Source organism: Lynx canadensis, chromosome B4 (assembly GCF_007474595.2).
Source record: "Lynx canadensis isolate LIC74 chromosome B4, mLynCan4.pri.v2, whole genome shotgun sequence".
In the NCBI taxonomy this organism is placed as follows: Eukaryota; Metazoa; Chordata; class Mammalia; order Carnivora; family Felidae; genus Lynx; species Lynx canadensis.
In genome coordinates, this window is record NC_044309.1 from 3,475,125 (window position 1) to 3,546,249 (window position 71,125).

General features: G+C 49.1%; 1 protein-coding gene and 1 long non-coding RNA gene across 3 annotated transcripts in view; one reads left to right on the top strand and one right to left on the bottom strand.

Annotated features, from left to right (window-relative positions):
* Positions 1-17,737: 17,737 nt before the first annotated feature.
* Positions 17,738-25,260, bottom strand: KLF6 (Kruppel like factor 6). Of its 2 annotated transcripts, XR_004343827.1 has the most exons (5): positions 24,929-25,260; positions 23,053-23,120; positions 21,477-22,050; positions 19,997-20,120; positions 17,738-19,385 (listed from the first exon to the last, which is right to left on the bottom strand). XR_004343827.1 is itself a non-coding variant. In XM_030321060.2 (4 exons), exons 1-4 carry the CDS (start codon positions 25,028-25,030, stop codon positions 19,334-19,336), a joined length of 852 nt encoding a protein of 283 aa, XP_030176920.1. In that variant the 5' UTR covers positions 25,031-25,259; the 3' UTR covers positions 17,738-19,333. The 2 variants fall into 2 exon arrangements, 1 of the variants encoding a protein (XP_030176920.1); XM_030321060.2 differs by lacking the exon at positions 23,053-23,120 and having other exon boundaries at positions 24,929-25,259.
* Positions 25,261-45,981: 20,721 nt separating this feature from the next.
* LOC115518150 overlaps positions 45,982-71,125 on the top strand; it is a 31,338-nt gene continuing 6,194 nt past the window's right edge. The window contains exons 1-3 of the long non-coding RNA XR_003970185.1: positions 45,982-46,125; positions 67,108-67,459; positions 67,715-67,967. This is a non-coding gene — a long non-coding RNA (uncharacterized LOC115518150). The remainder of the gene's footprint in view (positions 46,126-67,107; positions 67,460-67,714; positions 67,968-71,125) is intronic.

Consider the following 71,125-nt stretch of genomic DNA (forward strand, 5'->3'; position numbering starts at 1 on the left):
CCAACAGCCGTGTGATGAGGTCACTAATTTAACAGAAAGGACACATATCTTTCGTGAAGGGTCACGAATCAAACGGTACAGCTGAGCTCCCGAAGATCCTCGGAAAGCCTAGTGATGGAAGTTCCCTGGGTTCTGTTTACCTGGATAATGTCCAAGTCCTGCTCTTTAGATAGACAGACAGACACAAGGACAAACGGACAGACGGAACCCTGGTCTAGGCTGCAGCCGCAGGGCCTTCACCCATGGCCATTGCCAACAACTCAGGGGATCCGCAGTTCCCGGAAAACCACCATTTCCTTCTGTAACAACAGCCCTTCCGGCTTCTGGCATTTTGGATTTAAAATGTGATGCTGGGGGCACCTGACTGGTCAGTCAGTGGATCATCCGACTCTTGACTTCAGCTCAGGTCATGATCTCCTGGTTCGTGGGTTGGAGCCCCGCATGGGGCTCTGTGCTGACAGCTCAGAGCCTGGAGCCTGCTTCCGATTCTGTGTCTCCCTCTCTCTCTCTGCCCCTCCCCGGTTTGTTCGCACTCCCTCTCTCTCTCTCTCTCTCTCTCAATGATAAATAAACGCTTATTTATTTATTTATTTATTTATTTATTTTAATGTTTATTTATTTTTGAGAGGGAGACAGACAGACAGAGTGAAAGCGGGAAAGAAACAGAGAGAGAGGAAGACACAGAATCGGAAGCAGGCTCCAGGCTCTGAGCTGTCAGCACAGAGCCTGATGTGGGGCTAGAATCCATGAACCTCGAGATCATGACCCCAGCCGAAGTCGGACACTTAACAGCCCGAGCCACCCAGGCACCCCCAAATAAATAAACATTAAAAAAACAATAAAGTACTGAGGCACCTGGGTGGCTCGGTCGGTTAAGCGTCCCGCTCTTGATTGCAGCTCAGGTCACGAGCTCGTGGTTTGTGGGTTTGAGCCCCACGTCGGGCTCTGCTGACAGTGTGGAACCTGTCTGGCATTCTTTTTCTCCCTCTCTCTCTGTTCTTCCTCTGCCTGTGCTCTCTCTGTCTCTCTCTCTCTCTGTCTTAAAATACATAAATAAACTTAAAACAATAATAATAAAAGGCTGGTGCTGTTTGGGGAAGTAGGGACGTGTGAGAAGAAAGTGTCCCGCTTACTCAAAAGCAGATAACGAAGGACGGCTACGACCTCAAGGTTTTGTAAGGGAGCATCTTGCATAGGTTCCTGCTTACAGCCGAGCAGACATCGCCAGCAAAGAGTGGAGAATTAAAGAATGTCACATACACTCTGAAAACAGGGAATGTCTTCCAGTGTTAAGTGCTTCCCGGGGGCCTGGGTCTGTCCTATGGCCGGTGGACATCGTTTTGCTGAAAGGGACCTAAATCCGAGGCGTCCTCGCTCAGGGGCCCTGGAGCCATGTGTCCCCATGTCCGCTCGGAGGCAGCCCCATTGCACGCAGGAAAGGGATACATCCCTGCGTTTTTCTGCCGTCACAGGGGCAGGCCTGGCCGGGCAGCCCGCTCCGTCTCTGGGTCTGACCAGAAGCGCTGGCCCCCGACCCCCTCCCTCCTTCTCTATCCCTGCAGATCAGCTCCCACGGGGGGAAGCGGAGTCAAGAAATGCGGAGGGGAGGCCGGGTTTTGAGCCAGCACCCCGGGAGGACGGAAAAGAAACACTGGTGCCCGGCCTTTACTGAAGCTATTTGTTTTCTTTATTTCAGCCAACGGTGCTGTGCCACATGGTCTCTGAACCTTTGAGCAAACGGAATCATCTGGAAAGCGTGACGGGTAAGAACGCTGAGATGGGAGAGAGAAGCCGCTGGCCTTCAGGCACAGGAACAGCCAGGCGTCCTCTCGGGACCGGTCTCCGCTGCGTCCTTCCACCTCGCAGGTAAACGCCTCCCTGCACAGGCTCTTTCTGGGCGCTCAGGACTGCTGTGGGGCCGCGGCCAAGTCTTGCACACCACACCTGTGTTACACACATCCACGCACGCTCCTCCGGCTAAGCAGCTGCTTTTGTGCGGGGAGGTGGGAGGAAGGGTGCCCGAGAGCAAACGGATCCTAGGCGGCACCCTGCACGGCCAGGCCGGGGCCGCCGCGTGAGGACGGAAGGTTGCGTCCCCTGTGTGTTGAAGCCTGACCCCCAAGGCGACGGTGTCAGCAGGTGGGCTCTGTGGGAGGTCATTTGGTCCTGAGGGTGCGGCCCCCATGATGGGATCAGCGTCCTTATGCAAGAGACCCCGGGGAGGCCCCTCGCCCCTCCCGCAGGTGAAGACACAGCGAGAAGACATCTGGGGACCCGGAAGTGGGGTCTCACCACACACCAAATGTACAAGTGCCTTGAACTTGGACATCCAGCCTCCAGAACTGTGGGGAATAAATGTCTGTGGTTGATAAGCTGCCCGGTCTGTGGTGTTTGTTACAGCCGCTGGGAGGGACAGAGAGAAAATTCCTTGTGTGTTTTAAGGCCTTACTGACACAATCTTAATTAACGATGGTTTGAGGTCCTCGAGGGGTTCCACAGGAGAGCACGGTGGGTCCCTGCACCCCTGAATCTTGTGTTTGATTTTGGAATGAGGGGAAAACCTCACAGTCACTTCTGAAGCTTGTGGTTTCTCGTCCTTAGCAGTAAGTGGAGACTCTAAAAAGCACAGTAATAACTCATCCCGAGAATCTCTTCTCAGAACTTAGGCAACAAAATGGTGTCCCATTCCAGGAGGCCTTCCTTGTCCCCACCCGGGCCTGGCACCAGGTCAGGCCTCCTGCAGCCCGTGTGGTGTGCTTAAAACAGCAAACCGTGCTCACTGGGGCCTCCATGACGTATTTATATTATCGCAACCGAGGTTCATTTCCGAGAGAAGTACGACTATTTCCGGATGAAAAGCGAGGTCCAAATGCCTTGCCCAGGGCCAGGACCCAAGCCCAGGTCCCGACACAGCCAGCTTCCAGGCTCGGAGCAGCACAGACATGGACATTGCCTCAAAGACATCAAGAACCTCCCGGTGAGACTTGGAAGGAAGCGGGTACAATCCATGCAAGCCTGTTCCTCCTTCGGCCCCCGCCCCTGGGCCCCTACTCTTTCTGAGATGCTGTGTGCATCGCACCCCCACCCATCCGAGGTGGGGAAGGTCCGGGCGCTGGGTTGCTGCACAGTCTCCTGGGTGCCGGGGCCCATGCCCTCCCCTGGCTCGTTCCCCAGGCATCAGACCCAGGATGCACCCTGCAGCCTCGACATGGTTTTGAGATGCAAATATCAGGCAGGGCAGGGCTCTGTGGCCAGATGACAGAGCTAACATTTCATGATTTTTTTTCTCCTGGTCCTTATCCATAATTGAGACAACGAGTATGTTCTAGATAATTCTCAGAACGCCCCTGAGTGGCCACAAATGTCCTCTCACACTTTTGACATGTGCACGGCCAGGGGACGTGGCTAGTCATGACGAGGGCTCGAGGGAGTGTGTCCAGCTCAGGCAGGGGAGGCCGGCAAGACTCCTGCCCGCCACCTCTGTGCCCAGGACACCTTTCTTCCGAAACACTTTCACACGTAACTAAGGAATTGGGGCTAGATTATTATTAGCATTAAGGAGAACGCTGAAGGCTGGCGATGGTTGCTCTGGCCTCAAGTTTTAATCTCTGAGCCAAAGGCCTTGGGTGACTTTCAAGTTCCCCCTGATTCTTCTGATTTTTACACTGGTTCAAAACCACAGTCCCATGCACAGTTGAAATGGCATCTTCCCCCGTCCATGACTTCTGCATTTGGTGCCAAGTTCTGGGCTACGTGCGCGGGTGTGGGGACGGATGATCATGGCGCTCTTTGCAAGGGCTACACTGTGCGAAGCTCGCCTCTACCTTGGAGAGGGCTCCTCAGACCAGATTAGAATCCTCCATCCGGATGGAGGGCAGAGGTGGGCACGCAGAGATGCGAGAGGCTGTTCTCTCGCGGGGCCCTCGACACAGGAAATGAAAGAGGGAACCGATGTTTTCCACCAAGTTAGAGCAGAACCGAAAGTCTGCAAATAAAAATTACGGATCCTTCCTCACATTCCCCCCCCCCCCCCCCGCACAAGCTGCACGAAAACATGCGATTCTGTAAGAGCCTTGCCTTTTTTCAAGAGCTCGCGAGTCATCTTGGTTTCTGTCTCCTGATTTAGATTTGACTTGGAAAACGATAAAACAAAATAGTAAAAACACTGCATTTCCCTGCTCTGCACGTGAAGCCCTGGAAAAGGCATTTCTCCTGCTCTGGGATGCTCCGCCGGACCCGACCTACCTGTGCTCAGCTTGACCTTCTCTCCTGGATGTTTGGGAAAGCAGAGAAAGTCCTGTGATCCTGACCTTTGGTTTTCTTTCTGGACTACACGTTCGGGGCTTTCTAACAAAGTAAATTGAGATAAAACCGTCATCAACTGCGGAAAGGAAGGCTAGGCAGAAAATAAGTTATACATATGTATTAAATATTATTTAATTTGTTAAAGACCAAATAGGTTGCACAAAAGATTGCAAGCCAAGGTGATCTGAGCAAGGTTTCTGCCCCAGCTGTGCACGCCTTTCACCCCTTGGATTTTTGCTTTTGATTTGCCGAATTCCCCAAAGTTAGAAAACAGGACATGCACACACCCACACACACAACTTTTTGCGCCTCCTTGGGAGTCTAGCTTTTGATCCGTACCCCTCCCCCCAAAACGTTAGAAGGCCCGATGTGTATGGTTTTTTGCACTTTGGGGAAAAAAAGGGAACGGACCATTGTTACCAGCCTTCAGAATTCTCTTTAATGCTAATAATTAAGCTCGAATTCCTTACGAGGTAACACCACGCTCCAGCGTTGGTTCTTGGGAAACATTTGGAGAGCTCATCCCCGGACTGGTACGTAACCTCTCCAGCGACCTGCTGGTTGGGGCTGCCAGGTTTGTTTTTCTTTCCATTGAGGTCACGACCAGTAGGTAGATTTCAAAGGAGGAGAAATTTGCAAACCCAGGCTTTTATGTTGTCAACGGTGCTGTGTAAAATGTTACCATGTCAACATATTTTAAGAAGCATTCGTTACTTATTAAGCCTAGGAGAGCTTACGCAATACTCCTTTACATTTGTTTGTGGATTTTATTGTTTTTAATGGGGAGTACTTGAAGCAAGCTACCTGTCACTCAGGACTTAGCCAAGGCTTGTGTGTGTGGCAGCCGGATAGATTGAAGCCTGAGAATTCGTAGGCACGTCATAAGCTGTCTTGAAAATGAGGATCGTAGTTTCTTTATTGGATTAACTCTGCGGGATAAAATAACATTAGAGAATACTACTTAAGCTAATATAAAATTACCCCAAAAATAATTATTCTGAGAATAAATTATTCTGGCCAATAGTCCTCAGCAAGGCGAAAGCACAGTCCCTGTCACTTCTGCGCCTCACAATACCAAATCTAGGACAGTGCGGCACCTGACGGACGCTGTCCCCCATGGTGGTCCCCTGGCCATCCCTTTCTGTACCCCCAGGAAAGTAAATTCCCTACATTTGGACAGAATGGAATCAATAATAGCCAAATACATATTTTATACAATCCCCGTTAGGTTTTCTGTTGTTTTGTTTTGTTGTCCCCATGAAGGTTTGAGAAGAAGACAGAGTCCTTTTTACACAGCTATTGTCCCAAAGGCTCAGAGACGTCGGGTGACTTGGCCACAGCCGGCCAGAGCAGATGTGCTAGGCGGGACTCAGACTCGGTGCCCAACCCCACTGCACGCTACGACTCCACGCAGCCTCCCACGGGATAAGTCACGGCCGATGAGCCAGTTTTTCAAGGGCACACCTCACATTTCTTCGGGGAGTCTCCCCCGGGCCTCTGTCTGTCAGGTTAAGGGTGCAGCTCCTCTGTGTGCACATGCCTAGGAGGTTAAGTCCGGTGAAGTGTGTCAGGCTTGACGGATTTTCCCAGCACGGTAAGGATGGGCGGGAAAGTGCAGACTCTCGCTCGACTGCCTCACCCCAGGTGCCCAAGTTCTGAGTCACGGGCGGTCCGTGGGGTGCAAGCCCGGGAAAACTGAATCACCGTCGCTTCCTCCGCTGTCCTGCAGAGATTGCTGCCTCTTGATGAAGGGACATCCACCCACTTGCTCCCCCCGAGCCTCACAAACACCCAAGTTGTTCTGGTCCCTATGTACACGATGTTACCACTCAGGACCGAGCCAGGAACTGAAGCAGAAAATGCTCGCTGGGTGTTGAGTGCCGGCCGGGAAGCGAACTTGTCCCCTCCCACGTCTGTCTGGGAGCCATTCTGGGCTCCCGGGTTCCGAGAGGCACACGTCCCACGTCCCCAGTTTAGACATCACAGGTGGAGGCTCCCAGGGTTTAAGTGACTTCACAACTCCCAGAGCTGGTGATCGACTCCAGCTCTGATGGATTCCTTCTTGTAACCTACGGCCTGTTCAGAGACTTGTCCCCAAGGGCGCTGGCCTCGTCCTGTCACTCCTTTCATTGCACTTGTAGGAATGGGATGGAAGGATGGGCAGCCAGTGTGGGCCACTGAGCCGGGAAGGGACGCGTCTAGAATGCAAAAGGGACATTTCACCAAGGTAATGACCCTCCTGTTCATTTTTTTAATGTTTACTCATTTTTGAGAGAGAGAGAGACAGAGAGACAGAGCACGAGCAAGGGAGGGACAGAGAGAGAGGGAGACGCAGAACCCGAAGCAGGTTCCAGGCTGAGTTGTCAGCATAGAGCCCGACGTGGGACTCGAACCCACGAACCGTGAGGTCATGACCTGAGCCATGCCCTCCTGTTCCTTTTGTAGAGACAAGCACTGTTGGTGATGGGGGCACGCTGACAATTATCGCTGCATGTGTCCTGTGGCCGCTGTTGTGAGGCTGCTTTGCACTGACGTTCTCCCCATCCCGGGACCGCCGTGAACGCGAGGCTTCGGGATGACGGTGCTGCGTGTGGACACTGAACTCCGTGCTCCCGAGCTACCGTGTCCTAACAAGGCGGCCGCCGGTGAGTTCACCCAGCGCCTAGTAACGTCATCCTCTTAGTGGCGTCGGTCCGCCCGGGACACCTGTCGTCTTCATGAGAAAAGAGCTCCCAGATGGTAAAAACTTGACTGACCGTTACGCACAGATGAGCCTTATCTTGGCGGTGTGCGCCCGCGGTGAGGCGGGAGGCAGACGTGCTTTGTGGTCCCAACGAGTCCCCACCTTGGCCCTTATGGGCCCCACCGGTACGAGCCGAAGCTGCGGGAGGTGGAGAGGCCGCAGCAGCGTGGGGCAGGGGCACAGTCCCACGCGCCCAGGGTGTCTGTCCGTGCGTTAGCCCCCGAGTGCTGCACACCTACGTTAGGGATCTGGGGGACAGGTGTTGTCACCGCAGAGGAGTGCGGCGTCTTGGCCGAGGCCACCCAGCCGGTGGCGGATACCAGAAGAGCGCCAGGCTTTCAGGCTCTGGTGCGTTTTATATGCTCCTGAGATGTCCTGAAAGGATGTTTCCCAGGGACTGCTCACAGAGATCGATGGCATGAAGAAGAATCCTGAAACGGAACGATGGCTCGGAAAGGTTCCATCCAAGGACTTGGGACAAAAGCAGCGTGCCCCGGAGTGAGCCATTTGGAGAAAACCGGATTGGGGTTTCACTTCCTGCCGCCTCTTAGCGCCGGGGACTGCACAGGGGACGCGGGCACAAGCCTCGCGCTCAATACTTGCAGGGGCACCTGAGACCGAGCAGACTCACAGCTGCGGCCCAGCCCACGGCTAGGCAGATGCTCGAGGGAGGGATTCGAACTCATCGTTCCCGCCTCGGTCACTGAGTCCTGTCACCTACGCCTGGAAAGAGGCAGCGTGCACTCTGCGGGGGCCAGCCTGGACCGAGTGCGTGATTCGCAGGGGCAGCTCAATCATCTACTGACCTTGAAGAAAAAGAGGGCACTCTGACGGCATGGAGGGCAGTCAACATCAGACGGCTTGCAGATAGGAAGCGGGGAAAGGCAGCAGGCTGTGCGAAAGGAGGTTTGGGGTTTGTAGACGTTTAAGCTAGCCACCTGGGAGCACCCAGCTGATTCCGGAGTTTAAAAGGTGTTGCGTTTAATTTAGAAGTGATATGTCAAGGGGCGCCTGGGTGGCTCAGTCGGTTGAGCATCTGACTTCGACGCAGGTCATGATCTCACGGTTCATGAGTTCGAGCCCCGCGTCAGGCTCTGTGCTGACAGCCTGGGGCCTGCTTCGGATTCTGTGTCTCCCTCTCTCTCTGCCCCTCCTCCACTCATGCTCTGTGTCTCTCTCTCTCAAAAATAAATAAACATTAAAAAAATTTTAAAAAAAAGAAGGGATATGTCAAAACACATGATTATTTATTTAAATTTGACTGGCAAGCACAGAACTCACTGTTAAAAAGTTTCATTTTCATTTCCCCCCAGCAGCTCTACTCAGAGGCTTGTGCCTCTTTCTGGAGCATTCAGTGCCTTTGTAGGAGGGGTAAGTCCTTTTAATTCATGTAAAGGTGAAAAAAGGGAACTCAGGTGGGTAGGTGATGTTGCCCCTGCTGTGTTATTGGGAACTGAGTTTCTGTGGGTTTGTGTATTTCCCCAATTATTTTCCTCTGATCTTCAACAGTGTCATCTTCTGAAAAAGCTTTTTTTTTTTTTATGTTTATTCATTTTTGAGAGAGATAGAGTGGGAGAGGGGCAGAGAGAGAGGGAGACACAGAATCCAAAGCAGGCTCTAGGCTCTCAGCTGTCAGCACAGAGCCTGATGCAGGGCTCGAGCCCACGAACCGTGAGATCATGACCTGAGCCGAAGTCAGATGCTTAACCAACTGAGCCACCCAGGTGTCCTTGAAATAGCTTTTTTAAAAGTTTATTTTAATTTATTTTAAGAGAGATGGAGAGCAAGCAGGGGAGGGGCAGAGAGAGAGGAAAATAGAATCCGAAGCAGGCTCTGGGCTGTTAGCGCAGAGCCTGATGCGGGGCTCAGACTCCCGAACCTTGAGATCATGACCTGAGCTGACATCAAGAGTTGGACGGTCAATGGTCTGAACCACCCGGAAGCCCCTGCAATCGCTTTTGTATCTACGGTGATGGGGGGGAAGAATGAGCACAAACTGGGCAGGAGGCTTACCAGAGACATCTAACATTTTGGATCAAATGAGTGTTTGGGTTTTATTTAGAATTAAGGTATGAGGGCGCCTGGGTGGCTCAGTCAGTTGAGCCTCCACCTTCGGCTCAGGCCACGCATGATCTCAACAGTTCGTGGGTTCCAGCCCCTCGTCGGGCTCTGTGCTGACAGCTCAGAGCCTGGAACCTGCTTCCGATTCTGTGTCTCCCTCTCTTTCTGCCCCCTCCCCCGCTCACGCTCTGTCTCTGTCTCTCTCTCAAACATAAACATTCAAAACATTAAAAAAAGATCGAATTCAGGCATGCATGCTGCTGACAAAAGGAGCGAAGCAGTGACACAGCATTCGTGCATTCCTTCATTCGTGTGGTCACCCATCCACTGGGCAGGCAGGTGCAGCGAGCACCCCCATGCCAGGGGCCGGGCCGTCAGAGGGAGCACACCGCTCACGGCCCACAGGGCGTCCTACTGTGGGGAGTGAGAGAGAAAGTGAAGAAGCCCAGAGAAGAGGCAGGTGACAGGGGTTCGGGAGAGCAGACAACACGCCCCGAGAGGGACTTCTGAGGTGGCTCTCCCAGGACGCGATTCCCGAAGTGCCATCACACCCTGGGAAGGACGGGCAAGACATTCTCTTACTACGATTCAACCGCCTCATGGTAGAAATGAAGACAAATGCCACTTATGCGTTTGTTCGGGTCCGTCCTCGGTGTCTGGTGGTAATATGTGCCACCCAGGTCCAAAAACGAGGGCGTGCGTGTGCCAGTTCTCCCCGTGGGTGTAATTCCTGACAGCAGGGGATGCTGTGTGGCCAGGAGGAGTGGTCGTGGCAACTTGTTTTCAGATCTGATCCAACATGAGTTACAGGGGCTTTGAGGGAGCTGGTGAAGGGGTCGTGGGCACATGTAGGCACATGCACATTCGTCGTCCCTGCCAGGCTAGCAAGCGTTTATTGAGCGCCAACTTGACAGGCAGTAATGTGATTTGGGGGGTGGGAGGGGACCACAAATACACAAGGGCTGCTTTGAAAGCCCTACCTTTCTGGCCACGAATTACAAAGGACAAATGCGCACAAAGGTGTCTCGCATTGAGTATCAAATAAGGCAAATAAAAAGCAAAGTACAGAAACTCACAGAAGGAGACACCTGTGGACCGGCGTGGCCTGGGATGCTGGCAGAAGGGGTCAGCTTATACCCTAAGTCTTGTAGGAAAGGGTCTGGACTCAGTCTTATGATTCTCTGCAATGTCTGGGCACCTGGGGGGGGGCGGCTGTGACCATCACCTCACTGCCACTCACTGACTGTTGAGAGAATGAATGAATGAATGAATGAATGAAATATGGGCTTTGCCCTCAGATGCTCTGTCACTGGCTCACGTGGACTTCATGTAGGCTGAGAAGGTAAACATGGGTCTGATCAGGAACACTTCACACAGGAGCACCTGCTACTCTCTATGGAGTCTAATCCCTGACATTAATAAGACAGCTAAACAGGACCTATCATGACAGTAGGACGAGATGGGCTGGCCTGTGTCTCTGGCTCCACCTCCCCCGGGCGAGTCGTGTTGGTCAACTGACTGCGCCTCAGGTCCAGTCTGCAAAATGAGAACGCTCACAGCCGCGGCTCCCCACGGGGAGGGGGTTTGGTTTGAGGAGCAAAGGAGAGCCATTCTCACATTCTTGCTGGTCAATTTTGTTACCCAGAGGGGTCGCCTGCATCAGAATCCACCGGGTTCTCATTTGTCAAAAGATAATGGCCAGCGAGACTATTTTACAAACAACACCACCACCACCACCAAATAACAACAGCAACAACAACATCCAAACAAAACAAACAAACAAAAACAAGAAACAATGAGAAAAAACCCCTAAACCTCTGCAAACATATGGTATTTTATTTTCACTAAAACTAATGGAGTCGTAGAAAAAGGGGGTGAAAATAAAAAACAAGCAAACGAGCAAACATCAGTTTAACTGAAACAAAAAAAGGAAGAGAACAAACCAGCATGTGTGTCTGAACGTAAGCATAGGAATTTTAATTGGATAGAGCATATGCCAGATTAAAGAGGGTTCTAGCATGGAGGCTGATACCTGGAGACGGATGAGGTTTTCCACGCACCTAATCCACGGAATCAAGGACAAAGGTAATAAGTTGAATAACGCAATAATTCCACTGGACTTTGATGAGACATCCGTGTAACGGTAACTGAAGCACAGCCCATCTGATTCAGGACAACCGGACGAGACTTGGGATTTATAGCCGCTCCTGTAAACTGCGGTAACATTTGGGACTTCTTGGTTCCTGGTCATTTGTTCAAAACACTGTGAACAGCTCACTGAACTGCTCACTGAAGCTGTTGGTCACTTCCATTCTGCCGTGGGTCAGCACGTTCACGGCTTCTAACAGGAAAGTGTTTGACTTGAAGATTTCAGTAGCACGGCGAGCCTTCCAAGAGGAAGCTATGTTATTGATCATAAAAACAACCCATAAAGCCCAAGTCTGTCCTTCACTGGGGTCCCTGGAAAACGCTGTGGAAAATAAACATGAGTGGAATTTGCCTAATACTGACCTACAAAAATCTCTTTTTAAAGAAATTCAGCGGGGAAAACAAGAGTTATTCTTCTGATTGAGAAATAAATACCCACCACACAATGATAATGAACATCAACTGTCCATCATTTGCCGTGTGCCAGACCACGCGCTGGGTTCCCCAACATCCGTCAACGTCCGTCAACAATCCCAAGAGGATTTCCATGATTCCCATTTTGGGGATGAGAAAAACAAAGTTTAAAGGGTTTAAGAAAGCATCACAAAAAGCTGGGAACTAATGAATCTCTTTATTTGTAAAGTTCTGTGTCGGAAGGCTCACCACTGAGTCCCCAGAACATAGGAGAGTAAACACAACTGCTGGAATTCCCTTAAAAAACAGTGACTCCTAGCTTGGGTCACTGTTAAAAGCTTCCAAGGAAACTCACAGCTTGAAGAAAGGGCTCTGGGGCATTTGGACAACAGCTTTCCCACATTCCTGTGCAGGTGCCTGACTGACAGGTGCCCTCCAGCTGTCACTGGAATACATAGGTCCTTAAAAGGCAAGACTACTGATTATCTAAGCACAGGAAAGTCCGTGGGAGGGGTGTGATTGATTCCCCGGGGAACCAGAAGCTGCTGGTTGCCTTCCTCTCTCAAACCCCCTAAACTTTCCTGGTCACAGTGGGCCTGGAAGTGGTTCCTGTCCCCCGCCCCCCCCGGCTCCTGACATACTCAAGGTCTGACTGCTGCAGCCCATGATGAGAGAAGCACAAGCACAGCCTGCTGCTGTTCCACTCGGTGAAGAGCCCCTCACCACTCTCACTGCTCCCTTATGTAGATCATTTGGGGCTCGAGGATGTTGCAGGAGCAACTCCGGAAAATCTGGATGTTCAGTGGCCTGTTGCCCAGCAGTCCTGCGGTACCTCCAGCTGCCCATCCCCACCAGATAGGTGCCAGATAGGTCATTAACACAGGAAGGCCGTGGTTCAGGGTATTTTAAATCTGGAGTGAACGGGAACGTTCTCTTTCAATTACCTTAACTAAACGATGTATAGACCAGAATTCCCCCCCAAAACAGTTTTACCATAAGGAGTTGCATTTGTATAGTTAAAATATAGGCACATAGAATATGTCTCATGGAGAGCCGGCTCGCTCCAGCTTTGGAGCTGTGCAGAAATGAGCTGTTTGGGGGAGAATGGTGAATGGTACGAGTCAGGACGGGGGCGATAGTAAAGAGCTTTTTACATTCCCATCTCAAAGCAGAGAAAGGAAGCAATCCCTTCAGGGCTGTTTCACTTTCCATCTCCTCACCTGCACAAGCGGAAAAGCCACCCCCAACAACGCTGCCTGCTTCCACAGAGAGTTCATTGAAAAAGCCAGCACACGCCATCCCGTAGATTGCACATCTGGAAGGAAATCTCGCCCAACCCAAACGAAGTGTGGTAATGTGAAACTCAAGAAATGGATGAGCACAGAACTATGCTTAGTCGGTACAGGGAAGTTACCCCTAAACGTGCTGGGGCGTCCAGCCCTGCACAGAGCTCCAGAAAGTGCTGATCTGCAGCATGGGGAACACTTACCCATTATCTAAGTCGCTGAGCCTTTTAGAAAGTTAATAATTGTTTATGGCAGCTTTGAATTGGGGGCTCTTAATTTAAGGAACTCTTCCAGATCATATGATATCTTTGGGGTTGTGTGTGTGTGTGTGTGTGTGTGTGTGTGTGTGGTTTTTTTTTTTTGGTACGGATTATGTAAAGGGAAGTCAGTGCAAGGCCTGGAAACCGAAGTTTGGAGGAACTGACAGCGACAGTGGACATTCTTGTTAAATCTGCTTTTATTGAAAATTCTGCGGTGACCGCTCAGCCCAGCATAGCTCCCATAAGGACATGTGGTACCCAGACTCTTCCTCTTAGACTCATTTTACTCACAGACGTTTAGAGAATCCTCATTAAAATTACTTAGAGTGAAACAGAGAGACCATGTTATAAAATAAACCTAGTTAAATACACTTTGTTGTATTGCCTCATTTGTGTGATGCATGGACCTAATTTTCCTCTCTTTGTGTCTTAACTATGTACATTAGGTGATGCTTGCCAATTAATGCAGGATGTCACATCCCCAATTGCTTTCTCTATCTTCTTAAACATTAAAAATAAATACATGCCATCTGTCTCATATCTTGAAAGCAATTCAAAATGGTTACTTTTGTTTGCTCAGGATTACAGCACAGTTTATAGCTTTAGTGCCTCTGAATTGTAAGAAAGTTCTGTCTCCGTCTCATAAATGTAACTTCATTTTAAAGTACATCCTATGGAACAAGCAGAAAGCTCTCGTGAGAGCTTGGACCAGACAGAAAGCAGGGCTGGGGGGTGATGGAAACCTTGGTCTTTGGCATTTGAGAGGACGTGACTGAATGCTTGGCCTGCTGTGTTCTGGGGGAGCCTCTTGGGAAAGGAACTTTAACCTCGCGTAGCCTCAGTATCTCTAGCTGTGAAACGGGGATGACACCATTGTGTGGCGAGCTCTGGGAAATATAAGAGATACACACGCACAGAGAGACAGACACAGAGAGGGAACATACTTCCTACCCGACTCCCCCGTAAGGGGTGACAAGTAGTAATCATCTTTGTCATCATCCGACTTTGGCAGGGGAGTAATTCAGTTTGAGAAGGACTGTGGTGGAAAAAAAAAAATAGCTCAGAGGAGCATGAAGTTAAATCCTAAGAAAGGAGCTACACAGAAAAGCTATGATCTTTCTCCACGGCAATTAAAATATGAAGATAAACAACTTGACTCCAATCACTCCCACTGCCCCTCAAGCGCCCAGGTCAGCTGGGATGCCCAGAACAGGATTGGTGCCTTGGGAGGACCTGACACACTGGGTCGGCCATGGTTACAATGGCGCTTTTCAAAGAGGTTGTTTTTTGTTTTTTTTTTTTTTTTAAATAAATAAATGGTATGCCATAAAGCACCAAATGCCTGAATAACTTAACTATAATTAAAGGGGCAAAGGGCAATTTGAGAACGTTCCGTTTTCCATTCTAAGGCAGAGCAATTTTCTCAACAATAGTTTCTACTGTAGCACAAGAGGACGTTTTCTAGATCTGAGCCGAGCATTCTGAAAATGGTGAGCGTGTAATTTGAAATCCACCCTATACTCACAGACCACAGAATTGTAGTGCTGTATAAAATGCCGGACACATGTGACCTGCCCCCAAATATTTCAGCAATAAGAAGATGGAGGTCTGGTGCCACACAGCAAATCGTCCCAAAGCACACAGCCGGTTCAAACAGGAGCAAGCATATCCTTTCTTTTTAGCTGGGTTTCGGCAAATTCGTTAAGCGCAGTGAAATTTTCTTTCCTTCTATAAATACCCTTGGTTTACAGCTGATTCCTTACATGACAGTCCTCCGAACAGCCTTATTTGAACATAACTGAGCTGTTCGGCATAGTCTCCGCATGACAGAGTGGTCGAGTCTCACTCGGAGCCGAGAATGTACGATCAAGCCTTTATTTAGCCGTACAGTCAGGGCAACCCAAGTATTAGTCATCCTGACATGTGCTCCGGAGGGCCGCACACCCATGAGTCCTGGCAGGGATCCCATCTGCTTCCTGCCGCCTCCCACACTGCAACTCTCTGCAAATCGCTGGTATTTTTACTGCAGTTCTAGAAAGTTACTTAACATGCCTCATCTGGGGAGGCATTTAAACTTCCCTCCTTAATTATAAAATTAAAAGCCAACTAGTGTAAACCCCGTACGTCTAGCAAGATTAAGATCCGCTATGAAGATCCGCAGCGAGCAACTGGAAACCAAGAACTTCCTTAAACTAGGAAGGACGTTAAGGAGCTCATTCCTCCGGAAATTTCCATAATCCCAGAGCCCCTAGTTCTCTGGACAGCACGTTGATCTCACCCCGTCTCTACTGACTCTTAATACGATCTGGAAAATGGGCTTGCACGTGGACCAGTTGCTAGGTATCTCAGTAAGACTGAGACTGAGATCTGAAGGTACTCACACAAAACACTTCTGAAAACTAAAAGCTGTTGTATTTTCGCACAAGCTACGTTTAGGACATCCTGCTGGCCCTAAAAAACAAACACAAAATCAGGTGACGATCATGTAAACAATCTTACTTTTTGCCCTGTTTTACTGGGCTAATCTGTGAATAATTATTATATGTATTTTTTAATTTTTAAAAAATGTTTATTTATTCTTTGAGAGAGAGAAAGAGAGAGAGAGAGAGAGAGAGAGAGAGAGAGAATGAGCGGGGGAGGGGCAGAGAGAGGAAGACACAGAATCCGAAGCAGGATCCAGGCTCCGAGCTGTCGGCACAGAGCCCGACTCAGGGCTCGAAACCAGAACTGCAAGATCATGACCCGAGCCGAAGTCGGGTGCTTAACCGACTGTGCCCCCAGGTGCCCTGGTAAATATACATTTTATATAAAAGGATAAGTTGAAGGCGAGGGTGTGACTCTTGGGCCGGCTGCCTCTCCTGTCATTTCTACCTTCCTCCTCCTACCATTTCTGTATCAGATGCCTCTCAGCTCCCAGGACAGGAAGAAGCCACAAGTCAGCGGGGGGCGGGGGTGGCCGTCAAGGTTGCACAAGGGAGATTTCCCAAGGAGGGTCAGGGTGATTAATAGAACAGGAATCTCTTTCGACACCCTCACAGCCCCGCCCCACCCCCCCCAAAAAAACCACCAGACTCGAGATGCTGATAAGAATTCTTTTATGTTATTCCAATAAAAAATACATTCATACAGAAATATAACAATCTTGCAAAAAACAATTTCAAATAAAATCTTGTAAAACAAAATTTTACAAAAATCTTACAAAGATTCTTTAGATAACAGGGTGCTTCAAAAAAAAAAAAGAAAGAAATTTCACTAATAGAAATTTTTTTAACGTCAAGCAAAAAGTTTCTGCTTGATTGAGGCTCAGTTATCACCTGAACAGAATGTAATTCTTTCCGTACTTGCTTATTATGAAAATTACAGGCATCAACACATATGGCATTGAGCCCCACCCAATCAAACAACTCCATGGTGTTTCGTAAGCGAGACAAGCCAGCGCAAGCCGTTGCGTTTTTTTGTTGTTTTTTTTTTTTTCCTTCTTCTTCTTGCCTTTTTTGTCTTTCGTTAACCTTCTTGCTTAATGGAATTGTTATGGCTAAGCAACAGAGCAGGGCCAAAAAAGGAGTTTCCCAAAACCCAGCAAATCAAGCGCCTGGATTTGGAATTGCCAAAAGAAAAGTGCATTTTTTCCCCTCAGCAAAATGAAATGAGTTCTTCAGGTATGTGTATTCATCAGCCCAGATTTCAAAACAAAACAGAACAAAACAAAAAACCAGTTATGTGAGCTTTCATCGCTGCTCATTTCCAGGAAGATCAAACAAAATACCAGGCCAGCCAGACTCATATGTATATATATATATACATATATATAAAGACAAGATCCACACCCACAAGCCAGCAGCTGGATGAAATATCAGCCATGCTGTGGTATGCCAATTCGGGGAAATGACTCGTTGGAAAAACTGGAAGAATCTATTTGCTGGAAAAAATAGCTTCATCTGCATAAAAAGTATTCTAAAAAAGAATCCCTGTGACTAGCTTACTCTTAGGGTAGATGTTCTAATAAGGCTGAAATTCAAAATCAAAACCTTGGTGTGTCTGAGACCAATTAGTGGGCTAGCATTCCCCTCCGAGCCACTTTTGAATGGCCGAAGGTCTCCTATTCTGGACCTGCCAATAATGACGAGCGAAGTCGGCAGTCTGGGAGAGATCTGATGCCAAGAATCTGTAGCAAATCATTAAATTACAGATAAAGCCTTTATAAAAGTTAGTTTTCATTTTTACCTCCTTTATGGCCATTCTGAAATATCTCTTCACAGGCTGTGGAATTTTCTAGCTAAACATTCTCAGTTCTCCTTAAAAAAATATTTATATATTATCTATATATATGTATATATATATATATATATACACACACACACACGCACACACATACACACACACACACATACACATACGTTACACACAAATATACATACACAAGAATTCCGCCCACTTTTTAAAAAAAGTAATATACTTTCTGTATTACCAACAGATACATGTGTGGAACTTGTGCCTTTTAAGCAAATACATTAACATGGTTTTTTTATACTTCTGTGTCTTTAATATGCGTGACAACGTTACATATTAAATACAGCCGGTGTGTGATCTATACACAATGGTTGTGCAAAGTCTATATGAAAGTCTCATGGTGGCAGAAATGGTCTGATTTTCCAATGATCCTGTTTTCACTTTAACACTGACAGTCAAGTTGTCAAAACATATCGCGTAAATACTGACTTGTTTGGGGAGTTTTATCTCTCCGTTTGTCTTGGTGAAGGAGGACTTTTGTACGAGATTCGATTTTCTGTATTATATATTGATACAGTACAATGCCAGGTGAAAAAAAGAGCCTTAATAAAGCATGCATCACCCATACCCCTGTATGAGACCCCCCCGCAGAAGGGCCACTTGCATAAGGCACCATTATTAAGATCTACAGTGCATTAACAGCTAGAAAACCAGAAATTAGTCCTCAAGGCATAAATAAGAGAAACTTAGCTGCATGAGAAAACAGTTTCGAAGCTTTAGTGGTTTTATCCACCCAACTGAGAAAAACTTTAGGTTCTGAGTCTAATGGAACATTAGACTGGCAATTCCCAGCCCTAGCACTCGATACCCAACACAGGCCCAATGCCTTCACAGGGCATCACGAAAGTCTCCAAAAAGGGAATTCAAATTCAGAATCATTTAAAAAATAATCCTATGCTGCACAACTGCCTTTCTGAAAGGGAGTGTTACAAAATCGAAGGGGGAGGGGGGGAGGATTGTGTATTGCCAGGCCCAGATGGCTAGGGATCGCTGAAGTTGACCAACCACACGTTAGCTGCTCAGTAACTGGGATCGACATTGCAGTCCTGATTGAAGAATGGAAAAGCAGATAGTTCCCCAGACCATGCATTACTTTTTGTCTTATAAGGAAAAGTTATCGATGTGTTATATTTGTAAATACACAGCTTATACGACGGGTAACAAATGAGCTCCTGTAGCCGGTAAACAAGCTACTTGACACATTGCACGTTTCATAGCTGCACCAGACACCGAACGTTCTCTCACACGGGAAGGGGCTCCCCTCCCCACACCCACTCGCCACTCGGGGGTCAAGACCACCCACTCCCGCCCTCCATATGTTCCCTTTTTTTTTTTTTTTTTTTTTTTTTAGTTTTTATTCTAAGGCGCAGACCCCACCCCCTAGGAAATGTTTGGTGGTCATCTCCTCTCGTGGTATATACTCCGCACACACAAAACATTCAAACTACGCGTTTGCTGCCTCTCGCGGCCTTGCCACCGCGAGGGAGAAGCCTCGGCCTCATCACACAGTCAGAAATAGATCCTCCACAGACAGGCAACCCAACCAGTAACATTCTCAGTGCACATGCTCACGGCAAGGGCTTGGGGACCACTCGGAAGGCAGGTACCGGTGGTGAGTCGGGGCCACCCAAACACCACACACCGCGGGTGCCCTGCCGCTTCTGACGTGACGTGGTTCGCCCTCGAGAGACCTTCCCAGTAGAGGTCCTGGAGGCAGCTGGGTGGGGTGCAAAATGGCATGCTTTGGCTGGAACACGCACCCTCCTTCCACGGCTGTCTCTCAGCCTGGAAGCCTTTTAGCCCGCAGGATTCGCCGCTCTGCCCCCTCACAGGTGCCTCTTCATGTGCAGGGCCAGGTGGTCGGACCTGGAGAAACACCTGCAGAGCAAATCGGCATCCAACACGTTAGGTGTCCGCCTGCGCTGAGGCTACAGACCTGCGGCCTGGCCTTCGCCCCGCCCCCTCCGGGCCTGGCCTGGCCCCGCCCCCCTCCGAGTCTGGCCTTCGCCCCGCCCCTCCGGGCCTGGCCTCACCCCGCCGCCCTCCAGGTCTGGCCTCCGCTCCGCCCCTCCGGGCCTGGCCCCGCCCCACTCCGGGCCTGGCCTCGCCCGGCCCCGCCCCCCTCCGGGCCTGCCCCACGCCCCGCCCCCCCACCCCTCCCGAAGGGAAGTGGGGATCCACGGAGTCAGGGAGACTCATTCCCGGGACGTGAATGAAGGCCTCCACCCAGCTCTGGGGAGCACTTCACCCGACCTCACTACCGAGCCTTCAAGTTCCAAGGGTCACAAAGTATGAATGAAATCACTCTAGTCTCACGCGCACAGAACACAGTTCTTCCTAATTTGGGCAACTGGCATCTTACAGACGCCTTAAAAAAGTCCCAGGCTGAAATGACAAATGCCATCTCGGGACAGGAAAATGCCTGCCTTCTGCACCGCACGCCTGTTCCTCGCTGGCACTCCGCGCCCCTGCACTTTGGGAACACATACCTGTCACAGTGAGAACATTTAAAAGGCTTGGCACCAGTGTGCTTTCTGAAGTGTCTGGTTAACTCATCGCTTCTTGCAAAACGCCACTCACACCCTTCCCATGAGCATCTGTAAGGCTTTTCTCCTGGGAAGAGAGCACACGACAGGCACACCGTGATTTCACTGAGCAGGAGGAGGTGTGCTGTGACCGCGCACAAGGAAGGGGCTGGAGGAAAGTCAGCTCAGGGGCAAGCCCAGGGGCCGGCCTCCTCGGGAATTCAGTCCCCCTTCAATTAAGGACTTAGGGACGGAGCCGCACTCCAGGGGACACCCAGGAGCCCCCTCCTGACCTAGCCTGGGGCCATGTGACCGTAATCAGCGCTAACGTGTAAGAATGACAATTACTCAGACTGGCGAAATAGTTCTGAGCTGACGTGTCAGCCCGCTGGACCCACAGCCCCTGGCGGGGGCAGGCTTTTATAGCTCTCTCCATGGAAACGGTTTCTCTCAAGTGCTTATTTTGTTCCTTACTCACTTCCCTGTGGAATGAGGCTTTGTAGTTTCCTCCGGGAAGCGACATTTCTCCAAAACTGAGGTCATGAGTTTCTGGGAAACCCCATCCTCAGGCCTTCAAAGCACTTTCTAAATGGCCATCCGACGGCCAAGCTGTCTTCACCCGTTGGTCAGACAGTAAACACGAATTCACTACGAGCACTACCTGAGGGCAGTGAAGGTTCTGCCACGGCCTGTCCTCAAGTGTGACGCCGGTCAGGACAGATGGGGACTCGGGGACCCTGACTTGGGGGCTCCGAGGTCCCTGCCTCGTCACAGGGTGGGCCGGTTTACGCGACTCCATCCACAACATCCCTCCCGCCTCTGGAGCCTGTGTGATTCTGCCCCCGGTCACCCCAGACTATCACGGTAATTTCACATGCGACTGTCATCTAAGTTGTGGTCTTCTGTGACAAAGTCTTTTTTTTTTTTTTTTTCCCAACTGGTTTCAGAAAACAAAGGCCACGTGATACACAGAGAAATTCTCAGGAAGTACCCACACATCAGTACTGCCTCCCACGTTGCGCACTGGCCAAGCTCCCGTCTCGCAGCACGGCTGACACTGGCGTGCTCCCCGCTGCCCGGCCACCCTTTGTCCCCACCCCAGGAGAAAATCATGGGCCGCTCCACGTGATGGTCTGCACGGATGCCGCAGACCGGGCACCGCGGGCCTGGATGGGCGGGGAGGTTGGAGCGAGTCAGGGGTGTGGGGTATAGGCAGAGAATGGGATTTACCTCATCCGGGTAATCTCAAAGTGTCAACCGTTCATCAGGCACACATGTCCAGTCCTTCCGCTCCTACTCTGTCCTCCCCAGAGACCCAACTCTTTTGGGGGAGGCATGAGGTGAGGACGCGTCCGCTCGCCGGGGCCCCGGCCCCCTCCCAGGGCTGGTGCGATTCAGCGGCGCCCACCAGCGGCCCACCTCCCGCGTGGCAGGAGGGACTGACCTGTGTGAGTGCGCTGATGAGCTTTCAAGTGCGAGCTTTTGGTGTAAACTTTCCTGCAGCCGTTAAAGTGGCACCGATGCACCCTCCTGCGGCCATCTGGGGATGCGTCCCCGCTGCCCTTGTCACCCGGCTTCCCCGCAGTCCCACTGCGCACCTTCCCGGGAGGGTGCGGCTCGCCTGGCACACAGCCCCACAGGTGAGAGGCCTCCCTGCTCAGTTCTGGAGAAGAAGGGGGTGTGGAGGTGACGGACGAGCTCAGGGTCCCCGAGCCGACCAAGACTTCGCCGATGGGGTCGGAGGAAAACTTGGTGGTGGGGGACAGTTCCTCGGAGCTGTCGGAAGACTCGCTGCTCACGTCCGAGTTGAGGCTGTGGGTCTCCACGTTGTAAGCACAGCCGGGGCTGTTCAGAGCATCCTCGGGGGGAGTGGAGGAAAGCTTCGGGTCCGGATCCTCCTTTTTCTCCCGAGCCAGGATGATTTTGGTCCACAGATCTTCCTGGCTGTCGAACTTGATTTCGGAGGCCGACACATAGCAGGGCTCGCTCTGGAGGTAACGCTCCAGCTCCAGGCAGGTCTGTGCGAAAGGAACCACAAGAAGGCACGTGATTGTGACGACTGAAAATGGAACCGAAAGCAAGTTGCCAAAAAACATGCAGGAATCAAGGGCAGGTAGACCGTGGCCGTGGCCGTGGCCGTGGCGCTGCACGAATCTCGTCTCTAGGAGAGCGAGGGGGAGGCTGTTTCTAGGAATGGATATGCACTCGGAAGAAAGACCAGAGGTGGAGCCTCTCCTGGCCTTCCCAGGTCGGACCTGTGGCCACAAGGACTGATGGTCACGAAGCCATTTTGGTTACAGTTACCGGTGTTGACGTTACTAATGAGTTTCCGTGAGCCACACAAAGAAAACCGGCCTGAGACAGTCCCCCCTCCCCGCCCGACAGGTTTAACCAGATTATCTGACAGTGTGGAGCACCATGTGCATGAAGGAATGCCCCGGCCGCCCTCCCTTCTCACGCACAAGACAGAAAGGCTGCCCAGCCCGCAATGCAATGTGTTCTGACATTGCGTGTGTCTGTCTTTAGAGACACAGCTGAGAGCACAGGGCCACGCTCAGCCAGCAGGCGCAGCCCGCTGACGGTCTGTGTTCGGGGGCATCAGTGGAGCTGCAGACAAACCACCCCATTTCCTGCACAGCCCCGACCCAGGAGGCTCTCAGAGAATGCCATTCCCAAGTGCAGGGGCCGTGCTCACCCACAACTTTAATGACTTCCACAGTGGTCCGAGAAAAACAAGAGCTTCAACAACAGGAGTGGAGAAGTAGTTCCAGAATGGCCATCTGCTATTGTAAAGAATGCAGGAGGGGAAATTCCTCCCCAGCCCTGCTGGGAGTCCCACAATGGACAAGAACTTTATCTACTGGCCAAGAGTACAACTGTATGAGTCATCACTCTGTTTCTTTCACGCAATGCCAAAGGAGACTTCCTTTTGAAATTCTGATCAGAGGCCAGAAAAGGACCCGGTTCAAACACACATGCAGGTGTCACGGACAGTGCCCCTCCCCAGCCCCACAACCAACCTTTCAAGAAGCTACAACTGCCGAGAGAGCAGCATCCCCTCTCCCCACCATCTCAAACTTCCTAGCCACTGGAAAAGAAAAACGGTAGGAAACATTTTAGGATTACATTGTGTCCGCCCTTATCTCTACTAGGATCAACTGCCTGGGTGCCCATATAAGGCTGTCCATACAACTGCATTTCTACAGATTTCAGTTTCTACAGCAAACTCTGCAAATCACGTTCAGGACCCGCAAAGCCTACCCAAAGGGCTCGTGCTTGCTTACTGAGCAAATGTGCCTGCTAGAATATAGCACATACCCTTCCCCCTCCCCACGGATTCGTCACATAGCCAGCATGAGCAAGCAAAGGGGGAAAAAAAAAACATCATTGTTTTCTCTTTACCCCTAAAATCAGACGTCTGAGTTACAGGGCATACTAGGTGCTCTAAGGACAGACACCAAGGGTTCCAACTGATGTTCCAGAGAAAAAGGAAAGCACATTTACTGAGGTCGTGCTAAACTTTCATAATCTGGCTAATTTAAAAATCTCCATTATGCCGATCAGCCCCAGGGACCGAAACGCAGCTCTCCGAGAGTTTAAAAGCCTCTGAAGGCCACCGGGAGCTCAGCCTGGCTTGGGGCCCAAATCCCAAATGCCCGAAGGAAACTACTTAGATCAATTTCAATCACGTCCTGGGGAGCAGCTACTTTAGGAGGAAAAGGGGGGAGGGGAGAGGAAGGCAGGACGGGGCTGGGAACGATTAAGCAGGCATGTGAAGGTTGCAACACTTTGCATTTCATCCCCTTTAAAAGCTTTCTAGGCTTTGAAACCCACAGAATATATTTGATCTGCTAATTCACTTAGTGACAAAAAGCGAACAGCCTAGCAGGGGCAGAGACAGCCCTGACCCCTCCTTCTATCTTTTTAAAGACAATGGGACGAGTGTCAGAGTCTCCTCTCTCCCTTCAGGCAATCCTAACAATTGGGGGGGGGGGGTAATAACTTTCTTAAATGTCCAACGTCAAAAATTCCAGTTCCACAAAAAAAAAAAAAAAAAAAAAAAATGCCGGAAACTGGGACTCTTCTTCTCAAACTCAGACTTGAAGCAATTTGGACGGGCTCATTGTCATATGACTGATAAGTCACTGGTTGTGCAAACATTGTTGGCTCTTTTTTTTTTTTTTTTCCTGGTCAACAAAAGAAGCAGGTAAGAAAAACAAGACAGATCCAAACACATCTTAAGGATTCCAAAGAGGAAAAAGACACTGGAAATGGCCCAGTAGAGAAAAGGAGCCGGTGGATGTGTCCCTGGTGACATTTTTAATTAAAAAAAAAGAAAAAAAGAGTCTATGTACAGACACCAAAAAAAAAAAAAAAAAAAAAAAAAAAACCAAAAAAAAATCCAAAAAAAAAAAAAAATACCCCATGAAAAAAAAAATACCCTTGGCAGTCCATGCAAGTTCATATGACAAGACCCAGCTGTGGAGTCTGGAGCTGGTACAAACACCAAACTTCCGCCAAGGGCTCGGGCCGGGATCAGGCCGCGGGGCTGGGACTGCCCTCCGGAGGATGCAGTCCAGGAGCCCCAGAAACGGGCGAAAACAGTCCGAGAGGCGACGCGCCGCTGCGCCCCACTCATATGACAACTCCGCTCCACGCCGTGAAAGGCCCCTTTTAAGTGCCTTCCGCACGCAGGCAGCAGAAGTACGTTTTAGGACTAATTATTTCAAATTTTTGTTTTTAATGTACCCAAACCATTGAACAAGAAAAAAAAAAAAAAGAAGAAGAAGAAGAGGAAAAATAAATGCACCTCCAACCACACACCATCCTGGCCGTGCGTGCATGCACTCCCTCCTCGGTGCACCGGGCACCTGGCACACGAAAATTCCAATTTACCTGTTGCCAATATTCCTCCAGGGAGGGCAGCGCCGAGAAGTAACCAGTCTCGTGCACAATCTGGAGTTCCTGGAAGATGCTGCACATTGGGAGTACATCCATGTCGGGTTGGAAAAGACAGTCACTGCTGTTGTGAAAACAGGGAGGTGTGCGGTCTGGAGTCGAGAGCGCAGCAGCCGTGCCTGCAGCGCCGGGGAAAGTTTCATGCAAACTCAGTGCACAGCAATTAGGCGCCGCGGGTTCGGATCCTGCCGGAGCCCAGAGACGCGCTCGCGAGCCCACACAATATTTGCAAACACCGGACTGACTGCAAACGTAACCCCTGCAAAACTTCCCTATTCAAAGCTCCCTGCCAGCCTCCCCCTCTTCCCCGCCTGGCTCCCCCCACTCCCTCCCCCCCACGTGACTCGCCCGCGCCCGCCCCGTGCACCGCCCAATCACGCTGCGCCCGGCCCGGGGGCTGCGCGCCGGTGATGTCAGCTGCGGCCAATGGCAGGCGGTGACTCACAGCGGCCCCGCCTGGCGTGACCGAGCCTCTCCATCACAGCCCTCGCCATTGGCTCAATTCGAACTTCAGGCGGCTCTGATTGGGAGGCGTCCTCGCAGGCTATTTTTAGCAGGGTATATAAGGCGCGGGCTGCCGCGCGCCGGAGGAGTCGGCGCTGGGAGGTGCGGGCCGAGCGGCTCAGTGCGCCCGCGGCCGGCCGAGGGAGCCGCTCCTCCTGTCCCCGGCCCGCGTCCCATCCCCCGGTCCCCGCGCCCCGGTGCCCGGGTCGGTCCCCGTCCGGGTCGCCCGGGCCCGGCGCTCGGGCCGGCAGTCCCATCGCCGTCCCCCCCGGCCCCCGGTCCTCGTCAGTCGTCACTCAGGCCCCGTCCCGGTCACCAGACCGGCGTGCTCGTTCCCGTCCCGCCTCCCGGGCCGGTCACCTGGGCCCCGTCACCGGGTCCCCGTCCCCTGCTCCCCGGCCAAGCGGCTCCGGCGCCGCGGCGGGGCCGAGCGCAGCCAGGCGGGCCCCCTGTCCCCTCTGTGCACCCTCTTCCGACCTCGGGACCGCGCTGCTCCCCTCCTTCGTCCTCAGCTCCGTCCCTTCCGTCCCTCCTGTCCCTCCCGTCCCTCCTGTCGCTCCCTTCCCTCCGACCTCTGGGCGCCCTGCCCCCTCAGGACCCTCTGTTCCCCCCGACCGACCGCCTCCATCTCCTCTGACCCTTTTCTGTCCCCTCACCTTCGTCCTCCGCTGTCCCCTGTCCATCTTCTGTCCCGCCCCCCATTCTCTGTCCATTTCCTGTCCCCCCCGTCAATCTTCTGTCCACTGCCCCCCCATCTTCTGTCCCCCATCCACCTTCTGTCCCCCCCATCAATTTTCTGTCCACTGCCCCCCATCCTCTGTCCCCCGTCCACCTTCTGTCCCCCCTGCCAATCATCTGTCCGCCGCCCCCCATCCTCTGTCCCCCATCCATCTTCTGTCTCTGCTGCCCCCATTCTCCTCTGTCCCCCGTCCATCTTCTGTCCCCCCCCGTCAATCATCTGTCCACCGCCCCCCATCCTCTGTCCCCTGTCCAACTTCTGTCCCCGCTGCCCCCATTCTCCTCTGTCCCCCGTCCATCTTCTGTCCCCCCCGTCAATCATCTGTCCACCGCCCCCCATCCTCTGTCCCCCATTCATCTTCTGTCTCTGCTGCCCCCATTCTCCTCTGTCCCCTGTCCATCTTCTGTCCCCGCTGCCCCCATTCTCCTCTGTCCCCTGTCCATCTTCTGCCCCCCCCCCGTCAATCATCTGTCCACCGCCCCCCATCCTCTGTCCCCCATTCATCTTCTGTCTCTGCTGCCCCAATTCTCCTCTGTCCCCTGTCCATCTTCTGTCTCTGCTGCCCCCATTCTCCTCTGTCCCCTGTCCATCTTCTGTCCCCCCGTCAATCATCTGTCCACCGCCCCCCATCCTCTGTTCCCCGTCCATCTTCTGTCTCCGCTGCCCCTATTCTCCTCTGTCCCCCGTCCATCTTCTGTCCCCCCATCCTCTGTCCCCGTCCATCTTCTGTCTCTGCTGCCCCCATTCTCCTCTGTCCCCTGTCCATCTTCTGTCCCCCCGTCAATCATCTGTCCACCGCCTCCCATCCTCTCTCCCCTGTCCATCTTCTGTCCCCGCTGCCCCCATTCTCCTCTGTCCCCTGTCCATCTTCTGTCTCTGCTGCCCCCATTCTCTTCTGTCTCCCGTCCATCTTCTGTCCCCCCCCGTCAGTCATCTGTCCACCGCCCCCCATCCTCTGTCCCCCATTCATCTTCTGTCTCCGCTGCCCCCATTCTCCTCTGTCCCCCATCCATCTTCTGTCCCCCCGTCAATCATCTGTCCACTGCCTCCCATCCTGTTCCCTGTCCATCTTCTGTCCCCCCTCGTCAATCTTCTGTCCACCACACCCCCCCGTGTCCTTCATCCATCTTCTGTCTCCCCTGCCCCCATTCTCCTCTGTCCCTGCCCATCCTCTGCTCCCCCTTCTCTTCTGCTCCCCCCCACCCTGTTCTCCATCTCATCTGTTCCCTAATCTCCTTCTGCTCTGTTCACTCCAGCCTGCCCCCTCTTTCCCTCCCCTTCCAACTCTGGGTCCACCCTCTCTTCTGTTCCCCTTGTCTCTGCCTCATCCCACTCAGGCCTCAGGCCCATAGTGCTGGTGACTCCTGGTCGTGTCGTGAGGGTCTGGAAGGCCTGAGTGCTGGGTGCGAATCGGAGTCGCCCCTCGTGACTCCTTCTCTGGCACACGCATCTGTACGCCTGGGAAACCTGGAATTGCAGGAAAAGGGTCAAAATACCTAGAAGGCCGATGTTGGGTCTGCTGTCTTTGAGTGGGATAGTTTAGGATAACGGATAGGTTTTACACTCGGATTCTGTGAGAAAGAATTTGGCCTTAAAAAAAAGAAATGCCTTGAGGCGCCTGGTGGTTCAGTCGGTTTAGCGTCCGACTTCGGCTCCGGTCGTGATCTCACAGTTCGTGGCCTGCATCGGGCTCTGCGCTGACAGCTCAGAGCCTGGAGCTGCTTCGGATTCTGTCTCTCCCTCTCCCTCTGCTTCTCCCCCACTCACGCTCTGTCTCTCTCTCTCTGTTTCCCAAAAATAAATAAACGTTAAAAAAAAAAAAGAGAGAGATGCCTTATAACTGGATCTCAGGAAGGTCCCAGGCCTAGAACAGCATCCACATCTACGTCATGTACTGTTAAAAATGCAGTTTTCAGGGTCAGTTCCCAAACCTGCAGATCTGAAGCTGGGCGGCGGGGGCTGTCCCAGGCACTGTGTTCCAACAAGCCCGCTGCCAGGGACCTAGGACTTAGTGTCCATTTACTTGTTACCTACCACAAGGCCTTCATCCTAGGACGATGCCATCTCGTTCCAGTTGGAAGGGATCTGTTTTTCTGGTAGGGCTGCAAACCTCAAGAACCCTCCCCGAGGTTAGCAACTGAGCTTTTCCTCTGAATGTGCAAACCGTTTAAATTAGGGTGATGCTGACATTCAGTGTGTTTCTTCCCATATGAATTATGTCCTAAAATATACCATCATGTTCATTTTCAAGACAAATGCCAAGACCACAAAGAATGTGCATTTTAAAATTCAAAATGGAAAAGTGAATTATAACTAGTACTTTCATTTTTGTCTCAAGATGGAGTTTAATGAACATCCTTTTAAAGTTTTTAAGGAATGGGGCATGTAAAAGAATTTCGAGAGGATTTTATGTGTTAGATTTTAACAGACTAGAATATACCAGGATTATGACCCTGGAAGGTTCTAGGCAGGGACCTTTGTATCAGAATCTAAAGTTCGAAAAGATTATTATCCACATACTGTACCTGTTACAGAGTCTGCGATGGTGATCCAGAACGAATTGATAAAAATTACCATTGGCCTGCGTTCAGCTCATTTTACCCCGGGAACAAAGAGAATGACTAGCCTTCTGCAGGTGGGACCTGTACCTGAGTCTGTTTCCAGGAACAGAGATGGTTTGGCCTTGAACCACCCACAGGCTGAGCCCACCCTGGTGAACAGCAGCTGGTCATGTTTGGGAGATGGTTCCAAGAGCGTGGTTATATTGGGGATAGGACTTTCTCCGTCATTGGCCATCGCCAAAGGAAACAAGAGTCTGGGGAATATGCAGGTGACCAAAGCTGGCCTCCTTGGCAGATGGGGGAAATTCCAGCGAAGGGAAGGGTGTCCTCCCCGAATCAAGATTAGGACGTGGCTGTCCGTGCAACGCGTACGGGTGTCGTGGCTATGGTGCCGGTGTACCTTTTGGACAATTAATTATTCATGGTTTTAATACTTTCCTTATCTACGTTCCCATAGAATGTAGATTTGTCCTTGTCTGTTGCACGCACTGACAACTGTGTCGAAGATTGTATAGTCTATTTTTAAAATAGTGAACCTAATTGGACATGATACGGATACCTTCAACATGGTAATTTTCAGCAAAAAGAAAAACAATAGTATAAAAAACAGGATAGGTAGACTGATTTTCAGAGAGAATGAGTTCTGTGTCTTCCCCCTGCACCCATGAGCCACCCAGCACCTATGACTCACGCCCTGTGACTGGCCACGTATCCAGGAGGCAAGAGATACACAGGACAGGAGCCGTCTTTTTTTTTTTTTTTTTAATTTTTTTTTTTTCAACATTTATTTATTTTTGGGACAGAGAGAGACAGACCATGAACGGGGGAGGGGCAGAGAGAGAGGGAGACACAGAATCGGAAACAGGCTCCAGGCTCCGAGCTATCAGCCCAGAGCCCGACGCGGGGCTTGAACTCACAGACTGCGAGATCGTGACCTGGCTGAAGTCGGAGGCTTAACCGACTGCGCCACCCAGGCGCCCTGAAGGAGCCGTCTTAACAGAGGCGTTGCTGCTCCTGGTTCGAGTAGCTGTTCAGTGGGGAAGCAGTGAACGCTTCCTGTGGGAAAAGTGTCTTTGTGGGGTCTCAGTGCAACTAGTCGCATCTGATTTCTAAACAGATCAGCCCAGAAGAATCAGAGAAGGCCGGAGCTGTTCAGAGGGGGGGACGTGTGGCATGCGTGTAGATGAAATAATGCAATAATGCATTAAAATCCCCGGTTTATGACAGAGAGTCGTTTAATGCTTTGAAGGTGATATTTCACTTATTCGGCGTCCATCCGTCTCTTCTGTGTGTTCTTGATATTTATTTTATAATCGCCCCTCCCCCACTTTTTTAAACGGATGAATGAAGGTAGACACTAAAATGAAACCCCCTTTGCAGGTCACGTAGCCAACCAGACAGTGAGATCATGACCCGAGCCACGATCAAGAGTCGGACGCTTAACCGACTGAACCACCCAGGTGCCCCCAAAGTTTGCATTTTAAACCTAACTTTCAGCTTAAGGATTTGGGGATGATATACAAACTTTTGGTACTTTTGGTACTTCCTATTATTTTTTTTTTAAAGCTTATTTATTCTGCGAGAGAGAAAGACAGAGCGAGCAGGGGAGGGGCAGAGAGAGAAAGCGACAGAAAGAATCACAAGCAGACCCCACGCTGTCAGTGAAGAGCCCTTTGTGGGGCTTGAACCCCCAAACCATGAGATCATGACCTGAGCTGAAACCAAGAGTCAGAGACGCTTAACTGACTAAGCCACCCAAGTACCCCTGATCCTTCCTATTCTTCTAGATAATTTAGGTAGGGCTCTTGCAAGGAGTCTTATGAAGTTGTTCCACAGGTCATTCCAATAACTCCCCCAATAATATTAACTGAGGATATGCTCTGTTGGGCAAGAAGCTGCTTTTGTTTTATTTTGTTTTTGGTGTTATTACCAAAACTGCAGTTACTATATGACATGAAGTTATAGATTTGTTATTTATTTATTTATTTATTTATTTATTTATTTATTTATTTTTTATTATCCTTAAAATGTTTATTTACTTTTGAGAGAGAGAGAGAGAGAGAGCATGAGCAGGGGAGGGGCAAATGGATAGGGAGAGACAGAGAGAATCCCAAGCAGGCTCCATGCTGTCAGCACAGAGCCCCCATGGGGCTTGAGCTCATGAACCATGAGATCATGACCTGAGCCAAAATCAAGAGTTGCTTTACCGACTGAGCCCCCCAGGTGCCCCTCAATTTGCTCTTTAAATAACTATTAGTGCTGAGAATAGCTAATAAGGAAAGTTCTCTATCGATAGTTTTTAATAGATGTGCAACTTAATTTATCAACATATGGAATATGCTCAGTACTATGGCCCAGAGAGCAGCAGATGGGGAGAATTCATACAGATCTAAGGCCTCAGTTTTAGTGGCCCTCTTTTTAAAATATAGTAACAAACTCTGGGATGTTTGGGAACGGTGGGAAAATACGTTGCTATACATCAGAGTTTTATAGAAGGAAATGAAAAGAGGAGAAGAAGAGAAGTAACCCACGCTGGATAAATATGTGACCTATGGCAGGCACTGTGCTGGACGCTTTCCATGGTGTTCCATTTGGTGCCCACAGGACCCTGCGAAGTAGCTGTTATAATCAACAGTTGAAAAAAAAAACAAAAATCAAACTTAAAGCTCAAGGAAAGTGTGCAGTTTGCTAAGTAGCAGGATGAATGTTTCATCCTGGTCTTTCTCGTTTCCATAGACGCCCGCAGTTCACCTGCCCAGACCTTCTCAAGAGGGATTCTCACGCCAGACGGCGCACCAGCATCCCCTGGTGAGCAGAGCTCTAAGGTGGCCGATGGACGCCTGACCTGCACTCTCTCTCCTCTTGAGCGCTGGCCGGTGGGCCAGGCTGCCCTCCCACGTCACCTTCCTGGCAGCTGACTTGAAGTTTATCAGAAGGGAGATTATCTTGGGTGGGCCTGACCCTTAGGTGGGCCGCCTTCTAATGTCCTTGAGAAGAAGGTGAAGCTCAAAGAGACCGTTCAAGATGTAACTGCTCGGAAATTTGAAATGGAAGGGAACATCCCTTGTTTGACAAAGGGACCTGGGACACCTGCCCTGCCTGGCAGTGGCTGCAGCAACTCTTCACGGAGCTCTGGGCTCGCAGCGAGAGCGGAGTGTGTTTTCAGCTCAGATCTAACTGCTGTTGCAAGCGCCCTGTGCACCTGCGCGTTGGGACTTGCTTTTCTCCATGTTCCTGCTTCTTCCCCTTGGGCAGCCAGGCGTCCTTGCACCTGTCAGGGGAGGGTTGTGAGGTGAGGGAGTCCTGCCCCTCTCCTGGCAAGAGAATTCTGCTTCCTGGACTCTGCCCCAGCTCTGAAAGGGTTTGCTTCCTTTGAGACGAGGGTCTGGGAGTGTGGGTGGGGCTTCATGCCTTGGTTCCACTTGGGGGTGCGGTGGTGGGGGGGCAAGGGGTGTCTGCTCTCCTGCCCCGCCTACCCATCTCTCCCGTGAGCACCCAGTGGGGGCCTGTGGAAAGAGCTCACAAGTCAGCTTGTGTCTCAGGCTCCCATTTATTCCAGACTAGCATCCCAGCCCACACTTAGGCGTTAACAAATTATTACAGTGCCACTGTTTTCTCCTGGGGTGGGAGCCTCTTCCCACTTTGCCAAAGGTGAACAGTGTGTGGCATGATTTCTCCTCACTGTGTCTGGTCACCTTTGAGATTCACTTCCTCTGGGGGCCTGTTGCCCTCTGCTCTTAAATAGGCCAAAGAAAATGAGGATTTTGTAGATTATCTGGCTTTTTCTTGTTACCAGGGTATAAGGGAGCAACGTTCTCCTATGACTTTCTTCATACTAGTCAGAAGCAGAACGCAGGGAAATCCAAATGGGCACAGAAGTTCTTCGACAAATGAAAGGAACACCTGAGTATACATATGGGTGGTGGGGCGGACATTAGCCCAATCTCACATCTTACACAAAAGTCAATTTGAGACAGATTAAATAGGAAATGAAGGACTAAACAATAAAGCTTCCAGAAGAAAACATGGGAGAAAATCATCATGATATGAGGGTAGGCAAAGTCTTCTTGGACAAACACAGAAGGCCATGCCATAAAGAAAAAAAACTATTTTTTTCCTGCTTGACAAATTAGACTTCATCAAAATTTAAGAGTCCTTCAAAAGACACCACTAAAAACATGAATAGACAAGTCATAGACTTGTCATAGACTGAGAGAAAATACTCTTGAAACGTGCATCTTGTGTTGAACAAGGATCCAGGGTATCTACAAGTCAATGAAATTTTTTCAAAAACATAAAAAATAGGCAGAAGATTTGAACAGATACTTGACTGAAAAAGATATATAAACGACTAACAAACACATAAAAATACGTTCAACTTTGTCATCGGGGAAATATGAAATAAAACCCCCTAGAAGAGCTAAAGTTAAGAAGACCCGGAACATTAAGAGCCGGTGAAGATGTGTGGGGAGCAACCAGAACTTTCCTACTTGATTGGTGGAGATTGATGTGAAATGCTACAACACCTTTTGAAAAGGTTCTGGCCACTTTTAATAAAGTCAAACATATGCCTACTCTGTGACTCAGCTCTCCCATCTTGTAGGCATTTAGTTAAAAGCCCTGAAAGAACATGTTCACAAAGAAATTTGTGCAAGATCATTCACAGCAGTTTAGCCATAATGGTCAAAAACTGGAAACTGCCAGGTGTCCATCAGCAGGAGCTGTGGTATTTCTGTATCGTCTGGCACTGATGATCGGTACATGTGGCAACATGAATGTATCTCAGAAGCATTAGGCCGAGCGAAAGAAGCCTTGCACACAGGAATATCTACCGAGAGACTCAGGATACATTAAGTTCTAGACAAGGTAAAACTGATGTTTGGTTGCCTTTGGTAAACAGGGGTGGAGATTGACTGAGAAAGGACATGATGGAGTCCTCTTGGCTCTTGGTGATGGGTAATAACGGTGGGTAAAGGATGTGGATGATGGTGATGGTGATAGTGATGGGTGGATGCTGATGGCGGTGGTGGTGATGATGACGGTGATTGTGTTGACAGTGATGGTGATGATGATGGGTAATGGCAAGTGTGATGGTGATGACAATGGTGATGTTGCTGGTGGTGATGGTGATGATGGTGTTGGCAAGTGATGGTGATGCTGATGGTGACAATGGGGATGATGGTGATGTTGATAGTGGTGATGGTGATGATGGTGATGTTGGTGATGATCATAATGGTGGTAATGGTGATGATGGTGTTGGCAGTGATGCTGATGGTGGTGATGATGATGATGATGGTGAAAGGGATGATGGTAATGAAGGTGATGATGATGGTGATAACGATAGTGATGGTGGTGATGATGAGGGGTGGCAATGATGGTGATGGTATTGGTGATGATGATGGTCATGTTGATAGCAGTGATGGCGATGGTGGTGATGATGATGACGATGGTGATGGTGGTGATGGTGATTATGTGGATGGCGATGGTGAGGACGATCCTGCTGATGGTGGTCATCCTGGTGACGGTGATGGTGGTATGATGGTTGCTGGATGATGGACCTGTTTTTGATCTGGATATAGGTGTGTGGTTACACAGGTGACTGCATTTATTTAATGGTACATTTAAGACCTGTGCATTTGGAGCACCTGGGTGGCTCAGTCAGTTAGGCGTCTGACTCTTGATTTCAGCTCAGATCATGATCTTGTAGTCTGTGGGTTTGAGCCCCATGTCAGGCTCTGTGCTGATAGTGAGGAACCTGCTTGGGATTCTCTTTCTTCCTCTCTCTCTGCCCCTCCCCCACTCTCTCTCTCTAAAAATAGATGAACTTAAAAAAAAAGACTTGTGCATTTAACTTTCTGTGAATTTTGCCTCCTTCCACCAAAATAAAGAACTGTAAACAAATATTGAACTATAATTAATGATGTGCAAGCCACAGAGGGGGAGTATACTAAGGTCTGCAGTGTGTTTTGATACAGAGAGAGGGGATGAGAGAGACAGAGACAGAAAGGAGGAATGTGCTATCTTGATTTAAAGCATGTAATAAGTCAGAATATGAAATTAATGTTTATCATGTATTAGTTTCCCGTGAGTGTTGCAGCAAATTACCACAAACACAACTGAAGTTTCTTCTCTCACAATTCTGGAGGTCGTGAGTCTGAACAAAGGTGTTGGGGGGCCACACTCCCTCTGGAGGCTCTGGAGAAGGACACTGCCTTGTCTCTTCTGTCTTCTGATGGCCTCTGGCTTCCTTGGCTTGTGGCCACATTACCGCTCTTTGTCTTTCCTGGTCACACAGTTGTCTCCTCTTCTGTCTCAGATCTCCCTCCCTGTTCTAAGAACCTGTGTCGTTGGCTTTAGGGCCAAGCTGTGCAACTCAGGGTGAGTTTGTCTCAAGATCCTTCATTTAATTGCATCTGCAAAGACCTATTTTCCCAAAGAAGGTCAAGTTCCTCAGTTCCAGGGATTTGATGTGGATATCTTTCGGGAGGCCATTTTTTGTACTTTGTGAAAAGAATGTAAACGTACTTGTATTAAATAACACAGCAATAGAGTGATAGGATACGACAAACTCCACCTAGTTTCCTAGGTTGTCGGCAGTAAGCATTTTCACACGCTAGAGAATATGTTACTTACAATTTTAGAGATTTTTTTAAGGTAATATGGTACCTTTTAGCGCTTGATCATTTTGTTGCTGTTTAAAACTAGTAGCCACCAGCCATTAGGGGCCCAAGTCTTAATGTTCGCGTTAAAAACTTGGTAGAGTGTAGATACAAACCGGCAAGGGACAGAAACACCTGTTGCTTTCCTTCAAACATTTAATCACTTCAAATTGAGGGCTGTTGGTCCAGGGTCCAGGGCTGGCACTCTGCTAACTGCAGAGGAGAACGGGTTTTCTGGCCTGTTTCAGAAATACACAAAGGATTATCTGGACTTGTGAAAATGTCAGTGTTGCCCTGTCTTGGTTTGTTCATCTGGTGGAGGAGAGATTAGGGATAAGGCCCGTTCCTTCCTACATTCCAGGGTCCAATCAGCAGCCTAGAGAAGGCGGCCGTGGGCACAGTGGGCAGTGGAGACACAGAGGAGACATTGATTTCGCCAGTAGGAGGGAGCAGCTTCGTGGGGATGGTCTTGAAGGGAGGTGACAGCTCAGGGAGGGAGGGCCAGACCCCGAGGCAATGCAGCCTGGCGCTTGTTGGCTCCTTGCCTCCTGGAGCTGAGGGTCTGGGAAGGTGAGGCTAAAGGATGAGGGTAGAATTCTTCCTGCAGAGAAATTGTGGCAGGAGTGTGGTTCGAAATAATCTAGCTAGGAAAACGTGATCTGTCTTACGCGTCTGGCGGTAGAAACCTCTGAGAGAAATGTTTTTGTTATGTCATTTCACAGAAGCTCAGGTGAGGAGAGGCAGATCACTTGCCTGAGGTCCCTAGGCTGGGAGGGGTGGATCTAGGTTGAAACCTGGGAGTGAGCGGAGAGGGGAATATTCCGGAGCCCACAGCACAGGGTCTGCAGCCTCAGGGCAGAGGGGTCCAGCTGGGCTTTGAGTCAGGGCAGCAGAGCCCAGCCCAAAGGCACACTGTGTGACTGTAGCCGTGGGTTCCCAGAGAGAAGACGGCAGGTCTGTTTCTGAGGAACTCCACCAGGATTTGCTTGCGGGGAGGTGAGGCGCACTGTGATACCATCTCGGGTTCGGGGTAGTGAGCTATGGAGCCTACACATCAGCCTTTATGGCTTGATCGCTCCCTTGGACCTCCCTGCAAAGCACCGGGCTGTCGCCTCTGGTGTCACTGCCTCTTCCAAGTTCCTCCTGATTTGGTCAGCCACATGTGTGTCCCACGTTTCAATCCCTGAGAGCCCTTTGTAACTGTCCCCTGCATGTCCTTTGCGACTCCACCCAAATGCACCCCTAGAAGCCTCCCCCAGTACTCCATCAACGTGCCAGACACCTCGTCTTGTCCTCTGTCACCTCTGCTCTAATGGCCCTGGGCTGGGGCTGGGGCTTGCTGTGCCTTTGTCTCCCCGAGGTCTGCGAGCTCCCCCAGGAAGGGCACTGACTGACATGTCCATATCTCATTGCCACGGTGCACAGGGTTTATGGCTGAGACAGAAATGTAACTCAGTTAACTTCCTATGAGATGGTCCTTAGAAGGCAAATTTTTCGAGTCTACCTGTCCAGAAGTGTGCCATTGTCCGCAATGACAGCTGTTTGCTAATGCTTCTTTTCCCTAGGAGACTGTCAGCTTCCGGGAAATGATAATTGAGTCTGATCATCCTTCTTCCCTCTGCAGATCAGCAGGCACTCATCTGAAGAGAATTTTCTAGAGGCTGTAATGTTGCCTACTCCGTAAGGCAGACTTTAAAAATTAAGATTCAGAGCTCGAGTTTATAAGAGGGCAAAAAGAAAAGGGAAGATTGCCAGAAGTTAATGATTGATGCATTTGGTATACATCCAAAGCCTGTCATTGAGCATTAAATTGTTAAAGAAAGAAAAAAGGAGGAGGAGGAGAGAGAGAGAGAGAGAGAGAGAGAGAACACAGAAGAATTACAGTTGAGGAAAAGATTTGCAGACTGACGATTGCAAGCAAGATTAAAGTCTGCTCTTATAAGTTAAATAAGGTATGATTATGTTTGCTGGTGAACATCTTGGATCTCACTTTCACCTAGTCTGTTCTAAATAAAAAGGATCTACCAGTAATGCCTTCTAAAAACTTAGCAATCGCTAAACATTTTCCAAGGAAATTGAATTTCACACACAGCTAATAGCACAGATGGACTTCAGGTATTGGACACCTACAAATAGATGATACACGACTTAAATAAACACACTGACCCACACTTGCAGGATATCTATATCGCCTCTTACTGCCACAGACACTCACGTCTTTTGTTACTGGCTTATGCCCTTGTCTCCTCGAACAGTCTGTACAAAGGGTGTACCTATTCTTTTTTTTTTTTTTGTAACCAGCGTTTAGCATAATGCCTGACCTAACAGTCACTCAATAAATACTTTTTGAGTCTATGAGCGATTTTACACATCTGTACAAATAAAGGATGTATCTTTAGGTCAACGATGTCACTTCAAAGTGTTTTCTAATTTTAGTAAATGAAGATAAAATGGGTTCTTCAACTCATTCTTGGTTTTACTTCACTTTTCTTCCCTCTTTTTGCCCTTCTAGAAATTCACATAAGGGCTGGCCCTTTTTATCCTAAAGAAGTCATAGTTTATTTTATTTTAGGTCCTAAATTGCTTTGCACTTAAGAACTAACTATATGAGTGGTAGTGCTGAATACGTGTATGCCCATGGGATAAATTACACGACAACTCAGAGGTATTTTGAAAATTTTATAGTTTGCTGGAGACACTGAAGGAAGAAAACACACAATGAACTGTTGGACAGGGTGACCCTTTGGTTACAAACAGCAGCTGCTCCTGGACGGTACCACTCTCTGTGGATTCCACTGTGTCCTGTTTTCTGTGCTTACTCCTCCGTTTTTCTGGAGCGCATCCTCCAGGAACTTCTCGGTTCTTCTCACGTGGCTGGGGACATCTGGACGCCTGTGGTCTTGTGGGATTTTACATTTCTGGCAGTGCTTCCAGGTAGATGACTTCTGGGAGCAATTCTTTTCAGGACCCGAAGGGACAAATCATTTAGGGCAAGTGGGCAGGGAGCTCCCATAGGCTGTGTATTTACCCGATGCCGGACATTGGATCATTGTCTCTAGAGTCTTTGGGAAGGCGGGGGGGGGGGGTGCTGCTGAGTGGCTGAGCTCTACGGGGACGGCCGGAATAGGGGAGTGGGGACTGAAGTTTTGCCTGGTGTCCCTACCCCACAGCTGGGATGTAGTTGCTCCTCCTGACCTCCCCCCACACCCAGCTGTGTGTCACTCGGTGACAGGCGTCTCTGGGGTTCAGCTGGGTGGACTGACTCTCACTTCGTCTGAAACCCACTTTCACTGCGCTGCAGTCTGCAGACTTCTCGGCCTAACACCTCGCTCTGCCTGCTGTTGACGGCTTTGTTCTCTAGACCCTTATTGAGATCGCCTGTATATCTCCCTATTTAATCCGTCTTACGTATTTGTGATTGTAATGGTGAATTTTTATTTCAATGGAGCCTAGAGAGAAGGGGGGCAACATTATGGGCCCGGTCTGTTGGCTGAAACCAAAGGGAGTGAATTTCATTAAAAAAAAAAAAAGTTGAACAACCCACAATAATGATCATGGTTATGTTTTTTCTTACTCTGCCAATGATAGAATCTATTTTCTTTCTGTTTTCATGTACTGGGTTTTGTAATGCTTGATAAGCCTAAGATGTAAAAGAGAGAGAGAGAGGGAGGGAGAGAGAGAGAGGGAGAGAAAACATGAGGCTTGGAGGAGAGAAAGGATGGGAAGAAGGAATGAGAAGAAACAGAGCACCTTTAAAATGCTTGCTTGGTATTTCAGTAGGAACCCAAAATGAACTTCCCATAACCAGAGGGACCACACTGGGAACTTGGCAATCCGTACGTGGGCCAGATTTTTGTGCCACTTTCCTCTGAAAAGAGAAGTCTCCTGAAGAAAGGTGATCTCCCACTTAGGCAGCTCAGAAGGTCGTCTACCCTTCCATGCAACTTTCGTCTTTCCATGAAACGTCCATGTTGTGGACGATTCACAAATCTGTATCATCTCCGGTAACGCCTTCCCCGGTGCACGTAGGCAGAAACATCCCGAGTGCTCAGAGAAAAGCCCAGTTTACTTCCAAGCGCTTACTCTCTTTCTGGGCACTGGTCTATGGTGTCAGGATACAACGGCGTCCCAAACTACGTCCCCACCCCGCTCCTGTTCTATCAGAGGGACCAGAAGGTAAACAAATAACAACGCAGGTGATGACAGATGCCACCACGAAGGGGTGGGGTTGGGCATGCTGGGCAGGAGGAATTAGTAAATGTTATCTTAGGATGGTTCTCGATGAGGCGCATTTGTGCGCAGAGAGGGGGAAACAGTATCTGGCAGGAAGTGCCTGCAGAATGGAATAATCAAGCGACGATCTTTTCTCTTCCACCATGATTTTAAAAGATAGTTAAGGATTCCCTATCACTTCAGGACTTCTTTACCTATTAATTGCTTTTTTTGGTTGTCAGACAATGTTTCTTCTTTGGCGATCTCGAATATAAACTCCAAGGACGTCATGGAGACCTGCACTTAACGTTTTGGAGGAAGTAAGTACTTAAACACTTAGAGTAAGTGTGTGCCTAGAAAGTCTTGTGTTTGAATATGTTGTAAGACTATTTGAGTTCGAGGCAGGAAACCAGGGCGACCACCGCCCAGGGACGATGAGACCATTTGAAAAGCCCCTCAGCTCTCCAGCCAGTGCCACATCTCTGTTCTGTGGTTTTGTTGATCCGATAAGGAGCCTAGAACAGCCTGAGACACAGAGAGGTCTTCTAGAAGCTCCAGAGGCCGGAGTGCTTTAGCCTCCTTCCTGGAATGTTCTGCAAGATTTATTTCCGGTGGGGCCAGAACTCCCAAGAGTGAGGCAAGCACAAGCTGGCTTCTGAACAGCAGTGTTTGCTCGGGACACATGCGCAGCTGGGCCATGTGCACGACCGGGCTCTGCACAGCTGGGTACTTGGAGATACTTCTTTTGTGTTTTAATAAGTGATCCTTTTCTTCTCTTGGGGTCAGTGGCCGCAGACCGGGAAACCTTGCTGCTCTGAGCCCTGCATCTCACACAAACCTTGGGCAGCCTGGTAGGCCACCCCACCTTTCCCCAAAGCCAGAGGTGATGTCAAGGACTGGCCTGATACCGAGGCACTCGTCCACTCCACACTTTCCGGAGTCCTCGACACCTGTGAGGGGCTCTGGGCAGTGTTGCCTGTGATAACAGATTTAGGCGTCCGTCCGCAGAAATGGAATTTTAACAGCAAAGAGCTTAGTGATTTCCCGCTCCCTGTTTGTTACTGAAGAATTTGGAAGTCAGTCGGGGGGACTTGGGATCGGTGACTTCTGATAACATGGCCTTAGTCTATGGAGTTTAAACACAGAATGCTGATTTCATTTCATTTAACCTCCTTTACTATCAAAGCAGAGGGTCTATTCTTAGACACAAACCTGGGTTTACCTAATCTCTAATGTCTAACTGGCTGCTTGACTCAACTCTTCTGAATTTCAGTTACAAACATGCTTCCTTTAGATGATTGGCTGGGATTAAATGAGATAATGTGTGCTTAGCCCACAGTTACAGACACGTTCGGTGTGAGGGACAGCGACAAACCCCGCCTTCCTCCCAGGCAGATTCCACAGACGTTAAATGTGGGGAAGCGTTTGCCAGCAGACTACAGAGGTGTGGTTTTCCTCTTTTGGGGTGCAAGGACAGCCAGATTTGTGGACGGCGTGGGGACAGGTGAATTTTTGGAGGAGGAACGCTTGTTGTGTTGGCTTTTTACCCCCCATATTTCCATCTCTCCTCGGGTGTACTGACATCTGGTCACGCACTGGCTCTAAACGGCCTCAGACCACAAGAAAGTCCCCACGTCCCACTGTTGTGGTGCCTTCTTGGTTCTTAATGGCTAACATGTAAGAGGACTTCGGCAGCGTCTGTACCCAGCCGTCCTCGTGACCATGGTCCAAGTGCACACCGTCTGCCTTGATTTCACTCTTTGCTTGGCTTTCGTTTGCTTGTTTGCTTGGCTTTTTTTTTTTTTTTTAATGATTATTTATTTTTGAGAGGGGAGGAGGGGTGGAGAGAGAGAGAGAGGGAGACACAGAATCCGAAGCAGGCTCCAGGTTCTGGGCTGTCAGCACAGAACCCGATGCGGGCCTGGAACCCACAGACTGTGAGATCATGACCTGAGTCAAAGTGAGAGGCTTAACTGAGTTTTTATTTCTCCTAGAATAGTCTTGGTTGGGACTGGACACACACAGAGACACACATGGACACGCATAGAGAGATACACAGGCTCACACACACAAACACTGAGATACACACAGGTACACTCACAGGCATACTCAGAGGTACACACGTATCCCCATTCACATGGATAGACACATACAGAGACACACATTCAGACACAGACACACAGACACAAATAAGCTAGGGTACCCTGGTTATGTCGTAGCCAATTAATTCATGGGCTATTAGAGTTTGTATCTGACCTAAGGCAAATTACAGTCTGAATGAGTACTTTAGATTTACTTTGGAATAAAGTATAGTATTGTGGTGATAAACAGATTCGTAAAAAAAAAAAAAAAGCCAGATTTCAAGAGTATTTTAACGGTTAGTTTTAGGGACTGAGCGTGTAGCAATATTTGGCTAGAATTTCCTGTCCTCAGACAGTGCAATTGAAAGAAAATCCTCAGAAGGATGAGCTATTTATAACACTATTTTAAAAGGTTACCCTGTTGAAATGCAACATCTCATTAGGAGTTAAATCCTGGAACCGGCTGGCACAAAAAGAAAAAAAGTGACACCGTAGTTATTTATTTTAACGTTTATTTATTATTGAGAGACAGAGCGTGAGCAGGGGAGGGACAGAGAGAGAGAGAAGGAGACACAGAATCTGAAGCAGGCTCCAGGCTCCGAGCTGCCGGCGCAGAGCCCGACGCGGGGCTCGAACTCACCGACCGCGAGATCATGACCTGAGCCGAAGTCGGACGCTTAACCGACTGAGCCGCCCAGGCGCCCCAAAAGTGGTGCTTTAAAATAACGTGTTGTCAGGGCAGCATGGAAATGGTAGACTGTGACTGTCTGTCTGGGAAGGGAGCACGCGACCACAGGACTTGAACTCCGTGCTGAGAAACCCTGTCGTCCTCCTGAGCCCAGAAGCCCTTACAGGTGGCACAGATGTTTTCCTAATGCTTTAAGGTAAAATATTACATGACAGAGCACAAGAAAACATGTTCCTCTAAAAAGCAAATTGAAGGAATCTGTCATTTTGGAAAGCTAAAATTATCAAGGACTCTTCATGTCTCGAGGAAAATAATGGAGAGGAAATGTCAGGCACTGTGGTTTTCCTGAAGAGGCTTTAGCTGCCATACATCACAAGTCATTTTTTAGGAAAGTCAATTTTTCACACATTTACAGAAATAATTTGCTTCAGATCTGCAACGAAGGCTCGAAACCACACGCAGTTTTTTGAAACTGCCAATCCAGGATAATGTCTGGGGTATCTTTTTTTTTAAATACCTAAATTAGATCTCCACGGAACGTGGAAATAGCAGCTAACAGCCACCGTGAAGCTAATAAAGGCAGACCTTTCAGGGGCACCTTCTTGAAGCACATCCCTCCCTCCAGACAAAGTGAAATGGCGGTCGTGGGGGTACCCCCACAGTCACAGGCTGCGGACGCAGGGGCCCTTTCAGAGACGACGCCAGGGCTCTTGGTTCGCTATTTAAAAATAGAAAAGCGATGATCACACCTAGAAATTATTCATTTGGGATGTAAGTGGCAGGACAAGCCGAACGCAAAGTGAGACGAGCCGGTGTCCTGACCCCTGGAGCACCCGGCAGGTACCTGAGCCCGGGCGATCCGGACTGGCCCACGAAGGGACAGGCGGGACGTGGGGAGGGAGGGAGGGAGGCACAGGGACCCTGCGGTGGCTCTGGCTCTCCTTCCCCCCCGCCCCCCCCATGCCTGGGCACGCGTCCCAGGGCCCTGTCTCCCAGGGTCCGTCCACAGCCTCCCACCGTAGCAGACACTCCTTCAGAGCAAGCAGTGGGTCAGGTGGAGAATGTTTCCACCAGGAAAGCCGGCAACTGACGAGAACACCGCCTGCCTAACCCGGCGGCCAGAGAAGCCTCTCTGTCTGACTCATTGAAAGGCTGGGTGGGGCCATTTGTGAGCACCTAATCGTAGAATTTTTAAAACCCTTTTTTTCTTTATTTCCGCAGCAGAGGCATTGTTCTTGAAGAGCCCACACACTAGAAACGCACTCTCAGTATTCTATAGACAGACAGCTTCGGTTGTGTATATGGAATCGCGTTTCAATGTTTTCAGCACTTGTCCTGAAATATAGGTTTTATATTGCCAGTTTACACGGTATAGATGCAAAGATTTAGCGGACAAAGACAGGTTTTATCCCCAGCCCTGGTCACAACGAATAAAAATTCTGAAATTAGTAATATCTAAAAAGTCAGTGCCTTAAAAAAATTTTTTTTTAATGTTTAATTTTTGAGAGAGAGACAGACAGACAGAGTGTGAGTGAGGGGCAGAGAGAGGGAGATACAGGGTCCGAAGCGGGCTCCAGGCTCCGAGCTGTCAGCACAGAGCCCGACGCGGGGCTCAAACTGACAAATCTCAGAACCCTGACCTGAGCTGGAGTCTGACACTTAACGGACTGAGCCCCCCAGGCACTTTGGAAAAATCAGTACCTTTTGGTGTCTTAAAAACTTCCCCTGACTGATGTTAAGTTTCCAGGGTATAGTGACCACACTACTGTTGAGTTTGTAGGTTTAACGAAGCCTACCAAATACCAAAATCCATGCCCTGGAAAGTATGAAATGTGCTTTCTCTTTCATTAAAAAACACTCATTTGGTTCCATCGTAATACTCGTGAAACCCATTTTGCAATATTTTAATGATGAGCTATTGATGGAGGAAATCTCTCTTAATTTCCTAGAAGCCATTAATTAAAATTTCAAAGCATGAGTCTCTGTGTTACATTTTCATCCAAAGAAAATGCATTATTTGGAAAACAAACGCTGTTGCCTTGCGATAGGTTTCTTTCTTTTTTTTTTTCGAGGGAGCCAACACAACGGAATAAAATATATGATCTGTCCTGGCTGACTCACTTCCTGTTTCAATAACAACAGTGTCATCAGCTAAATGCTAACCAGCACAGTTTGTCGCTGTGTGTGTGGCTTTATGTATACGCGTTGCCAGAAAGTTCTTAGGGAAAATACACTCATCATTCTAATACCAAAAAAGAAACTTTCGGTGCGCAGTTGTGGCCGCGGCTGTTGCCTTGTTTCTTATTTATGGGAGAACCAAAGCTTCCCTAATGGAAGAGAGAGTGCTTGCCTGGCAGCATAGACAAGAGTTGTAATTTTGCCCGGCGAAGTGGTGATTTACTCCTGTCCTCAAAGTCCTGACACAAATGAGCAATGACTTCCCCCAGATTGAGAGATGGGCCCCAGCTGTGTGACAGAGAGAAAATCCTAAGAGCGGACTCTTGGCTTGGCTTGGCTGTCACGTGACCATTGGATCTCGGACTTCCATTTCCACATTTCCGAAATGATGGTGGGCGTCCACTAGCATGATCTCCCCAGGCTTCTTCCAGTGACAGACCTGTACGGCTCTTCCCCAGAAGCACGAAAGAGCGCTGGTAGTTTTCTGTGTGATCGGGGCCCCATGCTCCCTGAGTTGTCAACATCTCTGGCCCCCCAGAGATGTCAACGGGACACATTTTCAGTGCTTCCCCTGTGTGATTCACGGCCACACCACCTTCGGGACAAGGCAGCTGACGCCCCGGTGTGTTTTTGCAAATCGCTGCAGCTCAGCAGCTGGAGGGCTCCATGCTGCCCCTGGTCAGCTGGCCTGGGACACGTTGTCCAGTGCTCTGAGGACATGGCTGGTGGCGGGGCCGGGGGAGGGAGAGAATTTGTGTATCTAGTCAGACCACTTCTGAAATAGTATCCTTAACTTTCTTGGATGTTAACGTGGTTGGGGGCAGATTCTCTGTGCACTGAGACACATTCCAAGGCCCTTGCAGAGTGTCCCAGCAGGGAGCCACCTCCGTGACTCATGAGGTGTGATGCGGCCCTGAGAGTGAGAATTGAGCAAGGCCTTCTCGGAGGGGAGCAGTGCTTCCTGTGGTGGAAAGGGAACTTCAGACAAACACGAAGTCATGGTTTTGCCCCAATTTAAAATCTTGTCGCCTATGTGGCAGCGTCTGGGTACTAACCATTCCTCTTTCAAAATCCCCGTAGAGAATTACGTTATGACCGTGTTGCTCTCTCAAGTGTGTGTTAAAAATTCATCTGGAGCCTCGCTCTGAAGGCATCATGAAGTTATAATAATTAACATCTTATTTACATTCAGTAGACTTCTACCCAAGTGTCTAATCTAGTGGAAGGCATTCTATGATTGCTAAGTCAATATTTGCTCTCAGTGATAAAGAATGAATAAAATGGGCATGACCCTGTTTTCCTGTCCCCGATTGCCCAAGGTGGCCTTCGGTGTGAGTGGTGTGTGAGTGGCGCTGGGGCAGACAGAACTGTGCGGTCGGCCTGTCGCATCACACGCTGTCCCTGGGCCCCCACGGTCGGGGCCAACGCTCTTAATGTCACCGTGCTTCCTCCTGGGCCTCAGTCACGTGGACACGGTTTGAGATTATGCTGCCCCATAACTGCTGACGATATGTGAGTACCCCTGTTTTCTGCCAAAGCCAGAAATTCCTAGAGGGGGAATGTATCGTCCTCAGGAGCTGGGCCCACAATCTGTAATGGGCCGTAGGCATGGGCTCGCATCCCAGTCAGACACAATCTGGGCGTGCTGAAGCGGATTGAGCTCACTTCAGGGTTTCAATCCATTCCAGAACGACTCGGCTCATCGCTAGCATTTAGAAGTCATTTGGATCTCCGGGTCCCGTCAAGAACCCAAGAAATACCAAGTCGACCCCTGAATTTGTTTCTGCTTATCAAGAGCTTATGGGCTGGGCAGGGAATGGGGCTGGTTACCTCTTGTCTCTGCTCGAATTAAGGCAGCAGGTCGGTCATCTGTGGCCTCCCTCCAGGCCCTGTCCTGCTGCCTCACTCGAGCATCTTTGGGGCATCGGTTCACCTGCAGCAAAGGGACAGGTGTTTCTCTATGTCTCGCTCTCACTTCCCACGGGTCCCTCCGGCCCGAGTCCCAGAGCTTGGCCACGGGAGTTGTAAGCTTCTCGATCTCCAAGCCCCACAGCCTACCTGCGACTAAGACCTGCAGACTCGCATCTTCTCTTTCGGCTCATCTCCTGTGAGCTGCCCCCGTCCCCGCCCCCCTTTCTTTACTAAGGCGTCCCTTCCCTTCCTCCGGCCACTCCTGGTTTGATTGATGTCCTTCCCTTGCCTGTCTGCGGGGCCCCGTGTCACACGGTTTGTTCGGCGATTGGAAATGGGTAACTCCATCTGCCAGGCCGCCTTCCGTTAGGTGTGTCTGTGGTAACTGCTTCCTTGACCCCCAGCTCACCGGTAGATGCGTGGTTTGCTAGAAAGAGCTTTCTAGCTGTGGGCCCTTGGGCCAGTCTCACGTTGGCCTCGGTCTCCTCATTTGTGGCATGAGGACCCGAAGACGGACTTTGTAGGGTCTCCGTGAGGGCGGAAGCCTGGTCTGTTGCTGGCACAGAGCCGGTGCGCGGCAAACACCACTCACCGACCCTCCCAGGTCTCCGGGGGAGCTAGTCTCTTGTGAAAACCCCCCAGAAAGGTGACTCTGCCCCAGGTGTTATTGTCAGAGTTTCTGATTTGTGGTTCTGAACTTGTGTGCTGGGCGGCCCGCTCGCTTCTGAGCCCCACGCCCCCACACCCCCCAACAGTGACGAGCTGAATAAAGGGCCCTGGCCAGTGACCAGCAGCTGCTCCTGCTGTGGTGGTTACAAACCCTGCTGCTATTTTAGGGCCAGTGGTGTTCAGTCTGGGTTTCGTTTCCTTCAGCATCTATTTTGGCTCCGCCTTGCTCTGAAAGGGCAGGCTGTGTCATGGCCAGGGTCTCCTCCTCAGCCTCCATCTGGTCTTACATAGTGAGATGTCACCCATGGAGGAAATAAGGGATGGGAGATGTTAACAATTATCTTTCACTCAGAGTGTCTTTTTAACGTTTATTTGTTTATTTGGGGGGGGGGCATGGAGAGAGAGAAAAAAGAGAGAGAGAATCCCAAGCAGGTTCCACACTGTCTGTGCAGGAGCCTGTTGTGGCTCGATCCCACGAAGTATGAGATCATGATCGTGACCTGAGCCGAAATCGAGAGTCGAATGCTTAGCCGACTGAGCCACCCAGGCGCCCCTCAGAATGGTTTTAAAAGTATCTTTTTAAACATGGGAGATATCCCAGAACATTTTAAAATTTGTTTTTATACGCTGAGTTAAAGGAAATCAGATTTACCCAGGGATATGCAATTGTAAAGAACATTCTAGAATGTCTATATGTATAGGAAGAAATTGTACCGAAATTGTAAAGAACATTCTAGAATGTCTGCATATGTACATTGCAGTCTCTGTGTAATAAACATTCTAGACATTGTATAAATTGCAAATTTACAGGAAGAAATTGTACAGAAATTGTAAAGAATATTCTAGAATGTCTAGATGCATACATGACAGTCTGCGTGGGTGTGTTGGGGGTGATTACGGTCTGTGTGTGTGTGTGTGTGTGTGTGTGTGTGTGTGTGTTGGGGGTGAAATTCCTCATCTATTCCTGGGTTTTCTGAACGGGATTGTTCCTGGGATCCCAGGAAAGAGGCTTTCCTTACATCCGTCAGAGAAGTCTGTCAATACTCGTGTCCTGAAGAACATTAGCATGTGATTGTCTCGTAATTGAGGGACTGGCATTGGGAGTCTTGGCCGTGGGTACTTAATACGACTTGACACCACCTATTAAAAACTACAAGATTCGCTTCCTGCTCACAGGGGTCAGTGTACTTTGTATCGATCATTCGATGTCATTCAGGTGACTGGGCAGCTGTGTGAGGACCAGGGCAGGCTGGTAAGTGTGGCCACTCTATGTGGAATTTTCCATAATCCAGAGATACCTGGGGAATTAGTCTTGAGGACGATGCACGTAAAACCCGAAGAGGTTTGCGTCACTGTCAGAACCGGTCGGCTCCCCACGCGTAGTCAGCCGGGCTCGCAGCAAATGCACTCACAGGTGAGACACCCTTTGGCCCAACCTCCAACTTTGAGTTCAGAGAGCGGTGAGTTCCCGGTACTGGGGAGTGGAAGTTTATGTCATCGAAGAGATATTGCCTTGTTTTGAATCAGCAAGTGCGTTCAAAGTCCTCCAGCACGCACACACACACTGAAAAATGTGTTTCCGAAAGGCCATGAGCCGCCCTTTGATTAACAGATGTGCCCAAAACAAAAACAGAAAAATAAAGACAGTATGTGGTTTCTGCTGGAGAATGCCACACAGTTTTTACACGGGCCTTATGATCCGATTTTCACTTACAGCTTTCCCAGAAGATATAGTTGGGAGTGAAAACCCAAGCTCGCTTCAGGCCAAGAGTGAATGATTTCAACAACCGTTCTAAAATGGCTTGTATGTTTGGAGCCATATATGGGTGAAAGTAACAATTTCAACAGGAAGCAAAAAAAAAAAAAAAAAAAAAAAAAAGGAAAACTTTTGCACAGAACAGAAAGTACTTACACTTTCATTTGTGAAAGAGGCCAGATTTCCACGACTGACTTAGTGACATTCTAGGTAGTTTTCAAATTTTGGTTTTATAAAATATATTTGAAATGCTTCGCTGACTTTCGGGGCCGAATCAGGAAACGTTGCTTCCAGCAATTATTATTTAACAGCTGGCCAGCGTTTCTCTCCTGTATGTGTTCTCCGTTTCGTAACGAACATCCAAGTGAACATTTAATTGAATTTTGATGATAATCTTCAGAGCGCCATTCTACATTTACTCCTGAAAGCAATTTCATGTTTGCAAATTGCTTTTGTGTTTCTTTTAGCTTAGTTACATAACTTACTTTGCTCAAAGAGTAAAATTAAATTCTTACTAATATGATGTGTTTTTGCTTTTCCGGGGTAAACATAAATATGTCAAGAAATGCGCGGACAGTGGATTCACTTTGATAGGGACTCATCGGTGCTAGTTATTAAGTGTCCGTGGCGTTTCTCTTAGACTGCACTGCCGTCCTTTCAGATCAGGGAGCGGGCACTGAAATCAAGTCCTGAGATACGGTGTTTCCTGGCATGCTATCAGGTGACTTCATCACCCAGACTCCCATCAGCTGGCACCCTGGGCAGCCGGGTCAGAGTCCAGAAAGCATTCCAAACTTATGTTTCCAAGGAGATTACAGGTCCCTCCTATTTAATGATCGCCTTAAAGATCGCATTGATTTCAAAAGAGCGCTCCACTGTGGAAGGGCAGCTGAGAGAAGCAAACTCTTTATTGGAGATTTAAACTCCTGGTGACAAAATCCTTCGACCAGTAGCTATAGAGGAACACTCCAGTCTGGGCAGACTCAGGATGCAAAGCTGCGCAAAGAAAGGCTACACGACAGTTGTTGTTGTTAGTATTAAGAAATAATAATAGTATCTCCGAAGTGCTAGTGTGTTAGACTCAGTCTCCAGACAGCCGACCAATGTGCAGGGGCTGAGGTGGGAAGGCACGGGGGCAGCTGTGGGCTGGGACGCTGTCCCAAGGATGCGGTGTCCACACTTTTCGGGGATAGATCAGTTACGGAAATTCAGTGTCATGTGGGTCAGCATCCAACTGTTGGCTCTTTGTCATCAATCTTGCCAAAATGTCAAAGATCATCGACTTGGAGACGCCCATGGTGGAAGAGAGGGAGGACACGGGGCCTTTAGGAGCGAGTTGCCGGAGAGCATCAACTCCCCCTTCCTCCAGGGAGAGGCCTCACGGGTCCAGGGCTGGGAACATCAGGAGGCCCACGGAAATCAGTCTTCGACCAGTGCCCCATCCAGTCAATGCCCACATCCACTCTCTGCACCTTGGCCAGTGGAAGTAGCCGGCAGCTTCCCCCACTACCCAAACTGTTCTCCACGTGGAGTCCTTGGCTCAGCTCTCTGCCACCACCTCCTGCAGCTGTGTGGTCGGTGCCTGCCAGGACAGCACGACCTCTTCCGTGTCCATGCCCCAAATGCAACTCCCCTCCTGAGGCCACCATACATTTCCTACTCTCAATACTCATGCCTTCAACTCAGAATATCAAAGATGGCCGCATATTAAATGGCTGGTGGAGCTTGGGTTCTGGTTAAAAGAGTACAACTTACAGACCACAAACTTCCCTGAAATGAGAGAGAGAGATTTCCCCTGTGTTCTTGAAATTCTAAAAAGAGGCAGAACTTTTAAAACATTTCCTGGGAATCTGAGTTTTTCTCCTTAATGGAGATACAACCACTTTTGAAACTTGATTCACAAAGGCAATCGTTTTGGCCCTTCCCAGTAGATAAGTATCATATGCTTTCGAAAGTAGGGTTTACTTGTTTACGGTAATGGTGATTAGCAGAATAGAATATAAGCGCACTAATTTTTCCCAGCTGGAGAGGAAAGAAAACAACCCAGCACCTTGACTTATCAGCAAATATGTACCGGGCACTTTTGAGTAAGTAGAAGCTGGAGATCCCAAAGGAACTCAAAGGACTCGTATGACCCAGCCAGTCCATGGCGGGGCTGGTGAGCACCCCAGTTCCCTTGGGCCCGTCACACAGCTGCTATGCAGATGATTATCAGGAGGCATTTAAAAATTAGTCTTCTTCCAGATCACTGGCTTTGTGACCATTTTATTCACACGTGTCCCATGTCACCATGGTAACACTCGCCATTCCTGCAGTGATTGTCAGGGCAGTACGGAACTCTAGGAGGCCTGGACGGGACTCACATGGGACTGTAATGTGACAGAGCGACCCCTCCCCAAAGCTGTCATGCCTGAGACACTGCTCTGTACTTATATGACTTCATATTCCTCAAACACCATGTACTGTGGCACATTATAAATACATCTGTGGCAGTGATTTGAAGAAGCGCTTTTTCCATAAATCCAAAACCTACCGGCATAAGAGCTAGCATTTCTATTTTTTTAAAAATCCTAAAGCTATGAGCTCTTGACTTGCACTAGGGGACTGAGGTTGGGACATAACTCAAGGATGGACCCACTGGGACACCTTCTCCAGAGTTGCGACACGGTTTCCCGTCGTGTAGTCTCACGAGCTGGTTCTCTCCTCTGCCCAGCTGTACCGAGTGCCATAGAAAGCGCATTCGCTGTTTAGATGATGATGGTGATTCCATCAGCACCACGACCATTCACTGCCCTTCCTGGATTAGAGCTCACTCATATCAGCCTAATGCCCCTAAAATAGGTCTATCTCCTGCTGCCACCTTTTACAATGCACAGGCCACCGCACTGGGAGTCACAGAGTGTCTGTGGGTAGGGAGTTGAGGACAACACGCGGAGTTGGAGAGTCCTTAGCTGTGCGTGTGTGAAGTTGACTTTCTGTCTCGCTGTTACTGGCCTCCCCATCAGTCTCCTTTTCTGTCCTGGCAGCTCTCCAACTCAATGAAAGAGAAAAAAGGAGGCCAGAAGTAATAACAGGAGTTGTATTTCACTTCTGAACGTGGCCACCCCATCCTCCCACAGACGCCTGCGGGCTTCATCTTTCTCAACTGGCTCCAACCGTGCCTGGCTTGTTTCTTATGAAAAAGTGGGAACGTCCAGGATGGTGGCTGCATGTTGTCATAGATAGTCTACCTCAGGGATAATATACTCAATCCTGGCCAAGGTTTGGGTCTGTGACCCAACGTAACTGGTTTTTGTGTTTTCTGGAAGCAGATTAGAATTCACTTACCTTCCTCAAAATAGCTGAGGTTTAGACGTTAAGAGTTAATATGCTTTAATTGCAAGTAAGTAAGAAAAATACCCGCACTCTATTGGGTTAAGTCGGAGAAAGATGTGTTTTGATGTAGTCCTAAGTCAGAAATAAAAGATAGATGTTCCTGTTTTTAGTAAGGTTCGGTGGTGGTTCCCAGTATGTCCACAAGCTCTTTGATAGTCCCTCTCTTGGGTGTGGGCTGGACTCGGTGAGTAGCCTCTCGTGGATAGGATGTGGCAGAAGTGAGTTTGACTGCACGTGTGCCCCTTCTCCTCTCTGGGTCCCTCAGATCACCTGCCTTGGGGAAGCTTAACCACCCCGGGAAGAGGCCCGTGCCAGGGGCCACGTGAGCAGATTCTCTCCACTGTGGTTTCTCCAGCCTCGGTCAAGTCTTCAAAAGACGACAGCCTCATGCGTATCTTCCGTGCAACCTCCTGAGAGATCCTGAGTCAGCTCACCCGCTGAGCTGGGCTGGAGCTCCAAGCACGGACTATTTCATAATACACTTTCACTGCCTCAAGCCGCAAGGTTTTGGGACGATTTCTTTCTTGTCAGTAGATGCCCAAGACGGAAAAGGCTGTTGCCATTAAAATACAGAGCAGTGGGCGGAAATCCCAGGAATTTGCTATTTCCTTTACCTAAGTGGATTTTTGAGTATTTTGGAAGGATGGGCCCATGAATTTATCTTGTACTGACTGACGCTGACATGACTTGGAAAGTGATGGGTGTGTGTGGCTGTGACCTGTTCTTATTGTACCTCCGCCCTCCCCCCGCCCCGGGTTAGAGTGTCACCATTTACCAGCAGGATGGTTAGATTTCTGGTCTAGGCAATTTTCATAGGCACTGTGTTTCCTGTATGGCCGAGGGTGGGAAGATAGCCTATTCATATGTCTTCAGCCACAGGCACAGGCCAAAAGCGAAAGACATGTGGAAGAATTCAGAGGAAGACAGAAGCCATGTATTTTAAACGTAAATCATCCCACATGTACCAAGTCCATAAGAAACGGACGTATCAGAGACGTTCTTGGTTCATTTTTCTCCTTGCTCCAAGCCACCTTTGCTGACCCTCGTCCAGTTTTTGAGTCTGTGTTGTTCAGACCATTGGAGCAGACAGGAGCCAATGGCCAGAGAGATCCCACATCAGTGCCATCGGCCGGGCGGACACAGGGGGTGCCGGGCCGCGGCCTCACAGCCAACAACCCCATACCTATGACGCCTCTGGGCGCGAAGGGTGGGGCTGGGGGTGATGGGGGTTTTGGGTGGTGCAAGGGATTTCGGGGACCCGTTTTTTACAAACTAGATAATCATACTTACGCAGGGTAGAAAAACTAGAAAATAGAAACGAGCAAAGAGGTACGTGCTGTCAGGGCTGACCGGCCTGGCCACTGGTCGGGAGCGGGGGGTGGGGGGCAGTGGCTGTCGAGGTGGGGGAAGAGCTTTCTCCATGGACAGAGGGATGTGTCGCCTCACGGAAGCTCGGATCGCTCTGAGTTTTAGCGCATGTTCAACCTGCTCCACTTTTCCCTCCTTTGTGTTTATCTATTGACACAGCCATGCGTGTCTTCAACTTCTCAAGATGAAATAATAGTCACCATAGTGTTTGGGAACCTGCTAACTATAGTTAAAATATATATATTAGGCGTATTATTCCGTACCAATGAACACATACCCATTTAAACATCTACGTAATAAAACGTCGTATAAATACATAGTTAATTTGCAGTGAATACCTGTGCACCAATAGCAAGAAGGCTGGGGATTCAAAGGGCTAGGTCAGAAGGCAGACACGTTTTTAGGGGCTTCGATATATTTCACCAAATTACGTTCTCAGGGGGCGCCTGGGTGGCTCAGTCAGTTGGGCGTCCGACTTCGGCTCAGGGCATGATCTCAAGGTTCATGAGTTTGAGCCCCGTGTCGGGCTCTGTGCTGACAGCTCAGAGCCTGGAGCCTGCTTCAGAGTCTGTGTGTGTGCCTCTCTCTGCCCCTCTCCCACTTGTGTTCTCTCTCTCTCTCTCAAAAAGAAATAAATAAGCATTAAAAATATTTTAAAAATTATGTTCTCAAAAAGTGATACCAATTTGCATTCCCATCAGATGATGTTTCGGAGAGGACGTACAGCGTAAGTTTTACAAATCTACTGGCATTTAAGCGTGAACTATTTGCTCCAAGTTTTATTTATTTATTTATTTATTTATTTATTTATTTATTATTTTAAAAACTTGTAACATTTATTTATTTATTTTCTATTTATTTATTTATTTATTTATTTATTTTTAATATATGAAATTTATTGTCAAATTGGTTTCCATACAACACCCAGTGCTCATCCCAAAAGATGCCCTCTTCAATACCCATCACCCACCCTCCTATTTGCTCCAAGTTTTAAACATTGGAAAGAGGACATACCACAGTAGTCACGCACGCAAGCCATACCTTCCCTCGGGTTAGATGGAAACCCCCCTTGTTGGAATTAAAAGATGCTCCTATTTTGGTTGGTACCGTTCCTACTTTACATGTGAGGGAAACCAAGGCTTACAAATTGTGGTCAGTCTCTAAATCACACGATGGGTAGTTTTCAAAGCCAGAATTTAGGCCCAAGTTGAGTTGGTTCCCCAGCCCAGGCGCCTAATTACTCCCCATTGTCTCTTGTCTCTGATGTCTTCCTGCCGCCAGGACTCACCAGCACCTACCAGAGTCTGAACCCGGGCCGCCTGCCCTTTACGATTGCAGAAGCTGCAACCACATAATTTGGTCCCATTAGCCAGGTTCACATGAGAACTTAAAATATCACTGCTGTATTCATTTTGAATGCACGGTGCATTAGAGGCTTCTGAATGCAAAGGCTCGCCAGCGCTTTGGAAGAAGTTAAGTCCACAGGCTCTTTCTTCATGTGACTTTGGGCATCGCATTTTAGGCATCCGGGGATGTACTGGGACGAACTCCCCATGACTAAGTCTTCTCTCTTGCTACAAGAGAGTCACGTGCGAATTAGAGGAATGGCTGTGTCTCCTTCGTTTTCCTTTCTGGCTTTGCAAATATACAGCGGGGTGGCGGGGGTGGGGGCGGGGAGGAAGACTCTTTTAAAAGCATCTACGAATCTGGTTTGTAATACGTGCTTCCTCACTTGGGTACAGTGTTAGTCACGTGAGAAAGGCACATCTGTGTGTGTTTCGTGAGCATCCGCGAGTGATGGCTCCCAGCAGCTTTAAATGGCTTAGTGTTATTACGCCTTCAAAAGGATGCGGCCCCAACCTGTAACCGTTGGGATAAAAAAGAGAACCCAACCCCCCAGCACGTCACTTTGTCACCGATGCTACATGACAGGCGCTTGTCGAATTAAAACCGGGGCTCCGTTGACACTTTCTGGGACTAGCACCTAATCTGTTCTCTTTACTTTCTTCCTCCCAAATTCCCAGGTTTCTTTAGAAGAGATCCAGGGACTTGGATGTTCGAGTTCCCCTCTCCCTGCGGCCAGGGGCGCGCACCTGACATACTCCCGAGTCTGGTTCTGTTTAGGATGCAGACCGTGCCGTCTGGGAGTGACTTCCACACTCAGTGACTTAACACAACCGCTTTATTTTTGTCTTGTGACTCTGTGGGCCAGAAGTTTGGGGAAAGCTCGGGCAAGCCGTTCTTCTCGGGCCCCTCATGCATTTGGCGCTGGACTTGGCTCGGCATGGCTGCTGTCACCTGAAGGCCGACTGGGCTGGAGGCTCCACGTGGCCCCGTTGCTCGGGAGGAGTTTGGTGAGGCCCGTGGTCTGGGAGCTCGGCCGGGGCTGCCCCCTGGGCCGCCTACAGGTGACCCCTCAGAAGGCTGTCTCGGGGCGGCCGGACAGCACACGAGCAGCTAGCTTCCCAGGGCGGGTGAATTCCATCGTACGCCGTGGGTCGGAGCCCCCCCACCTCCAGCCAGAGTCACAGGGAAGGGTGACAGACATCACCCCATAGTGTGAGAAGGTCAGAGAACTTGCGGCCGTTTTTTAAAAGAGGTTCCACACACAGCATGGAGCTCAGCACAAGACTTGCACTCATGACCCTGAGATCAAGAATCAGCCACTTAACGGACTGAACCACCCAGGTGCCCATGGAGCCATTTTTTTAAACAGCCCCAACCAGTGCTGTGTTATGCACTTTCCAAATTCAATGATGCATTTTTAAAAAATTTTGAGAGAGAGAGAGAGGCAGAGCACGAGTGGGGGAGGGGCAGAGAGAGAGGGAGACACAGAATCTGAAGCAGGCTCCAGGCTCCGAGCTGTCAGCACAGAGCCCGACGGGGGGCTCGAACTCATAGACCACGAGATCATGACCTGAGCCGAAGTTGGACGCTCAGTCGACTGAGCCACCCAGGCGCCCCAATGATGCATTTTTTTTTTTGAGTGACCAGATTGACATTATACCCATACTTCCTTATACTCTGTGTTCTCATCGGTCTGCTTAGACATAACAGAGCACAGCACTTGGAAGAATTCTGCTCACAGAATCATCACGCGTTGGATTCCAGTGATAGACGTGGCCGACTAGGGGGTCGGCGTTTGCTAATTGCAGTTAGATTTTGTGTGGGATGTTTCTGACTGCAAATGTAAATGGTTCCTCCCACAAATGAGCCCTGGAGAAAATACTCTTGATGACCCAGACTCATTTCTCTATTGGGATGTCAGCACTGAGGTGGGATTTGCCAGCCCTCCACAACCTCTTAGGAATCAGCTGAAGCGTGTTCCACGCCACGTTCTAGTCATGAGTTTTAAAGAAGGTTTGAAACAGAAGGCAGCTGATGGACCATTCTCTGTCTTTCTCTGACATCAGAGAAGGAGAAAACTGGGGAGTCTTCATGAGCATACTGTGTTTTACGCTAAGGTTTCCTTTTGGGAAGCACATGCCCATTCTTCTGTCTGAAGAGTCCTGTGTTCCGAGAGCTCGAGTAAGCCGAAGGGACTTCCGACCCACGAGAGAGGCTCATTTATGTTTGTATTAAGCGTGCTCCCACTCCCCAAGCCAAGCTGCCAAAGTAGAAGATCTCCAAGCTGGCCGAGGCCGCTGTGACATCACTTCCCATTCCAGAGCCCTGTCCCCTCCCAGGGCAGGAATGAATCCAAACCAACCCAGTGGACACCAGCAGCTGGACACGTGGGGGGCTTCATTCCTTATCATCCACCCTTTGTCTGTGGTCTCAGGGTCTCCGGACCTAAAAAAGTAACTGTTCCCCCACAGAAATTAGGGGACCCATCTGTAAACATACCACTAAGTAACAGATTCCACTCAAGAATACGGATTAATGGAAATCTCAGTTAGTTAGGGGAAAAGCTCCTTCCCTAGGAGGCACGCTTGTGTGATACCAAGAGCCCATCAATTCATATTCCAAAAAGTGCCTGCATGGGAACATTGCTGGGATACATCACACATCCTGTCTCCCGTAATTGCCATCTTCGTCACAATTGTTGCCAAAGTTCCTTTTCAAGCGTGTGTATGTTCAGGGTAAATGTATTCTACAGCTCATTATTATCCCTTAAAAAATATTTACTTCTTATTCTGCAGCTCAGTTTGTAGAAAGTAGAAGGGATTGCCCTGGGCTGGCTGTCTTGAGAAGGTCTAATGAGTGAAGGCATGATAGAAGGTGAGAGAAAGGTGTTCCGTCAGATCTAAAGTAGATACCACACGCTCAATTCATATCCCACTTGTAAATCTGCTGCCCTAATGTTCAGTGGGAAGGCTGCCTGGGTCATGGCTATTACTTCTTTTTTTATTGAAATATAATTGACACACAGGGTTATGTTAGTTTCAGGTGTACGACATAGTGACTCAGTGTCGTTCATTACTCAGTGCTCTCTGCGATAAATACGGTCATCATCCATCACCGTGCAGTGCTATTGCAGTGTTACCGCTTGTATTCCTTGTGCTGTACTTTCCATGCCTGTGACTAATTTATTTTATAACTGGAAATGTGTGCCTCTTAATCACCTATTTCACCCACCCTGCCACCTCCCTCCCCTCTGGCAGCCACCGGTTTGTTCTCTGTATTCAAGAGTCTGTTTGTTCATTTGTTTTGTTTTATAGATTCTACACATCAATGAAAGCGTGTGGTATTTGTTTTTCTCCGTCTGACTTACTTCACTTAGCATAATAACCTCTAGGTGCACCGGTGTTGTCACAAATGGCAAGAGAGACACATAGATCGGTGGAACAGAAATAAACCCGTGCTTACACGGTCAATTAATCTGTGACAAAGGACGCAAGAATATACAATGAGGAAAAGACAGTCTTTTCAATAAATGGTGTTGGGAAAAATGAAAAGCAACATGCGAAAGAATGAAACTGGACCACTTTATTATATCTTACACAAAAATAAACTCAAAATGGATTAAAGACCTACATGTGACACTTGAAGCCGTAAAACTCTCGAAAGAAAACACAGGCAGTAATCTCTTGGACATCAACCTTACAAAACGTATTTATGAATATGTCTCCTGAGGCAAGGGAAACAAAAGCAAAAATAAACTATTGGGACCACATCAAAATAAAAAGCTCTCACACAGCAAAGGAAACCATCAGAACAAAACAAGGCAACCGACTGAATTGGACAAGATATTTGCAAATGATACAGCCGATAAGGGGTTAATATCCAAACTATATGAAGAGCTTGTGCAACTCAACACCAAGAAAACAATTTGGTTAAAAAATGGGCAGAGGACCTAAATAAACATTTTTACAAAGAGGGCATCGAGATGGCCAAGAGACATGTGAAAAGGTGCTCAACATCAATCATCATCATAGAAATGCAAGGAGATACGACCTCACACCTATCAGGATGGCTAATATCAAAAAAGCAAGAAATAACAAGTGTTAGCGAGGATGTGGAGTAAAAGGAACCCTCATGCACTGTCGGTGGGAATGCAAACTGGTTCAGCCACTCTGGAAAAGAGTATGGAAGTTCCTCACCAAATTAAAAATAGGATTACCATAGGGGTACCAGGGTGGCTCAGTGGGTTAAGTGTCTGACCGGCTCAAGTCATGATCTCATGGTTGGTGAATTCAGGTCCTGCGTCGGGCTCTGTGCTGATGGCTCAGAGTCTGGAGCCTGCTTCGGATTCTGTATTTCCCTCTCTCTCTGCCCCTCCCCTGCTCATGCTCTGTCTCTCTCTCTCTGTCAAAAATAAATAAACATAAAAAAAAAAGACAAGAACTCTAATTCAACCGGAGATATACATGCCTGTGTTTTTGCAGCATTATTCACAACAGCCAGGACCCAGAAGCAGTCCAGTGCCCATCAGTAGGTGAATGGATAAAGATGTGGTATATACGTATCTACAATGGAATATTACTCAGCCGTTACAAGGAATAAAATTGTTGCTGTTCTTAATTGACTGGGATCAATCAAACTTGCAGCTTGGTTGACGAGCACAGAGAAATCTTGTTAATCACAGCCAATTGTGTTTACCTTCATCACCGTGTTTGTTCTGCACAGAGCTGACCCTAAGTCTGGTCACTTAGCATGATCTGATGTAACCTTCTGCACTTGGCTCTGTCATAGCAACTGTAGGAGCAACGGGGTGGTGAGTCGTGGTTCCAGGCACACGGGAGAGGCTGCGAGCCGGACGGGTGTCAGCCGCCGCTCCCAGGGCTGGTGAAGCAGCGGGCTTTGTGAAGTGACCCTGAGCTCTCCTGCAGCTGGAGAGCAGAAGCCACTGACCTTTGTGACTTTTCCACACATTCTCTGCTCGTTCCGGAATTCCCAAGAAAGGCCTGGTTTCAGAGGTCATAACTTGCTGAACCAGCAACCCGAACCCACTGCATTAGCAACCCCGTCAGGGCTGGCGAAGGTAGATGTTGGAGCAAGATACCCAGTTCTCCAGAATATTCCCTCGCCAAAGGGAACATCCAGCGTGGCTCCAGACGTGCCTGGCCTTACTTCTCATAGCGGGGACATCATGTGGTCAGATGGGCCTGTGGCTTGGGCTGGGGTATTCGGTGGCAAAGAAAAGAAACTGCTCAAAGTGTGGTGGAATAAGCAAACAGACTAGCTAGCAGGGGTTTGCACTGGAAGATACAGGGCCTAAGGGCGGGAAGGGCTGCCGGCCTCACGGGATACTGGAGCGGGGAGCCCCAGGAGCCGTGGGGAGCCCAGGCCCTTCGGAGCCCACACGGTTTACAGAACACGTCCCGTTCAGAAATCGATGATCCCTGTCTCCAGACGGCTCAGAACTACAATTAGAGGAACCTGCTTTTCCCCTAGACGTGTTTGTGCGCGCACACGTCCACGCATGCAGGCAAGCACAAGGGATTTCTTTTTTTTTTTTTAATGTTTCCATATACGTGCATTTCTACAAAACATATGTTTTAACTTTAGGTTTTCCCTGAACTTAATAAAAAGAGTACCAAGTTGTATATATCATCAGAAACTTCTGGTTTTCAGCAGATATTATATCGTTAAAATTTATTTGGCGATTTCTGATGTTGAGTGTTGTACGTTCGGGTGACGGCTTTGGGAAGATTACTCACCGATGGTTTCTAACAAGTTAAATTAGAAGTTTTCTCCTGTGTCTACTCTGTTAAATCATTTAAAAAAAAAAACATGAATGGAATTTGAATTTCATTCAAGTTTTCAGTATCTGTTTGCTGGAACAGAAATATCTGGTGGGAAATGACCCAGAACGTGCCGGGTTAGCAGGACAAAGCCTATCAGGTGCTGAGCAGAAGCAGTGAGACAGAAGACACACACTGTGTGATTCCATTTCACGGAGAGGGGCGTGACCATGTGGTCTCAGAGACGCTCTCGTTGATTTGCGTGTGGCTACACAGGTGTCTGCAGCGGTTAAAAGCCATCCAACGGAACCCTTAAAATGGGTGCACTTCAGCATATGCAAATCACACTTGAGGAAAGCTGATTGAAGAAATAATGCCTGGTTCCTAGGTTTGTCACAGTGATCGAATGAGACGCGGCGCGCAAGGTGCGGGCCTGGGACCGCTTACGTTCTGCACACGTTTTCATCAGTGAGCTGCTTTCTCATCCACTCAGCTACACTTGGGGAGCTGGCTGGGAGGGGAGGCGGGTGGAAAAGGCAGGGACTGCCCCGCTGACAGGCCGGGGTCCAACCGGGGAGGCCGTGGGCAGCTGCGAGGAGAAAGCCCTCATCGTGCGACAGCACTGACCCTGCCCACACCCTCCAGGTTCAGATGGTTCAGATCTATCTCTTTATGTGCGCATCTGCAGGTCTCGTGCTGATACCCGCCGGGTCGTGGGGTGTCACTGGGAATTTGAGGATGAGGGGGCAGGACCACGGGGTTAGAGCCTTCCAGGGCCCCCGCTGCCCTTTCCGTGTTCCCCCAGATGCCCAGGTGCATCTGATAGGCTGTGCAGGTGCTTGTGAATGAGTCAGTGACCGAGTGAGCACATCCTTCACCTATTTTCAGTCTTTCTTTTTCTCTCAGTAAAGTGACAAAGTTACCTTCTCTCCTCCAGGGCTGAGCATATATGTAGGTTCTAAAACTTTTTATCTGTGGAAAAAGGAGATTTCCACTCTAGGGTATTTCCATTTTTTCCAGCTCTATGGAGCTATGATTGACCAACAAAAATTGTGGGTGATTACGGTACAGGACATGATGTTCTGATAGACGTTGTGGGGCGAACACCATAATCAAGCTAACGAACATCATCGCCTCCCGTAGCTACCGTGTACAATCTAGCATTATTAACTATGGTCGTCACACTACACGCGAGGTCCCCAGAATCTTCTACTTGCATAGATAAGTCAGATGATTCAGTGTCTTGTCTTTCTGCGTCTGGCTTATCTCCCTGGGCCTAAGGTCTTCCAAGTCCATAGAGCTGAACCATCTGAACCTTGTTGCAGATGTGGGATTTCCTTCTTTTTAAGGCTGAAAAAATCTTCCATTATCATTTTAAGTTGTATCATTCGTAGATGTTGGCACTCTGTATCCCCGTCTGACATCACTGTTAATCCTTAGGCCATGCCCACAAACTTCTCAAGGGGAAAAAGTTTCCTTTCTTTTCTTTCTTTTTTTTCTTTAACGTTTATTTATTTTTGAGAGAGGAAGGGAGACAGAGCGTGAGCAAGGGAGGGGCAGAGAGAGAGGGAGAATCAGAATCTGAAGCAGGCTCCAGGTTCTGAGCTGTCAGCACAGAGCCCGACATGGGGCTTGAACCCACAAACCGTGAGATCGTGACCTGAGCCGGAGTCAGACGCTCGACTGACTGAGCCACCCAGGTGCCCCAGCAAGGTTTGTTTTTAAGGGAAAGACCAGCAACCAGATTACTAGAAGAAACTGGATTCCTGGCTGAGGAACTGATTATTATTCTGCCCTGGCCTCACCAAGGACCAGAGTCCAGAGGGGGCTGATTTGGGCTTATGCTCTCTACAGATCCTGGTCAGCCCAGGAATTCTGTTTCATGAGCCAGCAGGACGATTCCCGTTGAAATGTATTATTCTAAATACCACTGTGGGGAAATAAATGGACATTTCATACTCTACATTCAATTAACAAGATGAAGGTGTTTTTCTCATGACTAATCTTTGAACATCCCCCAACAGCACATTCAAATACCCTAAAGTACGGATGCTGACATGATGTTTTTATAAATCGACTTCCTTTCTGAAGGCTTACACCGGCATGCCCATGAATACACAGTCAGGAAGCACACACTCAGAGACGCGTGAGTCATACGGCAAGTGAGTTAAAACTCACATGCAGATAAATCACTACAACGCTTTTTATTTTAAAGCTACATTTTACCTTCTAATACTCAGGAAGACGGCGATTCTACGATTCTGCGGCGCCTTCAGCATTTATCGCACTGCGCAAAAAATAGCACGTTCATTTCCGAATCCTGCTCAAAGCACCTAAGGCTGACGTCCTAGAGAATCTGTGTGTGTCACCCAGCTGTCGGCTTTGGAGGATGACCCATCGTTTCTAGGACTTGCCGTCACGAGGGTAGAGAGGCAGACTGTTAGAGTTAACTGACAATGTACGGGCTTCTGCCCCCACCTCGAAACAAACGAACAAACAAACAAACAAACAAACAACTAAGGCCTTGTCTTTCTTGGAACGCGTCAGGTTTTGTCTGCCTATGATGTGAAGTTGTTTGAATTCCTTCTGTGTGCATCTATGCTTCTGGTGTGACAATATCTGAATTTCCTGTTCATCTCTCTCTCTCAAGCAGCGACTCCGTTCCTTGATCCACGTTTGGCCGATTACGGTACACACAGTGTTCGGTGTGGATCACAACTACGAGACCCTTCATCGTGGCATTGTCAAACCTGGAACGCAGGGGGAGAAGACGAACATCAGTCAAGAGTAATATGGTATCATGGGAGGCACGCAGCACAGGATTGCCTCTCCCGACGGCCTGGCCTGATGTGGCTTCTCCTTCTGAAAACACCATTTCTTTTGTGCAGGCCTTTGTTTGGAGAGGAAGAATGCTAAGCGTTCTATTTTAGTCAGCCTTGGTTTCTGGGAAATCCAGCTACTCCCCCCTCTTGTTTATCAAGGTAGCGATGGAAGCCTACCAGCCGCCCTGATTAGAGTTGCCCAAATGTGCTGAACCTCAAGCTGGAACATGTCCCTGTGATCTAGAAAGAGAGGGAAAGTCTAGATGAAGCGCCGAGGCATCCTGGTGGGAACGCACGACCGTGTACTTGAGAGAGAAATTAGGTCATGATGAAGAGCCTTCACAGACACCGCGAATTATCCTCCTTCTGTAGCCCATTTGACTGATGCTCTCTGACGTTAGGGAAGTCTCGACATCTCAAAGGGAGCAACTTCGCTTCGTCTTCTCAGTGCTGACCTCCTCTCTCTAGGCATGACGTGAAGATTTTTAGGAATGAACGTGAAGCGTTAGAACGCGATTATCAAAGTGTTTTCAGGTTCTTTATCTCAAGGAAATAAATGTCCAAGAGCAGCGTGGACCTGTAAGAGGTATTCACATCTCCCTAAGACAGAAGAGTATACAGAACTTAATGACGTTTAGTGACTTTCCTGGGGCCAGTTGCTAGCGAAAGTGTGGATTCGGGGCTAGATCAATGGCGTGTACCAATTCTCTCTTCTCGGAGTGGCACATGGTATAAATAGTTTTAAAACATATATTTTACCTGCTGTGCCTTCTTGCAAGAAAAGGCGATTTCCTTTTGACTTCAGCATACTTAGCAGATTTTTTGAGATCTATGCTTAATATTATTGTGTCGCTGACCTTATAGATCTATCTAGTGGTCCTGGGATCCAGGTCACAATTTTTTTATATTTAAGTGTTCTACGCGTAGAACAATATCCAATTCTGAACCATTACATAAAAACGGTAATTATTCAGCTAAGGTGAAAATATTTCCAGAAAGAGTCTGGAACACAGCCCTCACGCCTTCCTCCGAGGCTGCTTTCACCAGAGAAACCCAACCTCTCCGAAGGCATCGTGGCTAAAAACTCAGTATTTTTATTTATGACTTCTTTGTTTCTTTGTTTAGGTCCAAGTTGAATATGACAGCAGGCTAGTAGATGTGGAGGTGGGGTCTTCTTTTTATTTTTTGTGTGTCGTTGTGGGTGGTTCCTGTCACCGTGGTGGTGTTCGATCCCTGAGCAACAAAAAATAACTCGGGAGAGGAAATCTGACTGTGAGTGCGCCTTTATTTAGGGTCGATGTGAAAGGGCTCGCGGCTAGAGTGGTGTGCCCACAGCTCCAGGAGCAGAATGCCCCGGCCATGAGGTCACCGGGGAGCGTCTGCTCTGAAAACAAGGTATCTGTTACTTGGGGGAGGGGGAGGGGGTTGCAGGGGGAAGGGCACAGGATTATGAAAAGCCTTGGAATATAGCCCAAGCAATTTGACTTTCGTGGACATTTAACCTCAGGCTACATCAGGGCAATTCAATTTACCTTAAAGTGTGTGAATAATGCAGAATGAACATTGGAGAAAACCTGCAAGCTGAGACAGTCTTCCGGAATGGAATGAAAACACTGCCCATTTTACAGGCCCTCCAAAGAGAAAAATGTACTTAAGTTGGGGATGGGGGTTACTTAAAAAGAAAACAAACTTAAAAGCATAGAACAGAATAATTTAATGATAGGAAAATTACACCAAGTCAACCGTACGTAAAGAAGATTTATGTAAATGGCTTTGTAAATTAACAGGGAGTTTCAGGGAGGGCTGAGGTCCCACACGGCCACCCAACGTCACCCTTGTGTTCAGGACGACATTGGTAATGAGGTTGACCTGCGTACGGACGTGTTACTGCGCTGTGGATAATATGCCGCTGAAGTACAGCTATATGTGTTGGGGGTTAACGTGACTTTTTATTTATTTACATTTTTAATGTTCATTTATGTATTTTGAGAGAGAAAGAGAGAGAGAGGGGGAGAGCACGAGCAGGGGAGTGGACAGGGAGGGAGAAAGAGAATTCCAAGCAGGCTTCTCACTGTCAGCAAAGAGCCCAACTCGGACTCAGCCTCGCAAACCAGATCACGAGCTGAGCTGAAATCAAGAGTCGGACGCTTAACCAACTGAGCCACCCACATGCCCCAACTTGAGTTTTTAAGAAAGCTGTGATTCACACACAGCAGACATCACATCTGGCTTGCTCACACTGGAAGTCACACATAGGGAGACAGCTTCTCACGCATGGAGGGGCCATGCGGCACTTGGTTTTGTTTGTTGAAGTAGGCTCCGTGTCCAACGCGGGGCTTGAACTCACAACCCTGAGCTCAAGAGTCACATGCATCACCGTCTGAGCCAGCCAGGCACCCGTTGCACTTGCTTTTGATTCCCCGCTGCTGCCTCCTCTCCGTGACTCGCTGGTGGAGTAGAGCTTCAGCTGGGACACCCATATGGACCATTGACCAGCAGGACTGGCTTGAGCTCTCACTCTAGTTAGGAATGAACGGGCAGTGAAGAGCGTCCCATCATCCCCGCTGGGCTGCTTTGTTAACGTCAGTGGCTTCGCGTTTTCCAAGGTGACGTGTCGACTGAGACCAGGCTAGAATATGAAGACGGTATCCTAGGCAGGGGGCGTTATTTAGATATCTCCCAGTGGTGGGGCGCCTGGGTGGCTCAGTCGGTTGAGCGTCCGACTTCGGCTCAGGTCATGATCTCGCGGTCTGTGAGTTCGAGCCCCGCGTCGGGCTCTGTGCTGACAGCTGGGAGCCTGGAGCCTGCTTCGGATTCTGTGTCTCCCTCTCTCTCGGCCCCTCCCCCGCTCATGCTCTGTCTGTCTGTCTGTCTCTCTCTGTCAACAATAAATAAACATTAAAAAAAATGTAGCTATCTCCCAGTGGTCTCCGATTTGGAAATCTTCCTAATACATCAGTGGGAATTAAAAAGCCATTTGTGAAACCAGCATATTCTGGAGGGCTGGAACTCTCTCAAGAGACTGGGCCCAAGTTATGTAGGACGGATTCACTTTCAAAAGTAATTCTGAGTGGGGCGCCTGGGTGGCTCAGTCAGTTAAGTGACCGACTTCGGCTCAGGTTATGATCTCGTGGTCCGTGGGTTTGAGCCCTACATCGGGCTCTTTGCTGACAGCTCAGAGCCTGGAGCCTGCTTCCGATTCTGTGTCTCCCCTGCTCACACTCTGCCTCTCTCTCTCTCTCTCTCTCTCTCTCTCTCTCAAAAATAAATACACATTAAAAAAATTTAATTAAGAAAATTATTTCCGAGGTTTGACCCCACTGTTGGCTGGAAGAGTGTGCCCTGAGCCCGGGCCTGGCCAGCTTTGGCCCCAGATGACACTTCCCTGGAGACTCAGTGTCACAAAAGCTCTGAAAAACCCGACAAAACCCCACAAGCCCCGTGACCACAGCTCTTGTCCTAACAGGATCCTGACAGATAAAGAATGCTTGAAAGCCGCTGCTGATATTTTGATGACAATGACGAGGAAGAGGAGGAGGGGGTCTGTGAGCAGCCACATGTAACCATAGGACGTCGACGAAGGTTTAAAAAATGCCTGTGGCCTGAGCTGGCCGCAGGGGGAGTAATTCTGGGACTCTGTCCCGGGAAGCACTGTGTTTTCCTTCAGAGCACAGGGACGCCCGACGCTTTCTGTCCTGTCTACCCTCCCCAGCTCAACACACACACTAAAGCTCCACCTGTGGCCTCGATGGGCGACGCGTCCGTGAATGGGAGAGGAGCGATGTCCCAGGGGACGTGGCCAAAGGCGAGGTTGGAAGGTGGGCGGGGAGCGGGCTCACTGGAGACGCGCCGGCCGGCGGGGCCCGGGGGTGCACCGTGAGGCAAGGTGGGCAGGGGCTCCTGTTGCCCCTTTGTGGACAAGGAAACAGAGCCAGTCACGTCCCGGGGGCCACACAGCCTTCGCTGGTTGGGGGAGAGCTCAGCCCTGGGTGTGGATGACCCTAGTCAAGCTCTAGGGTCGCAGCCCCAGAGAAGTCACTTTATTAACACACCTTTCCTCTTCGTTACTCAAGACAGAGCTTCTTATAAAACCTGGGTGCGTCTCCGTGGTCAGGAGCCCTGTGACCTGGACGAGGAAGCTCCGAGCTGGCGTTTGTCTGATGCCTGGTCCCTGCTTCTCATTCCTGGCCGGGCTTGTCTGCCTTCTGTTCCAAGATGCCAGCGACAGGGGCCTCGTTCGGAGTAACTGGGGTTGACGTCGGCTGGGGAGCCCTCCCGAGCAAGGGCAGTGCTGGCTGCAATGTTGGGTAAAGAGAGAGAAGAAAGGTGAGGTCATATCCTCGCCACCCCCACCCCAATCTGTGTGTGCCCCTGTGTGCATGCGTGTGCATAGATCTCTGTGTTCGAACGTGCTTACACGTAAGCGTGTGCGTATGTGTGTGACTGTGGATGTGTCTGTGTGCGTGAGTGCACGTGTGTGTCTGTGTGTGGGGTGTATATATGTCTCCGTGTGTCTATGTGGGCATGTGTGGGTGCACATGTGTGTTCTGTATGTATTTGTGAATGTCCTGCTGGACACACACTCTCTCCGAGCACAGAATAGCTCTGCCCTGCGTTTTCGCAGACACACGTGAAGCACAGCTATTCAGGAAGTACGGGCGTAGATCTTCCCCTGAAAAATTTTTTTTAGTGTTTTTATTTATTTTTGAGACAGAGAGAGACAGAGCATGAACAGGGGAGGGGCAGAGAGAGAGGGAGACACAGAATCTGAAACAGGCTCCCGGCTCCGAGCTGTCAGCACAGAACCCGACGCGGGGCTCGAACCCACGGACCGCGAGGTCATGACCTGAGCCGAAGCTGGACGCCCAACCAACTGAGCCACCCAGGCGCCCCCCTTTTTTTTTAAATTTTTTTTTAGATCTTCCCTTGAAATACAGATGGACTAGTGAATGAATTCCTGAGCACTCACAGAAATCTGTTTTGAAATCGCTTCTAAAACAACGAGTAGGCAAAGCTGTAAATGACATTGTGCATCCTATAACAACACGTTAAAGGAACAGATGTGCCTTAAGGGTTTCTGTGGGCAAGACGTTCCCAGTTCCCTATGTCCATGTTCTCTTAACTACTGCTGAGTCTCTGGCCTTTGACTGATGGACGTGAGCTGTTTAGGGACTAGTGACCCTCTCCCTTGTACATCACAATCAGAATTGAAGGGGAGATGAGAGAGACTGAAAGACTTCAGTGTTACCTTTTGAGTCCTTTGAGAAACACAGTCAAACCTGAATGTGGTCATCAAGAAACAAAGTGATATCATTAAGAAAAAGTTGCTTTAGCAAAGCCTGGCATCAAAGGTGTTTCAGTTTCTGTTTATAAAATCTAAGATGAACATATATTGGTTTTAAAAGGGGTTCTGCCTCCTTTCGCTGGAAGCCTAAAGGGGGAGAAACACTAGAAAGGATGTTGCCGTGGCTTCACCGTGAGGTGGAAACAGACGTTCAGATCGCCACAGCTCTCATACCCTGGCACGGAGAAAGCCTGATCCTACTGCGTTTGCCTAAGCACACAGACAAAACAACAGTCTCTCCTCAAAAAACAAAGCGGAAACAAAAATGAGGCAGCCTCCCCTGTGGCCCTTTGCCTGAGTAGGCGATGTCCACATGGAAGTTTCTAGAAGGTGTGCTCTGTTGGGCTCACTAGTGTCTGCTGCCTGCTCCCAGCACTTGCCTGCAGTGCCTCTGCATCCCCTCCTGTGTCTCCTTTGGACTTCAGCTCCGCTGACGATGGGAACTTTGAAGAAAGCACTGGATGCCGTGTTCCCCAAGAAGAGGTGCTCCCTGTTCTGTGTGTGGCTCAGGCTCTCCTCTACCAGCGTTTGGGGATGGGGTCCTTCTCTGCCCCCATCACCCCTGACGAGAGCCTCATCTCTCAGCTCTGGCCCCCCGTGTCTAAAACAGGGCCTGACTCAATGGACACCCTCAAAGGGTGAGTTAAAGCCAAGTAAATAGTCCATTGCTCAACGTTGGTCAAGTTAATCAAGGCCAGGGGCTTGGCTGTGAGGCCATGTTACATGTCCCAGCGCTCCTCGGACCTGGCTTGCAAGGACGGCTCAATCCTGCAAAGAATGTCCCCCCTTGGGGCATCTCAGAGTCAGTGGGGGAGAGACAAGTTAGAAACTCCATGCTGTGTTCCTTTCTTGGACGTTCACAATGGTGTCGGCATATTTTAGGGGGCTGAGAATTCCTACTGCTGCAAAAGTCTGCTAAACGTTGTGTTAGTCCGTGTTTCCCAGATTTGGTTGACCCAAAGGACAGTATAAAAAACAACACTGACATCTCTTACCGTCCCCTGGAATCAGCTCTCACGAAAATGATCGGGAGTGATGACGTGATGCCATCTACGAAGGTATGGGGTTGAGGCCTGTTTTGAGTCCTGGGTCTGCAGCACCTTACATACTGTCTGACCTTCCAGGTACCAAGCCATTTCTCCAAGTGTCTCCTTTCAGTAAAACGTGGATAAAATCCAAAGTTAGAAACAAAACAGGGAAAATGCCTGGAGCACATTAATACAATGAGTGCCAGCGTGAACTGGGGCAGCAGAAAATGCTAAAACTTATGTGATCAAAGAGTCAAAGAATTAAAACAAAACAAAACAAGTATATTAAGACATTCAGCCTGGCGGCCCACACCAGCACCTTTAAATCCCCATGGTTTCGATTAGGATTCTAATATCAGCTATCTTGAAACATACGACTATGCCAATCATTTACTTTTCTGTTATTGATCCCAATACGCATGTACACCAATTAACAGAGGGTTCCAGAGAACAGGTCCCAACACACTCAAAAAGTACACCGCACAGTCATTTGAAATTCCAGACTTTGGATGGCGCGCAGAAGGTTCCAGCGATTCCAGAATTCCAGAATTCAAAACAGGAGGCTGATAACAGTTGTGAGCCAGACATAAAAATGGCAGAGTGTCCTGGTCAGATCATCAAATTTCCCATTAGGGAGATTAGATTTTAATCTGTTTTCAAAGTGACAGAGTGTTTGAACTCGTACAATAGAAATAACTCCCTCCTGACAAAAGGAAAGCTCCCTCCGTAAAATGCAAACAAAATTTATAAGCCATTATTTCTCTTTAAAATCCTATCCGTAGAGATTTTATTTGCATCCTAAATAAAGATGTGAAGACTGGCTATTTATGTCTTCTGAACTCTGGTTGATCGTGATGCTACAGGAGGTAGGAGAGGAGGGAAGGAAACATTTGGGGAAAAAAATGCACAGCGTGGTTCGTTCCATTGATTTGGAAAGATCGACTCTATGTTGCAAATGTGATCCTTCTGTCTGAGATCAGCTTTCTTTCAGAAGTTAAATCAATTTTACTTATGTGGTATTTATGCCGACATGGGTTGACCACAACGTGGAAAACCGAGGCTTGGAACAGGCATCATCAAGCTTGGATGGTAGAAGGAAGGGAGTTTCCTAT

Coding starts and splice junctions, on each gene's coding strand:
- KLF6 (XM_030321060.2), bottom strand. CDS start 25,030: ATGGATGTACTCCCAATGTGCAGCATCTTCCAGGAACTCCAGATTGTG. Junction 22,051..24,928: donor TGGAGGAATATTGGCAACAG/GTAAATTGGAAT, acceptor CCTTTCGCACAG/ACCTGCCTGGAGCTGGAGCG. Junction 20,121..21,476: donor TCATCAGCGCACTCACACAG/GTCAGTCCCTCC, acceptor CTCTCTTCCCAG/GAGAAAAGCCTTACAGATGC.